Raw genomic sequence first — 72,089 nt, 5'->3', positions numbered from 1 at the left:
CACACCATTCCATTTCTGCAGGTTGATATGGAGCCCAAAGTTTCAACTAATGATGCAGAATGTGAATAGACTGCTTATGACTGAGCATCCTGACATGGGCAGGCTCCTTCATCTGTATGCTGCAGGGTTTTACAGCTGCAAGCTGCATTAAAATTGATGTCACTCCTGCTGGATGATTCTGTGCATCTTTGAGTTGACAAAACAATGCAGCATTTCTCATTTCTGTTCACAAGGAAACCTCCCAAATATTTTGCTGGTTTTGGTTAATGAAATAATATTTTCTCCAAGTAACTTGATTTCCTGCTTTGATGCTGATTCACTATTTCCACTCTTAGCTCATTGCATACTCCAACTGAGGACTGCAGATTAAGCCACTGTTAATAGCAAAAATTAATTTGCTAAAATTAAAGGATATGGGAGACAGGTAAAATCCTTCAAGCCAGATGTTGTAAAAGCCCTAGAATGAAGGATGGCTTAGAAAAACCCTGCACTAAAATGAATAAAGTAAATTTAGTGATTAGTTATTACGAGTAGAAGGCAAAGTTGGTCCTGTGTTTGGCATATGTGCTGTGCAGGGGAGGAGGGTGACATGCATGGGGTAGCAAGAGGTTTTGTTTTGGGATGGGAGGGCTGCAACTGCTCTGCATGCCTTCATTACACTGCAAAGGCAGTTGTGCTCTCAGAACTAATTAAACCTTGGGGAACAATTTGTTGAGGTAGCTGGAGAAAATTCGGATGAGAGCAAGAGAAGAATTTTAATGTTTTAATCCCAAGCAGAAGCAGGAACATTCAATTTCTAATGTTCTGGGGTTCCATCTCTGACTGATGCTGCAGAGAGGCAGAACTGAATTTACCAATGTCTGCAGCACTTTGCAGGATTGAGTCCTTTTAATGCAGGTACATTACTACATGGAAAAGAAATTAATAACTGCATCCTTTTATATAGTTGTGCTGTCACAAAACACTCTTCAGTTTGTCAGGGTGGAATTGGAGTTTATGGTTGAATTCTAGAAGTACTCCAGGTGGTAGCTTTGAACCACTAAATACTTTCCTGTTAATTTTTCAATTCTAATTAACAAATGAAGGAACCACCACTCTTCCAGCAAAGAAGTTCCTATTGTGTTTGGAGGTTTTTTTGTCACCTCACCAGGATGGGACTGCTGGGGTACAATCCTTGAGCTTCATTGCAGCCTCATCACAAGGCTGAGACAACAGAAAGATGGCAAAGCTCACGTACAGCCAGCAGCAGCCAAAGATTTCTCTGCTACAGAGCATTTTAAAAACTTTCTAGCCAGCAGCACATTGCTAGAGCTTACAGACAGTTGCTCTAGCCAGTCACTAAAAGCACAGGTGCACCTGCTGCACACAGTGCTGGCTCGTCTGCCTTCTATTAACAGTACAATATACCATTCTTATGGCCATTACCATTATTATTACCATATTATATTATTGTTACCATTATTATATTATTATCATACACAATATTCCATTATTAAGTTTAAAACCTTCTACTATCTTGCTAAGCACATTTTCCTGCAGTCTTAAGCTCTAAGCCAAGCCTAAAACTCAGGCTATTGTTCCATGTCCATGTTTGCTGTGCCATTGTAACTTTTTCTGCTTTCAGACTTTGCAGCTGGCTCTCTGCTCTTTCTGTCTCTGAGGCCTGCTCTCCCAGCTTTCTAAAAATCTTCTTATTTTTACTATTTACCACACCTGTAACTTTATCGCCGGCCGGGGTCTCTGTACAAATCACCAACAGGACAGCACTGCTGTGAACGTGCCTTGAGCTGTTTATTTTCCAGCATCAGACTCATTCCATGGTTATGAAAATGGGAAGATGCCAGCAGCTCACATCCCAGGCAGCAGAGCAGGAACTTAATGCTACAACTCACTTTAGAAGTTTTTTGACCAATCACACAAAGCAAAAGCACATTGACAGTAGTTCTATCCAACCACTATAAGCACACGTACCTTTGGTTAAACACTGCTTGCTTATTTCAAACACAATACCTGCTTGTAAGCCTTAAAACACAATGCACAGAGCTCCATTATTAAGCTTAAAACTTCCTAATATCTCACTAGATAAACTTTTCTGCAGCTTAGGGAGTTATTCTAGACCAGCATTAATACACAGACCATTGTTCTACTTGTCCTTGCTTTTCTACATTTTACATAATTTTTCTGCTGACCAATCTCATGGCTGCTGCTTAGCTCCAATCAGAGTTCTGCTGTCTCTGAGGCCTGCCTTTTGCAGCTTTCCCCAAAAACCTCTGATTTTATGGATTCCCACATAACTTCTGTGACTGCACTCCCAGGCTCTCAGGTGAGCTTGGATCAAGGATGGGCTGCTAGCACAGCCCTGATCCTTCACCTGAATGTGAATTTAAGTGATGACTGTTTCCTCCTCTGGGTCATAGCTTAGGGAAGTGATAACAGATAAAAGCCAAGCAGGATAAAAGAGACTCCTTGTTTCTTTGGCGGACAGAAAAAGTGGCAGACTGGGAGGGTGTCTAGGGATCAAGTAAAATAAAAATAAAAACTCAACTAGCAAGACTTCCCTGCCAAGGGAGGTGAGGAGGGATAAGAAGGGAGGAGAAGGTGTTTTCTAGATTGGCTAGGTGAGTTAGAGCAAGCAGCTGTGAGATATAAAAACTACAACTTTGTCACAGATTTTTAAGGGGTAAAAACACAGAAGAAGTAGAGTGAATCATCTGAGGCCAGGAAGAGAGAAACAAGTGTACACAGATTTGTGTATTTGGGGACGACTTTTTGCTCAGGTAATATTTTAGAACACTGGAGATTAAAGCATTAAAGCATTTTTTTAGACTTGCAAGAGCCTCAACACTTTATAATCCAGAAAAAAACATACATCGGAAAAAATAATAAAGTTGAATTCTTTGCTGGGAAACATCATGGAAGAACAACAAAAAAAAAAAAAAAAAAAAAAAAAAAAGAAACCCTCAGCAAAAATCTTCCTTTTACAAGCGCAGATGTCCATCCCCATTTGGACTTCTCAGGTACTTTTAGCTGCTAAAGACCAGTTGAAACACTGTAGTTTACCAAATCCCACTGCTCTGCTAAAGCAACCCCTTCTGGGGTTCCATGAGTTTTCCATTTGTTATATATAATATTTCAAATGTCCTAGAAATCTTTGTCTTGACTACTTGCTTCCCTACATTCCCCATCTTCCTTCATCCCTTTCTACCCAACTTCTCTTTAGCTTCTATTTCCCCCAACAAATCTACAATTCCACAATCTTGGTCACAGCTCCTGCTGTTCTTTCCTCTCCAGTTGCATTTCCACACCCACTCCTGGGCCTTAACCTTCTCCCCTCAGCTTCCTCCTGCCATTCCAGGCTACAGGCATGCTTCCTTGAACAGCATTCCTCTTGTTCCTAAAGCAAACAAAGCAGGAAAATGAAAATAGAGTAAAAGGACCACCTAAACTTCTGTTCTCACAGAATGAAGGGCCATACTAATAATCTTTAACAGTATGTAGGAAAAGGTAGTCTCTAAGTTGGTTCTTGAAGCGAGATCTTTCTCTAAGTTTGCTCTTTTAAGTGAGGCTTTTTTGTTCTAAGCTACATTTAATATTAAGAAGCAAATACATTTGATATTAAGAAGAATTTTAAAAATGTTTGGCATACATGTCTAACAAATACTTACAATATATTAAATATATGTTTCAAGGAGGGAAAATAAACCACCAAAAAACTCCAACAAAATCCCAAAAACACACATAAATAATCAAATACAACCTTAAATAAGTGATGTTCAACGCTGATATCCTGAGCAATATACTGGAAACTTAGCAATTGAATCCACAAAATACTTTTTTCTTCATGCAGAAGGAAACCACCTAGCCCTAAATATTCTTCCAATAGCTACTTACATCTAGAGTTTTAACAAAAAACTATAACCATCCTTCTTTCAGAAATCCCCTCTCTCAGTCCCTCAGGATCATAAGAGGTTGTTCATTGAAACGCCCCATCAAATAATTTCCACTCATAACCAATAATCCAAGGACTTGTTATTACATTTAAATTTTTAAACAAAGATTGTGCTCTGAGTTGGGAAAGCATAATGCCTGTTATGCAGAAAATAAGCTGAATCCTTTTTGTCAGAGGAAGTGAAGGATGCACTCCTGACCATAAAGTTGTCTTCTGGACTTGCAAGATGCAAAATGCCTTTTAGTTGTCATCTTCCATAGAGCCCATGCTCAGAAAACCCAAAGGCAAAATGCTAATGAAATAAATTATCAGCTGCCTCAGAAAGCAAGGAAGGGCCAGTTTAGAACTTTAGAATTATGAGATCCACAATGTCATTCCTCTCAGCAGAAAAAGTGCAGCCGACAGAAAAAAAACCCAATCTGCTTGGTCTGTTTCTCTACAAAATAATTTATTACCATGCCAAAGTACTGCATATAACTTTTTTGACATATAAACCCTCCTTTGAAGGTTCAAATGATCCATAATTATAGCCCTTTACATAAAGAGGAAGAGTAAATCTGAGTGATAAATTCTTTTGAACCAATGTTTAAGACCTCCCCTCATGGATATCATTTGTCTGTTTCAAGAGATCAAGGGTAACAAAAGAATATGGAACAAATTAAAAGGCCAAGAAATAACTGAAAAAAAAAAATCAGTCAAGTTGGATAAGTTGGGGAAATTTACCCACCAAAAGTATTTTGGTAGAAATTGTTGGAACCCAGAACATTCCTCTGGCTGCCCTGGAGGACTTGGGACCCTGGCAGGGGCCGAGAGACCTTGGCACAGAGTCACAAACACCTGTGCCTTTGATTTTAGCCCCTGGAAACAATTACCAACCTTGTGTGACGAGTTACAGGCCACAAGGGTTTGAATAGAATGATAGTCAATTTGTCACAGGGTGAAAAAGTAGAATTTTGGGGATTTAGAATGGGGGTTCAAGATGGAGGAATCTGGGCATGTCTTGCCTTTCTCCTTCTTGTCCTCCATCTTCTGCTGTGGTGGTGGCACTTTTGGATTGGTTTAGAGTAGAGACAGACTGTCTAACATAGGTGATAGGTACTGGAAAATTATTGTAAATAAAGTAGATTTTAGTAAAAAAAAGACAACACCACCCTGAAAGCGGGCAGTGTGCCACTGACTGACCTGCTGGACAGACCTCAGCAGGTCAGGAAAAGAATGCCATAGATTACAGAAAATAAACAACTTTGAGACCCACAACAGAAGAATCCTGACTCCTTCTTTGGTTGCCAGGCTGGGCAAAGAGACTCTGACACATCTCAGGGACCACAGAGACCCCCAAGAGAAATGCCCAGAGTTAGAATTCAAAAGTTGGAGCTTATTTCAAACCCATTAAGCACTTTGCCATGAAGCATGTGTTCCGGGTGCAATTAAAGGGTTCAAGGCTGCAGACATCTGGGGAGGAGCTGAGGATGTGCCAGGACCCAGAAGATCTGCAAAGAGGGACAGGAGAACCAGAGCACAGCTGCATCTCTAACAGCAGCTGGATTAACCTCTTCACCCCCAAGTGAAATTCAGAGGTCTCAGAGAGAAAGGGCTGGTCCCAGCAGAAGTCAAAGCTGGACTAGGATCAGAGGGAGGGCTGTGTTTATAGCAAGGCTTTCTGCACCACTGCCAAGGCCATGTGTGTTGAATTTGCAGGGTCCCCAGGACAAAGGAGGAATTGAGTGAATCTGAATCCATGTTCTTAGAAGGCTAATTTATTATTTTATATTCTCTAATATCATATTAAAGAATGCTATACTAAAATGATACTAAAGAATGGAGAAAGGACACAGACAGAAAGCTACAAAGAATGATAATGAAAACCTGTGATTCTCTCTGCCAGAGTCCCAACACAGCCTGACTGTGATTGGTCGTTAAGTCAAAACAATTCACATGTTGAAAAAACCATCTCCAATCACATTCCAAAGCAACAAAACACAGGAGAAACAAATGAAATAATATTGTTTTCCTTTTTCTCTGAAACTTCTCAGCTTCCCAGGAGAAGAAATCCTGTGCAAGGGGATTTTTCCAGAAAATTTAACAGTGACACCATGTGCTTTAATAGCAGTGATTTAATATATAGACTAGTGGTTTGATATATAGACAGAAAATAAATAGGGCTAAGATTTGCTGTTTGAGAGAGCCCAGGCTGAGAGGGGATCTGGGCTGTTTGGAGGCTCTGGGCAGCTTAGATAGACACTGGAAATAGAAAACAGTTCATGATAGAGCCTGGCATTGGGAGGTATTAAAACCAGATTCAGGCTCAATTAGAGTATAAAGCATAAAACAAAAATCATAAAGTATAAAGCATTAACTAGAATTAGACTTAAAACATACAGTAGAATTAGACTTAGAGTAGAAAGCATCTTGATGCCCCAAACTGAAATAATCTCTTCATCCTTCAGGGATCTCAAAGCAGATTGAACACTAGAACTGATGCAGATTTTTAAGGTCAGGCCTAGGGGCCTGTAAGGTTAAAATAAACAAAAAATCAAGACGTATTGATGAGAGCAATGCTTATTACTCAATCCCACAGGTTAAGACAGGGCACTAAGGATGTATTTATGGCTGCAGATAAATTTTGGAAGTGCCAATGGGTTAGCATGAAGGCTGTGAATCACTTGGGAATTAGAGTATGTCCTGTGGGGGCAGAAGGTCTTAGGTTGCATGGTTTAGGGTATGAAATTCAGTGATTTAGAGCTAGATTTATATCACAGTGCTGATGTGGCCCCAGGTCTAGCACAAGACTTAATGCTGACAGAGGCTGGGATTAAGTTTGAGAAGGGCAGAAATCCCCAAGCTTGGCTAAGAAAAAACCTGTAACCTTTCTTAAAAGATTTAAGGCACCTTAAAGGTTGTAAATTGGTAAAATAAGAGTTTAATAGAGATTTGAAAGTTCCAGAAGGACCAAATATTTTGGTGGAAGGCATAACAGTGTGATACATCTCATTAGCCAGGGAAAAAGATCATTAAAAATTCATGCAAATGACTTGACCACCTAAAAGAATGGTAGCAAACCCAGGGTTGCTAGCTCCCTTGAACAGCATTTATTCTGCAGGTGGCCCATTTCCCCAAGACAACTCTTTGTAGGTGGAGAATAAATACAGAAGTCATAACAGCACTGTACAAGTTATGACCCAGGGCTCAGTGGGACTGTTGTAATAAAATCCCAGGTCTTGATTTCTGCATTCTCATGTCCCAGGCAGAGACTAAAGGCACTAAGTCATGCAAAGGACTCTTTCCAACTTTTCACGAAATATTTATATTAAAATAAATATTAAGAAGTAAATATAAATGTAGCTTAAAGCAATGAGACCATATTCTCTCTATGTCTAGATTAGGAGAATGGGGACAATACAAGGAAAATTGGTAAAAGGAAGCGTTGCACGCAAAATGAGCTGTTTATTTTAAGGTTTGTTTTCGTTTGACTTCATTCAGAGGAGTAAAAACAACATGCATCATAGAAAAGTGCTCTTGAAAGAAGTTTTGGGTTCTTCCCACTACCTTTATGCTCTGTTTCTGTGTTTCATAAATCAGTTTCATGTGAGGATAAAATTTCATTATATAAACTCTCTTCAAACTAAAACACAAACTTGGCTTTTTATTTAAGTCAACCTTAACTAAAAGGAAGCAGGCAGAAGTGGTTCCCAGTTAAAAAAATTAATTTTATTCAAATGCCTTAACATGCAGAAAAGATTTCATTAGTGTTCCAAATGCTCATGTTCTCTGTATTGTTTAGAATTTGTTTATTGAGGAATGTTACTGTTTAGGACTTTTAAAAGCACAGTTCCTGATCTGACAAGCTTGAGAATAAGCACCAAAGAAAAGACTCACACCGTCTGAAGCCTAGCAAGCCTGTATAATCAGCAAGATGAATTATTTCAAAGAAAGGAGGAATTAAAATAACATGAAGTTTCCCACAAGCGGGGTAGGATATTTTTTTTCCATTTAAAGACCCAGTCCAAAAGCAAAGCATCTCAAATTAGTTATGGATCAGTAGGCAGGTCCTGGGTGTTTACCTCAGCCGTGTGACAGTATAAACAGCTGCCTGTTCTGCTTCTCCTGCGAGCCCCTCTGCCTTCCCCACGCCCGAGGAATGCCTGTTACATCAGCTGTGTACAGCAATCACACCAGGGCCCAGCTCCGAGCCAGGCTGGGCTCTGATGGATTGTTTTTGTCCAAGAAATGCGCTGCCTTACAGCCTTGCACCCCACACCACTCTTTCTCCACCTACAGAGCATTTAGTCAACTGGTGAATCACCAGATCTCATCAGCAGCGGGGCTTGGCAGCATCTCCCAGGCACAGCACAGCTGCAGAAGGCTGCTCAGGCCACGTGGTGTGTGAGAGAAAGCCCAGAAACTTCCTATCACGCCTTTGGGGCCAGGTTAGGAGCCTTTGGGGCCAGCTCAGGCCCATCAAAAACTATGCAAGTGAATGTGAAGCTATAACCACAGCAGCAGCATCCACAGAACATCCCAGACAGCACTTTTAGGAATAAACAGTCAAGTGGCCTCTCTTTTCTCCAGGCATCTACTTAGGAAAGTGGTGGGAAGCACAACAGAGCTGAAGGTAATACATCCCCTCAAATACTCCCATAATGAAAGAGGCAGCTGGGCTGGAGGAAAGAGTAAGGGAAGGAAATGCAGAGAAAATACCATTTTATATAGTTGGTGGGAAGAAAGAAACAAAACCAAAAAGAGATAAAATGATCAAGCTGACATTTCAGCCTTCTTAAAAGGAAGTAGGAAGACCATGTCCTTCAGCCAAGCAGTTTCCTGGGTAAGGCAGGCTGGGTTTGCAGTGCCCATCACAGAGCTGGGCAGTTGTGGCATTGCTCCAGCAACATCTGGCTGATGGACAGTCTGTGCAGTGCAAGGCAAGCTCCCTGCCATGGCTCCTGACATCCACGGCCTGCAGCTGGTACAGGACATCACTCCTGGTCTAAAGTCAGCTCATGGAAGATGCCTGATTCTCCACTTTTTCTCCTTTCTGTCAACTGTAGTCTTCTGCAAGCTGCACTTCAGAGGAGCACTGAGAAGAGACATGGTAGTCTGCAGGTCCTCAACAAACCCTAGACACCCCAAAAACTTTGGAACAACCTGCCAGTTATAAGCTGTGTTAGTGTTACTAAAAGTTTTAGTTTTGATATTTTTCACATTCTGTGCTACTTCAGTGTGTGGCTCTGGGCTCCACATTCAGGGATGGTGAGCTCTGTGCCCAGAGCAGGGAGACAAAACAATTCCTGCTCCAGCTGGGCACCAAGGACAAATGATCCCAATCTCAGCCCCAGAGCACAAACCCCGTGGGCTGCAGAGAGAAAAACAAGCAGGCTGGGAGTGCCTGGGCTAAAGCTGCAATGGGACAATGAACTGCAAGGTGCAAATGGAGCAGAACTGATCCCAGGGAGAGAGCCCAGCAGCGCTCGTGCATTTTGGGGCCATTTTGGGTCATCTTGGGTGCAGCCCTGGCTGGGCTCTGGTGCTGCCCAAGGTGGATCCATGGAGGAGATGCTTTGAATCAATCCCTGCTTTATTCTGTACCTCTGCCCAGCCTCTGCTGCTCTAGGGCAGCCTTCCCTAGAAATGTCTAGAAATAAACATTTGAGCTTTAGTGCTTTAAGAAAGGGACCTGCGTGTCCATGGTGAGACATTGCTACTGCCAGAGCCGATTACAATGAAACAAACAAGGTGTGAGGGGTCAATAACTAAGCAAGTTCTCCAAGACTGACTCATTTACACAGAGGGGATTTTTGCTATGCTGCAGTCAGTACAGAAAGCTAAGGAGTAGATATGACTGTACACTACGCATGCAGCTGCATGAAAAACTTATTCTTTATTTGCCATTTTTTAACCTTTCTCACAAATGCAACCACAGGACAGTTTGGAAAGTAAGTGTAGGGTGTGGGTTTGTGACAGTCAGGCTCAAGCTATCTTGGCAACTACCTTGCTTCAGAGACAAATTTCTGGATGCTTTAATTCAAAGGTAGACTTTTATGTCTTAAAATTTTGGCTTTTGCAAAGATTGATTCAAGTGACATGATCGACTCCTAAACTCTGGTTCACTAGCAAGCCCATGAACGACCCAAATTACCAAACTATTTCTAACTACAGGGACTCATTTCTGCACTGGCCTGAATTTCATTCCAGCTGATCATAAGCTGGAATGAATTTCATTCCAGCTGATCAACAGCTGTTTAATCCCTGTCTAACATCTCAGGTAAGACATAGGACATCTCCAGAGCACTCCTTCAAGTAACAAACTGTTTGGCTGTTTACATTCCATGCCTTTATCTTCCTTTTCTAAGTGGGAGCCCCAAATTTACAGGTCCTACTAGCCAGGTAAATTCTCATTGCCAGAACTTCAATGTTTATAAGGTGCAATTATCCTCTTACCTTGACACAACAGCAAGGTCATGTGCTCAAGGCCTTGGAGCACAGAAAACATATTAAATCTGAAAAGACAGCATAAGCCATCTGACCTTTTGTCTAGCAGTGCCAAACATCTCTCCTGTTACTCTGCCTCTGAAGGAAGCTTTGCTGGAGAAGCCACTTCACACCTGCAGAAATATCTTCCCTGAATGATGGGGTGGTTAAAAGCATAAAATATTTTTATTGCGCAAGTTTCCTCACAGAACCAGCGTCTGGCTGCAGGGCACTTCCACCTACAGCCCGACATAAAAAAGATCCTGCTGTATATAAGCTGTCCTCCCCCACTGGGCAGGGGCAATGGGAGAAGGAAATTCTTTAGTTACTACTCTGCCTCGCTGGAAGACAGACATTCCCGTAAAACTGTGTGTGGGAGCCTTTCACACTGAAACCAAAACAGTGGTGGAAGTAAATTCAGCGAGCTGCTTCTCATGCAGCGCAGCTGCTCCGTGCAGGGAGGAGGATATTTTATTGTACACACACCAAGTGCCAGACAGCAGCCCCAGTGCAGTGCCAGAGACGCGGCTCTCCCAGCCTCTGCCCAAGGGATGCTGTTGTTAAAGCTCTTGGACCTTCACATGTCAGTCCCAGCCTGCCCCTTAGCACCCTGAGGAGCTGGGAGCAATGGGTTGTTTCTGATTGCAGCTGTTTTAATCCAATTAAATCCTTGTTTGGGGACTGCACAGCCAGCAGAGTGAATTGATGTGGCGCTCTTGACTTTCTAATTGCACCAGATTGATGCTGCTAGGAGAAGGAACGTGGGCCAGCCATGAACTCATGTGACAAATCTGTTTCATGGGAAAAACTCGTTGCACCTCATTGCTTCATGCAGCACCACTCCAAGGAATAGTGATGCCAAAAGCAGGTCTTACTGCAGCCATGAGGCACCACATGTTACACGTTACACAGAAAGATCCTGTTGAGATGGTGAGACACAGTTTTGTTTCACAGGTTTTAAACTCAATATGGGAGAATAGGAAAGGTTCATTCTCTGTCTTAGACCAAATTGACAACATTGAAATACTTTATACTTAATAGAATTGATTTTACACCCACCAAGAGAATAGTTAAACACTAAAAATCAATGCCAATCTCTAAAGTCCTATGTTTTTGATCACATTTGACTGGTCTGTAACAAGGTGTATTGAAAAGTGTCAAAGCAAAGGGGAAAAGGTAGCCGAGGGTATAATGCAGTCAGGACCATCACACCCTTCATAATAAACAGAATACCAAAATATTAATGACAATATAATTCTGCCTGGCAATAAAACTACATCGGCAGTTTAGGAGACTGGTATCCTAGAGCTGGCCTGTATTCCTGCTTCATATCAAAGGGAAAAAACTTAGAACCTGGCAATTCTGTGAATATCAGTGGAGCACAAGTATGGCTTCGTACTTGGCCTGAGCAAGTCCAACTACTGTTTATCTGTAACTTCTAGCCAAGAAAAACCTACTTTTCCATTAACCACTGAGGTAACTTCCTGTCTCAAACATTTGCAGCTTAGATTTCTCTGTCCTTCAAGGCATAAAGATTATTATTTGCAAAAAATATTTCAAGAAATGTTGACTTTTTTAACTCTAGTAGCATTACCAATCTATATTCCTAGGGCAATTTAAGAGAATGACAACAATTAGGTATTATTTATAAGGGACACCCATTTCTGGAAGGCCACTGCAAAAGTTACATTGGAGATGCACTTTAACCAAGTACTGTGCCTAGAGCAGCACAACCAGTCAGGAAAAGTCAGGCTTCCTCATTATTATCAGCATAGGATAAAGATACCTCTAAATATCAGGTGTTTGAGAATTCTTTATTAATTAATAAATGGGCATGGTACTTGAGTTACTGATTGCTCTTTGTTGACCTGTGGCATTCATATTCTCTGAAAAATCCCTTCTCCCAGGAGTTTTCTTCTGGGAAGCTGAGAAACCTCAGAGAATAAGGAAAACAATAATTATCTCATTTGCTTCTCCTGTGTTGTGCTCACATGTGGAATGTGTTTGAAGATTATTTACCCACAGGAGATTGTTTCATTGGTTTCATGTGAATTGTTTTGACTCTTTGGCCAATCAGGGCCAAGCTGTGTTGAGACGCTGGAAAGAGTCACAAGTTTTCATTGTTATCATTTTAGCCTTCTGTAAGTATCCTTTCTCTATTCTTTAGTATACTTTAGTATTTTTTAATATAATATAGTATCATAAAATAATAAATTAGCCTTCTGAGAACATGGAATCAGATTCATCATTCCTCCCTTCATCAGGGCACCCCACGAATACAATATTGACCTGTGTATAACTGACCCTAAGGGACAGAAAACAACCCAAATTCTGGATTCAGGTGGGGATAAGGAAGACCTGCCGGGCTGTAGACACAATATAAAGAGATGATGGATCTTGTGCCACCAGCTCCAGCCCTGGGTACGTCTGTCTGGCAAGCTCTGACCACTGGGAGCAGGATGGTCAGAGCTGTCAGTGCCCATGCCAAGCCCACCAAAGCCAAACCTCCCCCCGTGCCAGTGGAAACTCCAAACAAAGGCACTCTGTGAGCCCGAGAGCAGAACTGCCATTGATCCTTACAGGGAACTAGGTCAGAGAAACCCCAAGGCCTCTCTGAGCTGCAGAAGCCTACAAAGGGATGTTTCTGCAGCTGAGGGTGCCTTGTGCCAAAGAACAGCCAATTAAGGGTCTTTTCCAGGCACACCCATGCACGGAGCAGGAGAAAGACGATGCCCCAGCCCCTCCTCAGTCCCAAAAACATCCTGTGGGCTAGCTGGGGGCAGGGAATTCTCTGCAAATAAATCCCAGTGGATGCCAGAGAGCCTCAGGCTACACTGTGGCACCAGCAACAGCCAAGGATTTTACCCACTGGGGACTGAGAGGACACCAAACAACCTGGGAGCTGTTACAGCCTAATTGCAGTGTGGTTGCAGTGAACTACATGGAATTTTTAACAGCAGCTTGCAGTTAAAAGGTTCTCTGACCACTGTCCCAGTCATGGGACAGCCAGTAATCTCTGTGTTTTCTTACAGCAAGTTATGACACACTAGGATTTTTTTTCAGACAGTTTAACAGGGAGATAGAGGACAATATTTATTTTAGGCATGACATAGAATGCACTTGCTGAAATCCCATTAATGGTAAGAGTGCATATATACAATGGAACAACTCAGAAGGAACATGAAATACAGCTTGGCACAAAGGAAGAAACAATTTGCTTAGACTTCAGCATCTTGCATTGCTTCAGCCTAAACAAATGTTGTAAGGAAACAGGACTGAAAATTGGGTATCAGGCTGCCTGTATGGTATGACACAGAGGGGCATTTATATTAACATGACACCTGAGTACATTCTCTGGGAACTGCCTCCTACACACCAGGAACTTGTATCAATAGAAAAACCTTCCTAAGCCTTAATTTTTTTCTTCAATTAGCCCCCACACTCACAAACACAAAACTCCCATGAGGATCTCTCACTGTTTTGGAAAACCCAAAATTGCCCATCACAGGTGAAGAGCAGCAATGACAAAGCCTGTGGCAGGTGAGCATCCATATCCATCCAGCTCTTCCTTCACAGCACAAAACTGTGTGTGAAACAATTGCCATCCTCCTGCTGCTGCTTCCCAGGAGTTTTAGGCAGCACAAGAGCTCCCTCTGAGCAGCCCTGATGGCTCCCTCCAAAAACACCCAGGAGAAGTTTGAGGAGTGATTTTCCCCCACCTATTTCTGCTTGCCAATGCTGAAAAAACAAGAGGGCAGCAATCTGAACTCAAAAAGACACAGGCCCCCCCCCTGTTCTTTCTCATGTTGTTAATATTGAAATTCTCCATCATTTTGGAGTACAGGCATAGAAGGAAATCAGACAGTAGGAACAATCACAAATAAAGTACCCTGGACACTCTGAAAACTTCACTTTTTTGTTTTTGTTTTTTTATTTATTTTTAATTAATTTCAGCTATATTTTAAATGTGTAGAAAACAGCCAGCCTGCTATCCTCAATCTTCCTTCCCTCCAGTCTAATATATCCCTTTCTCCATCATATTTATCTTTTGGAACCCTTTCCCCTCATTGTCCCTGATGTGGCATTACCCTAATTTGCAACAGTCTTGCTTTCTTACCTATCTTCTACAATGGCAGCTGTATCTGAATTGTCTTTTTTCCCCCCCACCCCACATTAAAGAAGATGGTTTTTCCTGTTCTTCATGTGAATGGGGGGTAACACAGAAGACTCTATTCTTGGATTTTCTCTGTGCTCTACTAAACAGCAGATTTTACCTGAGTTGAATTGGGTGAGAGGAGAGCAGGGACTAGTTTGCTTGGTTTTTTTTTTTTTTTTTTCATTTATTCAAACCAAGCAGCACAAACAAAAAAGTCTGATGATACAGTCAAGGGTATCCTCACTGGAGATATTTGAGAACATTTTGGCACAACCCTGTGCAGTGTGCTCTCGAATGACCCTGCTTGAGCAGGGAGGCTGGACAAAACCTGCTGTGGTGCCTTCCAACCTGACCTATTCTGTGATTAATCTGTGGAATTAATGGGAAAACTTCCTGCTAGAATAATAGCTCAGTGTGGTAGAATGGGGGACAGCAACATCATTAAATCCTCCTGGCCTGGCCATGCAGAAATGGTGGGAAATTGAGACTTTTAATTTTTTTTTAATACAAGAGGTGAGGTGAGGGAACAGAAGAAAAAGACATTTAAGAAGTTTTGAGGGGCAATTTCTAACAGTATTGTCCATAGGCTACCTACTGAGGGGAAAGTGAGATGTTCCAAAAGAAGAACATTACAGAGATAAGTAAGGGTAAGACAAAATGAACATTTCATCAAATTTATAGGAATTATGGGATCAGAAAGCTCCCTAGACACTGAAGACATCAGGACTTCTCTCATTACTATCAGTCATATGGAGACATAGGAATGAGATACCACAGCACTTCTGGGGTATTTTAGTTATCACTTTAGTCTTAACTCCAAACACATGGGAATGTAGCATGCCATGCTAAGTTCCTATATAAAATATACAAAGCTCCTATATAAAAAAATATAATATATAAAATATAATAAATAAATAATACTAAAAAATAATTAAATATATAAAGCTCCTATACTTTTATATAAAGTATAAATAATGAGAGCAAGGACTTACATCCCATTCTAGATAGCAGCAGGTAAAAGAGATGCATTACAAGAAGATTCATTAACCACGGTGGCCATACAGGAAGCCAGGAAGGATTAGCATTGTACAATATTCTGCAACCTGAGAAACACAAACTCCAGCTCTGCTAAACAAACAGCAAAGGATTACTCACCCTGATATTTCAGCTGCTCCAGTTCCCACTTCTTAAACTTCATATCTGCAGGTACATACCATGCAGGTCTTCAGACATCCAGAAGTCCAAGTCTTTCAAGAGCCAAAGCTGCACAAGTAAAATAGCACTGCTGCAATTCCTCATTTATCAACAGCAGGGAAAAAAGACAAGGAAAATCACATCTGTTAAGACTGAACTCAGAGTTCCAAAAGCCAAGGAAAATGAAAGAAGTGCTGCTTGTGCTCACAGACTCTGTAATCTGATCAGGGGTACGGATTGGTTACAGGTGTAAGCAATTGGTTACAGGTGCCACTCTCAAATTGGCTGCAGGTGTCACTCATTGAGACCTGCCCCAGAGGAGCACGATGGCCCTCATGGATACCTCTCGTTGTGGCATTTGGGCTGACCTCAGTATCTGTTTAATCTTCTTGCAGTTGAAAGCACACAGTTCAGCTATTGAGGTTTTCTTATCTGAAACTGATGTGTAAAAAAAAAAAAAAAAAAAAAAAAAGTTTAAAATTATCTGCACTAGACTTCTAAGTTACATTGCACAGAAAATTTAAAAAAAAAACAACAAAGAAAGCATGTGCTTAAGATATGTCAAAGCTCAGAAAAAAAGTGGTTTTTGTTGGGTTGTATCTAGGGGTTTGGGATTTTTCATTTTTCTTTTTTTTAATGTTGTATTGCACTAAATAGTTATTTATTTGTTGTTTTTATGACACGATATTCTTACATTTTAACATTATTAGCTTTTATCTGTGACTACTGACAAAATTCAGTGGAACTCTCTGATTCCACACAGTAAACACGCTCAGGGCCCCCCCACACACACTCAAACTCTCTTGATTCAGCTTACAACTAGATGAAGAGCTTGACAAATTCAATGGATTTTGTTCCTGGTATAATCCTTCTGAAGGAATGCCTAACTTTTTTTGCAGCTGGTGTCTCAATAGTCTGTCTGTTTAAACTCTCTGTGCTTTTACCAGAGATGAAACACCCAGCATCCAGCTGCCTCAAACCTCCAGCTCTGCACTTGAAAAGCCCATGCCAGGGAGTGGCAATTACCCTTCAATGACTTTATTGACTAGAAATGATTGAGGCAAGCATGACTGACAAAGCTGAAGTGACCACTTTTATTTTTAACCCAGCACCATTCTGTACCCATCCAGAATTAGCTCCGTGTGGTTCCTGCACGGAGCAATGCCTCACCACTCCTTGTGTCTCTGGGGCTTGGACAATAAGAAGAGTTATCCTTTCATAACTGCTCATAATGGCTTTTGGAAACTTCTCATGGCTTTTTGGGGGGAGTGCAACAGAACTCTGTTGTTGTAAAGCTAAAATTTTTTATTTATTTTCTTTCTTTGGATTAACTTATACTGCCATCATGTGGGCAGGAATCAACAAGGAAGTATTCAGTGAAAACTCCCAACTTGAAAGTTTTCCTTTGCTTTTAAAACATTCTTCTTGCTAACAATACGAGCACTTACTCAAGGTTATTGAAACAGAGGCAAGACCAACCCCTGATTATTGGTTTGACTTTGTTGTGACCTCACAGAAAATGTGCCAGTGGAAGGAACTATTTTGGAGCTGGGCAGTAACTGAGAAGCACAAGTGGTAAAGATGCTCCTTGATCCCTTGAGCAGGCTGCCCTGGAGCAGAGGCTGGACAGAGCTACAGGATAAAGCAGGGATTGATTCAAAGCATCTCCTCCATGGATCCACCTTGGGCAGCACCAGAGCCCAGCCAGGGCTGCACCCAAGATGACCCAAAATGGCCCCAAAATGCACGAGCGCTGCCGGGCTCTCTCCCTGGGATCAGTTCTGCTCCATTTGCACCTTGCAGTTCATTGTCCCATTGCAGCTTTAGCCCAGGCACTCCCAGCCTGCTTGTTTTTCTCTCTGCAGCCCACGGGGTTTGTGCTCTGGGGCTGAGATTGGGATCATTTGTCCTTGGTGCCCAGCTGGAGCAGGAATTGTTTTGTCTCCCTGCTCTGTGCACAGAGCTCACCATCCCTGAATGTGGAGCCCAGACCCACACACCAAAGCAGCACAGAATCTAATACTGCTGAGGATAAGGCATGAAAAGACAAAGAATGACCCAAAAGTATACATGTTCTCTTTGGTTTTTTTTTTACAAACAAACATAATTTGAAAGAAAATTGCCACAGAATTTTAATTGCTTTATACATTCCTCATTATTTTGAAGAACTTAATCATTTTGGAAAAAAACCCCAAAACTCCAGTTGTCAGACAAGCCATTACTTACGACCAGTTATTTATTTGTATGGACTAAAGTTACTTTAAAAAATTGTAGAAACTGTACAGTTAAAAAAAATAATATAAACACAGTATAGTGCCAAGAACCCCAGAACACAGACTGAAATAAGAGTCTGCTGGAATTCCAGAAATTATTCTTGAAAGACCAACAATTTTCAAGTTCAACTACAGGACAGAAAAGCAGGGCTGGGATGTTTGCATCCATATATATTTATTGATAGATATCTCTCAAATTTAGTTTACCAAAAACCTGTAACAGTCTTCAGAGAAGTAATAAAATGTCCAAGTAAAGACTGAATTTGCCAGCTTCATGCTCTCTTTCTGCACAGCCCTTTTAAGCTGTTTCTCATGGCCCCAGCAAGTGGCAGCAGCCTCACCATGAGCAGCACTGTGTTCCTCAGGGTCCCACTGCTCGCCCTGGGCTCAGCAGACAGCAGAACATAAATAACATATTGATTTCCCTGGCAGAGAACCTTTTGAAGAGGGATGCCTCAAAATCCATGGAATATTCTTATTCAGGAATCTAACCTATAGCAGGAAATGATATTTCACACAAGCAAACCACATCCAAACTGTATAGGACTCCCAAGTCTGTATGCCATAATCAGTTTACAAACAAACTTACATTGTGAAATGTAAAGAATGTACACAAAAATATCTATGTACTGCCACACAATTGCGACTGGAGAAATCAATATTTTTATGTAATAAACACTGAAAGAATATTTTCTCCACATTTAGGTACTGTAGTTACCATAGCTTTTTTTTCTTTACAACTATTAATAACTGTTTTATTAGGAAATGTTGATTATAAAATCTTGGTCAGTTTAATAGCTCCATGATTGAGCTTTTTAACTGTTTAATATGCAGGTGTAACTTCACTCATTCATTTTCTGGGTGCATTTTCCCCTTGTGTTAAGATCAGATATATTCCCCCAGCTGTTTTGGGGTCTTCAGGACTTGTCATGTCACATCTTGCTGTTACACTTATTACAGATAGAGGTGAAAGATGATTGAATTTACACCAGGTGTATTTAGTATTGGAATATTGTAGGTAATAGGTAATTAAGGTTACTTAATGTAACAGTAATTCTTTCACTTTCATAGCATTAATTTTTATTAAAATCAGGTTAGTTCTCTCATTCTTTAAAAGTGAAAAGCATTGTTCTCTCATTTGCCTTTAGACACAAGCTTGACAAACTAGACTAAAGGAAAAAATATATTAGGATTAATAGATTAGAATTTAAAAAAAAAAATGGTACAGTTGCAAAACCAGAGAAGAATTAAAAAATGGAGGGGTGCAAACTCTATACTAAGAATTCTATCAAAGAAACTGACAAATTAGTTATCTCCAGTACATAACAAATTTTTCTGTCATAAGGCTGAGGTTCAAGCTTGACAGAAAACCCAGGACTCCTCCTAACCCATGGATCAAGCCTGTGTACAATAAAATAAACAGAAAAAAGGGAAAAGAAAGCAGGCAGCCCTCATTTAATCTATCCACTTCAGGTTCACTCAGACCTAGTACTTTACATTAACAAGCTCACACTCCTCAAAGGAAATACCTTGATAAAAAAGCCTTGTGAGCAGTGGTGCTGGAGGGCATCCAACATGTGCCGCTCATTTCCCACTGAAACTCTCACCAGCCTCAGCTGCAGCCCCTTTTCTGCTCCACCACTTTCCTTGGAAGCAGACATCACTCTCAAGGTGTAGGGAGCTCAAGAGAAGCAAATGCCAGCACAAATGTATCCCATCCCTCTGCTCACACAGTTTCTGTGCTACACAATGTTGAGAAACTCCTCTGGCTTGGCCTGAAGGGAGCTCCATGGATAAACACACTACATTTTCACATGGAGTATGCTTTTAGCCAGCTTGAGAAGGATTTCTCTAAACACAGGGCAGAAAGAATGTTTATTTCTTCTTTTAAGAGAGAAGAAAGAAACTTTTTTTTAAATGTCTTCTTTTAAATTTCTTTAAAAGATTTCAAATTGCTGTCTGGAGTTCTCGGTTTGCAGCTGAAAGATGCCGTAAGTAATTTTGGAGTCTCAGTGAGACTCATTCTCTTCAGTTACGTCCAAGAAGAGTCTTGGAGCACTAAAAAGAGCATATCTTGTTAGTTACCCATCAATTCCATCAGAAAAGCTGACAGAATATATTCACTGTGGTAGTTCGACACTGAAATGCAGTAAAGAGGGACCAGATAAAACACACTGTACACTCAACAGAAAAGAACTTTACCAACACTCAGAGAAGCAGCAAGTGCTCAATATTCCTAGGCAAACTTCTGTCTAGATAAAACATACAACAGAGAAAATAAGTCTTCATCCATTTTTCTACATTTGATTGTAAAGCAGCAATTTCTAAAAGCTCAAAGAGGCTTGGGTCAGTATCTTGCCACCTTGCCTTAACTTGGAACAGTCATTTAAAGTGCTTTATTTTCTTTCCTCAGTCAGACCACAACATGCAACAGTGGTGAGATAAACAAATTATTTTGGCTAATCAAACCTAAAAAGTATTTCCCCTGTTTTCCATGAGGAAACAAACATATCTCCATTCTCCTTCCCTAGCCCTCCTAGAGGTGAGCCAATATTTTGTGCAGTGTTTCCTGGGGCTGTCTGGCCATTTCCATTTAATGCTCAGAGCTGGTTGGAAAACAGGCAAGGGCTCCCCAGATGTGTGGGGATTCACTGCAAAATGGGGCTCCCCAAATGGGAGGGGATTCACTGCAAAATGGGGCTCCCCAAATGGGAGGGGATTCACTACCAAATGGGGCTCCCCAAATCTGAGGGGATTCACTGCAAAATGGGGCTCCCCAGATGGGAGGGGATTCACTGCAAAATGGGGCTCCCCAAATCTGAGGGGATTCACTGCAAAATGGGGCTCCCCAAATCTGAGGGGATTCACTGCAAAATGGGGCTCCCCAAATCTGAGGGGATTCACTGCAAAATGGGGATCCCCAAATCTGAGGGGATTCACTGCAAAATGGGGCTCCCCAAATCTGAGGGGATTCACTGCACACTGGGGCTCCCCAGATGGGAGGGGATTCACTTCAAAATGGGGCTCCCCAGATCTGAGCAGATTCACTGCAAAATGGGGCTCCCCAAATCTGAGGGGATTCACAGCAAAATTTGGCTCCCCAAATGGGAGGGCACTCATTGCAGCTCTGGGAAGGACAGAACACAATTTGAGCACAAGCACCAGCCAGAGGGGCTGCTCCAACCGGGCTGTGGCCACCCACACTTTGTGTCCTGCAGCTGAACCCCTCAGCAGGGCATTTCCCCAGAGTTACAGGGCAGAAAGGAGTTAATATTTTACAATCTTTGCATTCCTCAGTGGTGACCCTCAGGGTCTGGCTGTTTGCCAGCTGACCACTCACACAAACCTGAGAGAGATCCAGGCACTGATGCTCCCACTCCAGTGTTTCTGGGGAGGAGAGTTCAGAGGAAACTGATTAAATCCAAGCTTGACAAGCTCAGAATCATCTTTATGATAAAGACAGGTGGGGTTTGATAAGCTAGCTGTTCACAAGGCTCAGAATTAGGCACTGCTGTCTCACTGTACATTTCAGAGATAGGAAGTTCTATCCAGCTCTGAAACTTTCTGTGGCAAAACCAATCTTCTGAAACCCTGGTTTGACAAACAAATCCTGGCACAGGTTGGGTGTGTTCACACAAATAAATGAAAGCAGCTGCAAAAGTACAGAAAGTGTGTCTTTAATAAAACCCCCTCCATTCTCTTTCTTTCTTCTGAATGCTGTACTCCTCTCTCTCAAACAGCTTGGGTCTAAGTGATAAATCTGTTTCCTGGGGTGATGGAAAAGAATCCCAGGTGCTTATGTTATAATCAGTTAAGAACTGAGTTGTATATACAAGGCTAAAACTGAAAAGACTGATGAAGAAAATTTTTTTTTCCAAGTGTTTCTGAAATTCCTACCTGAGGGATAAAGAAGATCCTGTCATAACTTCTCTTTGTTTAAATAATATTTATCCAATTGTATCCCATAATTAACCTTAAAAAGCTGCCATTTAGTTATTATTTATCTTTATCATTTATATTATTATTTATTATTATTATTATTATAATCATCAGAGTTTTGGGGCAGTTCTGCCTTTATACTATTTTTCCACATCCAGTGTAGAAGCCATCCTTAGCAAAACTTTTTAATCTAGAGTAAAAGCCCTAAACTCAGCTCTGCTGCTGGTAATTTGGCCCCTTTGGAGGAAACAACACAACCACGGGCACATTTCTGCAAAGGGCTTTAAAGAGAAATCCATTTGCTCACTCTGAAGGCTGAAATGTAAACTGGCTTGGTCTGCAAGGTTCTCCCAAGGGCCCATGCCTTCTTCTGGGCTCTCCACACTGCAGCCCAATGGTTAATGAGGCAAGTGTGGGGAAAGGGTTTATGCACAATAATAATAATAATAATAATAATAATAATAATAATAATAATAATAATAATAATAATAATAATAATAATTACTATTGTTGTTGTTGTTGTTATTTCTAGTGTGACTAGGATGGTTTGCACAAGTCAGAGTAGTCCAGCTGCGCCAAAAGCTTTGATGTGGGACTTCCCTTCTGTCCTCTCTCTGGATTTGTAGTACCTGCTGCTGGGTTTATCCTGCTCTGGAACCTCCCTTCTGTCTTTTCTCTGTGTTTTCATTACATCCTACTGGGTTTATCCTGCTCTGGAATCTCCCTTCTGTCTTTTCTCTGTGTTTTCATTACATCCTACTGGGTTTAATCCTGCTCTGGGACTTCCCTTCTGTCCTTTCTCTGGGTTTACCCTGCTCTGGAACTTCCCCTCTGTCCTTTCTCTGGGTTTGCATCACATCCTGCTGGATTTACTTGCTCTGGAACTTCCCTTCTGTCTTTTCTCTGGGATTTCATTGCCTACTGCTAGGTTTATCCTGCTCTGGAACCTCCCTTCTGTCCTGTCTCTGGGTTTACCCTCATCTGGAACTTCCCCTCTGTCCTTTCTCTGGGTTTGCATCACGTCCTGCTGGGTCTATCCTGCTCTCATGCACAAGTTGTGAAGGAACAAGACCCTGTCCCAGTGAAAGTAGGGATGAAATTTTGGCTCTGCCAGTACCTTTCATGACCCAGCAAAAGTCTTATCTACTTTTCTGACCTAGATTAGAATATGCAATCCCACTGCTGGGTAAGTGGTGGCCCCCTGAAAATCAAAAACCCATCAGAATTGAGAGTGTCTAGGCTGAGCTTTGGGCTCAGAAGCACTTGTTCTGAGTACTGGCTTATCTAGAATTAAGGCTAGATAAGGCAGGGAACATCAGGCTCCCATAAACCCCACAGAGAACAGGAGAGACAGCACTGGCAGCCAAACTGGGAAAGGGTTTGGAGGGTGTTGCCTTCTCCATTTGGGGATTACCATAAGAAGAGACACACTATGGCAGATGAAAAATAAATTAGCAGTTTATAAATGAACAAATAATGGTTTCTATTTGTGATCTTACAACGTTATGGATTGCATTTGCAAAACATCACCACCCAACGTTTAAAAGCCATGAAATTGTCCAAAGGTAACAATGTTTTCTTAGGATAGACAAGAGAATAGAGATGATGCAGAATAAAATAAACCTGTCCTTACTGTTCCAGAAGATGGGATGGCAAATTGTTGTTAAGGGAATTCCCAAATGAAGATTTCATATGAACTACTGCATTTAGTAGTACTCTGAAAGAGAGCTCTTCTGTCCCCTATTTTGTCCTTTATACTTTGGCCTGGCTACCTCCCTTCCTACTGCTGTTTTTAAACAACATTTTATATATAGCCTCTTCAAGAACCCTTTCCAGGACTATCTTTTTTATCTTTCTCTGTTATTTTTACTGGTACTAGGAGCGAGGAAATTCCTGGTGACCATACCCAGGCAATCCTTTCACCAGACTGCTTTTTCAGGTTTCTTTTGCAGTAAAATCTGGCAGAAATCCACCCATCCTTTTAAATGACTGAGGTGCACTTGGCTTTGAAGAGCTCCTTTACATCTGAGAAGGATGGGAGGCAATGCAACAAGTGCCCATCAGCTGATGGAGCAGGAGATTCTAAAGTAAAACACACTGTCCTTTCAGATTTGAAGAGGCAATATTTCCTATCACACACAAGGAGCTCCAGAGAGGCTCATGCCTAAATGCTGCTCCCAGAGAAACAGGAATATCAGATTTTATGCATGTTGGGGTACATTGTCTGATACACTGCAAATAGAAAAGAACAAACTAGTTGCCATTAGGCAAGCTTTTACTTTATCAGGACAATTTAAGCTGATGGTCAAATTTTTATTTTCCTCATGATACACGTCAAGCAACCCTGCTGAAGGCTGGAGATGCCAAAATAAAATCTTAATGAGTTATGAGTCAATAGTGCTCACTCAGAGCAGAAGTTTAGCTCTTTATGTCTCTGTTAAAATCCCCCATAACCAGGTAGAAGGTAAAATCTGGCCTTTTGAAGGCACACTGAGCTAATGATTCATTAGTGTAACTAACTGAAACACTTAAAACACTGTGATGAATTGAGGGCTCAAAAGACTTGTCAGGTAAATGAAGGCAATTATTTTGGCTTGGTTGAGAATGCAGACTAGGCAGTGACAGGTCAGCACAAACCCAATAATGTGGGAGATCTTGTGACAAATCCTCAGGGAGGCAGAAGCATTAAATTTAGATGGTGGACAAAAGAATTAGGTACATTAGAGTAATTGAGATCAATTGGAACACCATGTCCTTTCTGGAGTCACGGTTCCCCTTGTAGTCTTGCAGAACAATTACTGTTTTATCAGTGCAGGGATTAAGATAAGAGCTTCAGAGCTGCTTAATTGAGGTGATATACAGCTTGTACTGGAAGGTTTCTTCACAGAAAAAAACCCTGAGTTTCCTGATGCATCACCTGAACTGGTCAAGAAAGAAAATACTTGTTAAAAACTCTGTTCCTAATCACATCAAATGAGAGCAGGCAGGCTAAAGTTTCGTTAAGAATATAAATAATTGAAGTCTTGGCCTCATATCATGATTCTTTTCCCTGCCCACAATTCCTATAAAGTATTCTTAGCCCTGCAGCCTAAATAAAATATTTTCAGATTTACTTAATTGCATGTTTTTTCTAATATCTGCGATATTCCCCACGGAACTGGGCAGAGTAGAAATTCACAAAAACTAATTTTCAAAGAAAAAAAACTTTTGGTCAATCTTTGTAAAAAAAAAAATTAGGAAGAAGAAGGGAGGCATTTTGAAACTGTTGAGCAAGTTCACTCTGTTGAATAGTAGGGAGCTTATTCTCCACAAAATAAATGTTTTTTCTGTAACAAAAAAAAAAACCCAAAAAACAAAAAAATTACCCAAAGCCAAAACCAAAGTCAAAAACCTCCAAACCTAACCACAACCTATGTCATTTATTTGAGCTAAACCACGTTTTTGCGGGTTATATTTAATTCTTATATGAGAAAACAAAGTATGCTTCCCTCATTTATCAGCATGCATCCACTGGAAGCACAAATAATCTCATCCATAGCAAACCTTTTTCATCTACTAGAAGAAAATTTTTCAGCCTATTAGAAGAACTCATTTTTAATGACTTTTGCTTTATGTGAACCATTAGTGCAGCTCCTAGAATATGAGACTAGTTTGTATCTTCCACTGCTTTGCAGGTACCAATGATTAGAATAATCATCAGCAGAGGAAAAGCTGAGATATATGAAAAAATAGCTCCAGCTATTGGTGACCATACCCAGGCAATCCTTTCACCAGACTGCTTTTTGAGGTTTCTTTTGCAGAAAAATCTGGGAGAAAGCCACCCATCCTTTTAAGTGACTGAGGTGCACTTGGCTTTGAAGTGCTCCTTTACATTTGAGAAGGATGGGGGGCAATGCAACAAGTGCCCATCAGCTGATGGAGCAGGAGATTCTAAAGCAAAACACTCCATCCTTTCAGATTTTAGGAGGCAACATTTCCTATCCCAATTTGTGTGCTTAACACTGCACACAGTTACCCCTTAGGCAGAGAGAAAGAGGTAAAAACGTGACAGAATGGCACAAGGAGCTGCAGAAAGGCATCCTCATGCCTAAATGCTGCTCCCAGAGGAACAGGAATATCAGCTTTTATGCATGTTGAGGGACATTATCTGATACATTATCTGCAAATAGAAAAGAACAAACGGGATGCTGGGAGAGGCTGAGCTAAAGGAGGAGGACAGGGAGAAGTTCAGTGGGGTAGAAGAGAGGTTGGTGGGAGAGATCTGCAAAAAACCCCAGGTGAGCAGTGTGAGACGTGCATGAAACTGGAGTTTTCTGTTTGTGTGAGACACAGAGCTGAGGAGCAGAAGGAGCTGGAGGTGGTGGGAGCAAAAGGAGAGTGTGCAGCCTTGTTCACATTTTCTGGAATATGAACAGCTGCCAATGCCAAGAAAAAGCTGGAACAAGGGCTGTGGTACAGGTGAGAGGTGAAAAATCCTCTTATAAGAGGATTTCTCCTTGCCTGTCTCCTTAGGGTGACCTGCTGTAAAAGCAAACCTTCAGAAGCTTGATGCTGCTTTGGTGCTATTACCAATGCCTTAATGAAGGGATGGGACTACTAAAAATGGGCTAAATGGGCTAAAAAACATTTATTGCTCAGATAAACATCAGCAACAGAAGCTGTGAGATTTTAGAGGAGCAAGAACTCAGCTGTAGCAGTGTTTGAGCGTCCCCAGGATGAGGGAAGAGGGGAGAATCTTGACTCCATGTTTCAGAAGGCTGATTTATTTTTTTATGATATTACATTATATTAAAATGCTATACTAAAACTATACTAAAAGAATAGAAGAAAGGATTTCATCAGAAGGCTAGAAATGAATGAAAAATAAAAAATGAATGAAAAAAAATCTTGACTGATCAGAGCCTTGACACAGCTGGACCATGACTGGTCATCAAGTAAAAACCACCACATGAGACCAATCAAAGATGCACCTGCCACATTCCACAGCAGCAGATAATTATTGGTGACCTTCCTTTTCTGAGGTTTCTCAGCTTCTCAGGAGAAAAAAATCTGGCAAAAGGATTTTCATAAAATATGGCAGTGACACTCAGCCATAGCTCAGAGTAGTCAGAAGTTTTTCCATTCTAAGGCAATATAGAACTTTGTAATCCAATGGAAAGCTGCCACAAAGTTTATTTTGCTTTTCTAACCTATTGCACCTTTAGTTCATTCTGCTGCACTGTGGATACTTTTATCCACAGTGCTTTTATATACTTTGTGGATACTTTTTGATGGGCTGCTATCACATGTACACACACATGTGCTTCTATTATAATTTATAAACTCTGGGCTTACTCCATGTTATTACTTTACTGCACTATAAACCCTTCACCATCTTACCAATGCAATAAGGCATCAATTCTTAAGGCATATTCTTACTTACAAGTATAGAAACATAAGCTTATGATTTTTCTGCTTTATGTCTGTGTACTTTTATTTTTACACCAACCCAAGGCTGCAAATCAAATCCTCCAGTATCTGTGGAAGTTTCTGTCTTTCCATTTCCTACAGGTAGGAGACAACCAAAAAACCCAGACATGTTCATCTGCCCTTGTCTGTCGCTCCTCATTGACTGAGTTACTATCATATTTTATGAAAAATCCTTTTGCCAGGATTTCTTCTCCTGGGAAGCTGGGAAGCTTCAGCTTCTCCATGTTTTACTCCTCTGGAATGTGATTTGGAGAATTCTTTACCCAGCATGTGAATTGTTTTAATTTAATGTCCAATCACAGCCAGCTGTGTCAGACTCTGAGCCTTGCACGGATTTTTTATCATGATTCTGGTCCAGCCTTCTGACGTTTCCTTTTTCTTTAGTGTAGTTTTAGTATATAGTTTCTTTTAATATAATATTTATCATAAAATAATAAATCAGCCTTCCAAAAACTTAGAGTCAATTCTCGTCTCTCACCTCATCCTGGGAACCCTCAACAACACCACAACAATCAATAACCACATCACTGAAATTCAGCGTCTGTGCCTAGACTGAAAAAGACAGAACAGACCTGGACAAGCACAAGTTGGTGGAGAAAGATGTAGCTCATACAGGAGAAGCAAAAATGTGAGAAGGGAAAAAAACCCAACCAAAAAAAGAGCATGCACTTTACCAAATCAGGTAAAATAAGGAAATGTCAGGTGTAAATTTGATATGATCTTAATTTGACTTTCCCACATACAGAATAAAATTGCTTTTAAGCTTAGTTTAACTGAAACCTTCATGATTGAAATTAGAGTTCAAACCCTTCTTTGCTATCATTTTATAATTAATTAATACATCTTAACAAGGCAGCAGTGAACAAAAGTTGCTATTTTGAAGTGACTGAAGCATGAATATGATTTTGTTGCCTCTAGACTAGTGAATGATAAATAGTTGCTCCCAATCAATGAGGCTCATGAATGTGGAGTAAATATTTACATCTGAATGATGAATATCTGAAAAGCAGATTTGTCATTATAGGCTGTTAATTGCAGCACTATTCAAGTTGTCCCAGAAGAAACGTAAATTACACATTCCAAAATGAGAAGACAGGCATTTTTGATGCTTCTTTTACATTAATGAACTGTAAACGTTATAGCTTATTACAGCAAAACAACATGGAAGAGGAAATCTGATGGTTGTGATTAATTACCATAAAATTATCACTGGACAGTGTCTCATCACAAGCAATGGATGGAAGTCTTTTCTTGCTGATGAGATGAAATCAAACATTAATAAACAAATCTATTTCCTTACTGCTAGGGTGGAGATGGATATGAAAATGAAAAACTTGCTCAGTTCCTCAGAACAGAAATATTCAAGTCCCCTCATTTTCCAATAATTTTCTTTAGCCAAGCAGAAACCTGGTGAGATCTTTATTTATTCTAAATATTTCTTGCCTTTTTTTCTAGAAAAACACTAGTTTTGGTGCATTTGTTAGTATTAATGTAGCTTTGAATCATCTCATGCCATGCTCTCAATTTTACCTATTAACTGCTTTTATTCTCACTGGTTTTATTCCACCTGCTCTTGGTGGTTAAAGGCCACTTTCACCAGTTTTCACTAATACATGAAACATCACTTTAAACTCTAGAACTTTCATATCAAATACAGGGAATTTTTTTTTTTTTTTTTTTTTTTTCAAAAGTGTCACTTAACAAGTAACTTAAAGCAGAAAAGAAAAGATGCTACTTCTTTGGTGGGAAAAAGGGACTATATTACACCTAGAATTCAACTTAGTCACAAATTCCTTCAGTGAAAAATCTGCACTTTTGAAGTTAAAAACTCTGATATTAATTCTGGAAAAAAAAAATAGAAACATGTTCAATTTATATTTTTGCCCTATTTTCAGACAGATTATAAAAAGCTTGGATCTAATGAATACCATAATTATGTTACACATCTAGTTTGAATATTTCCTGAGTTTAAATCAACATCATCTGGGAAAGAACAGAATCTCAAAGTCTCCAGAAACTTGTAAAGAGCAGAAAATACCTATTTAGATGTATTTATATATACATGGAGTGTGTATATATATATATATATATATATATATATATATGGAGTATATATATATATATATATATATATATACACATACATGGAGTGTATATATGTATATATATATATACAAAATAAAATATATATAGATATATATATATATATAAAAATATAGCTATATATAGCTATATAACATATTTTTCTGGGAAAATACCTCTCATTTGTTTGAAAGAAATGTTCTGGCTAGGGAAGGCATTGGAGCACTATTAATGTTCCTAATGAAAAGATTATTCTTTAAGTGAGGTCACTTGCTGCCACTTGGGAAGACAAGATGAAAACACATGAGAAGCCACTGAAAGAGTGGATTTTTGTGTTTTCCTGCTGTACTGACCCTGATTAGCTTCTCCTGAGCTTGTCATGAATTAGAATCCACAGTGCAGCAGGTATTTCCCAACGCTGCTTGCTCTTTGTGTGCATAGGTGAACAAAAATCCTGTCTCAATGAGTGAATAAAAATGTTCATTTTTCATTTTTCTCATTGAGTACCATTTCATGCTGATAACCCACAAAGTCATGCACTTCTAACAGGTGCTACAAAAGTGAGGGAATGTGTGAAATGCTCTCCTGGCCAGCAGATAAGCTGCTGGCTTATCTTGACTACCTGGGAGCACAAGCTCCAGCCCGATGTCCTTTCTCTTGCATTTCCACTGATAGGAAATCATTTCAATCAGGCTGGTAACAAATGAGATAAAAGAGACAAAATCCTTCTCACCAAGCACCACAGCATTGTCTCATTAATGACCACAGATTGCCCTTTTATATTTCTGATTGTAGCTGAAAAGCAGGGCAAAACCCCCTAATCTGTTCATATTCTATGCAAGCCAGAATTATCAGGATAATAAATATCAAGATAATAAAAAAAAAAATACTCCATACAAGCCGGAATTTACAGAGTAATATTAATAAATAAATAATTTATAAATTATTAATAGTAATAATATATTCTGTGCAATCCAGAATTGTCAGGATAATAAAAATTCATAAATAATTAATAAATAAATAATGATCATTATATATGCTATGCAAGCCAGGATTGTCAGGATAATAGTAAATAATTAAATGAATAAGAATAGGAATAGGAATAAGAATAAGAATAAGAATAAGAATAAGAATAAGAATAAGAATAAGAATAAGAATGAGAATGAGAATAAGAATAAGAATAAGAATAATATACTCTGTGCAAGCCAGTATTGTCACAATAATAATGAATTAATAGTAAATAAAGAAATAATGATAATAATATACTCTGTGCCAGCCAGAATTGTCACAATAGTAAATAAAAATAATAAATTAATAATAAATGAACAAATAATGATAATAATATAGTCTATGCAAGCCAAAATAGTCACAATAATTAAAAAAAAATTAAAAAATAAGATTCATACTCCAGCTGGAGATAAGGGGGAGTTATTTTTGCTCAGACTGAACCTCTTAGTACGTGTATAACAAAATTGTTCAGAGGGAAAATGAATCTGCCGAGCTGAGCTTTGCAGGCTGCAGGGTCCCCAAGAAGCACAGCGCTGTCCCTTCCCCTGTCGCACATGGGACAGCACAACATCAACTCTCTGTGACATTCTGGGGTGCAGCATGGCTGGGACACCCCCCTGTGACATTCTGGGGTGCAGCAGGACTGGGACATCCATCTGTGACATTCTGGGGTGCAGCAGGACTGGGACATCCCCCTGTGACATTTTGGGGTGCAGCAGGACTGGGATGTTCCCCTGTGACATTCTGGGGTGCAGCAGGACTGGGATGTTCCCCTGTGACATTCTGGGGTGCAGCAGGACTGGGATGTTCCCCTGTGACATTCTGGGGTGCAGCAGGACTGGGACATCCATCTGTGACATTTTGGGGTGCAGCAGGACTGGGACATCCCCCTGTGACATTTTGGGGTGCAGCATGACTGGGACAGCCCCCTGTGACATTTCAGATCTGCGGCAGGACTGGGACACCCCCTGTGACATTTTGGGGTGCAGCATGACTGGGATGTTCCCCTGTGACATTCTGGGGTGCAGCAGGACTGGGACATCCCCCTGTGACATTTTGGGGTGCAGCATGACTGGGACACCCCCTGTGACATTTTGGGGTGCAGCAGGACTGGGACATCCCCCTGTGACATTTTGGGGTGCAGCATGACTGGGATGTTCCCCTGTGACATTCTGGGGTGCAGCATGACTGGGACACCCCCCTGTGACATTTCAGATCTGCAGCATGACTGGGACATCCCCCTGTGACATTTGGAGCTGCAGCATGGCTGGGATGTTCCCCTGTGACATTTTGGGGTGCAGCAGGACTGGGATGTTCCCCTGTGACATTTTGGGGTGCAGCAGGACTGGGACACCCCCTGTGACATTCTGGGGTGCAGCAGGACTGGGACAGCCCCCTGTGACATTTTGGGGTGCAGCATGACTGGGATGTTCCCCTGTGACATTCTGGGGTGCAGCAGGACTGGGACACCCCCCTGTGACATTTTGGGGTTCAGCATGACTGGGACACCCCCTGTGACATTTTGGGGTGCAGCATGACTGGGACATCCCCCTGTGACATTTTGGGGTGCAGCATGACTGGGACACCCCCCTGTGACATTTCAGATCTGCAGCATGACTGGGACATCCCCCTGTGACATTTGGAGCTGCAGCATGGCTGGGATGTTCTCCTGTGACATTTTGGGGTGCAGCAGGACTGGGATGTTCCCCTGTGACATTTTGGGGTGCAGCAGGACTGGGATGTTCCCCTGTGACATTTTGGGGTGCAGCAGGACTGGGACACCCCCTGTGACATTTCAGATCTGCAGCATGACTGGGACACCCCCTGTGACATTTTGGGGCCCAAACTCATGTCCAAGAGGGTGGCTGACCCTCCCTGGTGCTGATGTCCCAAAGTGCCACCAGGCAGTGCTTTCCTCTCTGCTCCTAACAAGTGTGCCAGCGGCAAAATTGTGATTAAGGACTCTGAGATGACTCCTCAGATCCCTGATTTCAAACAGAACGAACTGAAAGCAGCCAAGAGGTTGAACTTTTCCCAGCCTGCTGTGCCACCTGTATGTTCCATTCCAGGTGTCACACCAGGCAGAGCAATATTCCTCTGAGCTCTGAATGCTGGATATGCAAAAATACAGCCCAACCTCCCGCAAAATCTTCCTAATTCTCGTGTTCTGTCGTGCAATTTTACACATTTGAGAAGAACAGGCCATTGGAGGAGAGGAATGACGGAGGCTCAGATGATTTCATCGGGGTCATGAAGCTGCTGCTTAACTTATGGCACAAAAGTTACTGATAATGTTTAAAATTATTCCTTTTCAGTAATTTGTCCAGTCTCTTTTTCCTTCTTTTAATTTCATGTATATATGAATATATATATTAAATTAATATATATAATAATAAAATTGTATAACAATGAAATGAATATCTATAATTTCATATATATATATATATATGCATATGAAATTTTATATATATACACACACATCAAAAGAAATGTAAATGAGAAAATAAGAAGCAGGTAAACATTAGTTAAGAATTATACCTAAAAATGAAATTAGGACCACATTATTTTTGTCTAAATGTAAAAGAAAATGCTATACTTTTGGCTGTTGGGAGTTTTTGTTAGAAAAAATAAAGATGTTTAGGGTAAAAATAAATAAAAGTAGGTACAAGAAAAAAGTAAGTGATGATTTTGTCCCTTCCCCTTTGAAAGCAAAGGATGAAACTCACTACTATGAAAAAAAAGAAAAAACTTCAAACCACGTTTGGAAAATGAAAAACAAGTGTGAAAATTATATGCCAGGAGAGAAAGAATTAGCAGTTCTAAAGTCTCACATTGCAAATTTTTCTTTTGTACATAGTCTAGGAAATCACAGTGAGAAGCTTGTGATGAGACAGAGATGTCAGATCAAACCCACTGTGTTTCCTGAGCTATGTATCACATTCCTAGAAGGGCCACCTTTTTTTTTTCCAGGCTGAAAAGATATCCCCTGGTGGCCTTTTCCTGAGCACAACTGTTTAATTCATGCCAAGAATCACAAAATGGCAAATAGAAAAATGCTGGCTGATGCTGTGTGCCACTGTGCTGCTCTTTGAGCTCATGTTCTGCTTTCACTGCTATGCCAGAGAGTGCCAGAGGAAGGCAGAAGATGAACACATTTTCTACATCAAATTGTAGTAAAAGCATTCATGACTGCTCCACAAACAAGTTCTGAATAATCCACAGATTGTATTGAGTCCCCTAAAACTAAGAACTATACACAAATTACAAATTTCAGCCGTGAAAAGAAGATAATCTGCAAAATGATCAAGACTAAGAGAGAAAAGTTAATTACAACAGGAAAACAAAATTACTTTGCCCACATAATGCATTTTAAACTTCAGATATGTGTCTGCACAGAGCAGTCATCACTTTGCCCCATGTAAAATTGTATATCAGTTTAAAAATGACAATGTTGCATGGGTTGAGGCCTCATTATGGGGAAAAACAACCGGTCCCTGTGCTGACTGTACTTTAATTTTATATTATTGACTGGACACAAGAAGTAAAAAGGCTTTTGCGCTTGTGGAACTGATTTAAAACTGACAATAACACACTTGTCTTCTGATACAGAATTTCCATGTCAGAATTTCTATTTCTCTGTGAAGAGTTTACGCATAATTTTACAAAAAACTTTAGGAACCTGCTGCTACAGCAGAAGAACACAGATGAGCTAGTAACTGCAGAGAAAGTAAAAAAATCCAAAGTAACCCATCCAATTTTTTTTTAAAATAATTTTTTAAAAATTGTACAAATTCCCACATTCGATGTGTGCACACAGCTATTTGTGGCTGCTGCACAAAAACTCTTGCTCACTCTACAGTATCCTCAATAACCACCCTTAAACAGCATTTTTTGCCACTCCAAGTGACACACTTCAACTTTCCAGGATCAAACACATAAAATACCTTTAGGCATGTGGAAGATGGAGGGGACATGTGGTCTTTTACCTGAATTTTTGAAAATGGAATCAGCTGTGGTGCAATAAGCTGAATGCAGTGGAATGCAGTGATTCTCTGCTGTGGTTCTGGATACAGACATGGAAAACCCTAAGAGGGGAACAAGGCATTCTTTCAGTGCTGCTGGCTGTGCTCTCTCAATATCATGGCACTATTATAATGTTATAAAATATAACTTATTATAACATAACATAATACAACATAGCATAATATAACGAACATAATATAAACGTAACTCTAATACAATACAATTAATATAATATAATATAATATAATATAATATAATATAATATAATATAATATAATATAATATAATATAAAATATAATATAATATAATATAACGTAATGTAACGTAATGTAACATAATGTAATGTAATATAATACATTATATGAGGCATAATTCTGGGTGAGTAGTGATGTGGATGGAAAATGGGATGAAAATTCAGGCCCAGTGTCACTTAGAGATCACTGGTGTACCACAGGGCCCTGTCCTATTTAAAACAGAATTATTTATGTTGGGAAGGACCCTAGAGACCATTGATTTCAGCTCAGCACTGCCAAGTCCACCACTAAACCATGCCCCCAAGTGTGACCCCATGGTTTTAAATTATCTACAGGCATCACGACTGCACCAGTTCCCTGTTTCAGCCCATGGCAATCCTTCCAGTGAATTATTTTGTTCCTAATATCCTATCTAAACTCCTCTGGGTCAACTTGAGGCTGTTTCTCACAGATTGAAGGATGGGGCAGGGTGGTCCCCCAGCAGGTTTGTGGTGCCACAACATTGGGAGGGTGGCTGCCATCCAGAAGGTCGTGCAGGACCTCGATCACCTGGAGGAGTGGCCTTGGCAGGAACATCCCCAAGCTCAGCAAAGTGTCAAGTCCTGCAGCTGGAAAGCCAGGCACCAGCAGGGAATTGGGACTGGTGGGTCCCACAGCTTGGTGGGACAGGAGCTGGGGGACACCAGGCTGAACACGAGCCCCCAGTGCGCCCTTGCAGGGCAGCAGGTTCAGAATCTTGTCCTGGCTGCAGGAGGGGGATTGCTGCCAGCAGGAGCAGCCACAGGTACAGAAATGGGGGAATCCTCTGCTCTCCTCAGCCCTGCAGAGGCCAGGGGACTGCTGTGTCCTGGGCTGGCCTCCCCAGCCATCAGAGAGATGTGGAGATACAGAGAAAACCCAACCAAGGGCCTGGAGCCTCTGTCCTGAAGAAAGGCTTATTGTATTTCCAGGGTGCTCCAGATGAAGGCAGGAATGATGAATCTGACTCCAGAAGGCTAATTCATTATTTTATCATACTATATTATATTAAAGAATACTAAAATATACTATACTAAAGAATAGAGAAAGGATACTTACAGAAGGCCAAAAAGATAATAATGAAAACTCCTGACTCTTTCCAGAGCCCTGACACAGCTTGGTCAGGGCCAAAGAGTGAAAACAATTCACATGAAACCAATGAAACAATCACCTGTGGGTAAACAATCTCCAAACACATTCCACATGTGAGCACAACACACGAGAAGCAAATGAGATAATTAGTGTTTTCCCTTTTCTCTGAGGCTTCTTAGCTTCCCAGGGAAACAATCCTGGGCAAAGGGATTTTTCAGAAAATATTAATGTGACATAGGCTGACAGCTGGAACTGTTTAGCTACACTAAAATTACAGAAAACTACATTTTACAGTGATAGGTTACATGCCCTTTGCTCTTGTCTCTCTCTTTGCAGTTTCTAGAACATCCTGTGCACCTAAACCCAATGGACAGATCTCGCAGGATTGTGTTTCTGGCTAAGAGAAATACAGCATGCTGCTAAAGCCCTACTTACAGTGCTTGGGCTTTTCTGGTTTTTTCTTAGCTGACAAATGATGTATTACAGGTATGCATTTTCCAACCTCACGCTCATATCAGCTCTGTATTAATATTCCACATAAAGTCAAGTTAAAGGTTTTCAACTCTACTGCATGAGTAGAACAATTGATTTTTTTTTAACTCCATGTTATCTGAAAGATCAGAGGTAATATTTTTTATTATCACTAATAATTTTGAAACATAACAACTACATTTTCTTTTACAACATAATTTAACAAACCCAGGAGGACACATTCCTGGATCCAACTTGCAGTTGTAAAAGCTCAGATTACCTGGTGCTTCTACCACTGACCATTACAAAGCCCTTAAATGGCTCCACAGGTGAGTTCAGCCTCATGGCACTGAGCTGCTTAAATTCAAGTTGTAGCACCTCAAAGTCCTGTACACATTTCCAAGGTAAGGCTCTAAATAAAACAAAACTAAAAAAGTCCCTCTAGGCTACAATATTACACCAAAGGCTCACCAAAACCTCCCTGGTTCTGTTGTCCTGAGGAGCTGTCCTTGGGAACCACTGTATCACCTTTAAGGATTTTAAAACCACATGTCATTCACTTGAATTTCCACCCCCATGTTGTCATTTTCATGGTTAGTACATTTCTCTTCTCTTTGAAGATGCCTCGTTATTTTCTAGTTGGATTAGTCACTCCTGTTGGAGTGACTAAAACCAATGACTAAGAGCATAGATTATTCTAAAAATAAGAAAATACAACACTAATTACCAGGCAAAAAATTAATGTTTACAGATTTTTCACTCTTCCTTTAAATGTGCTTAACACTTTCCCAGCTTCAACAAATATAAATGTACCCAGCCAATTCTAGGACATTTACTTCCAAAAAAAAATGGATGGACAAGTGTGGGAATAATCATTGTAAAAACTGTCAATGTTCTCTTAAAGACAAATGGAACTACAGTAATCAGAAGATGTAGAAATCTGCAATTTTGCAGTAAGCACATTTATTTGCTTTGAGTTTTGCTTTATGTCATGTAGAATAACATTCAACAGAACATACCCCACATTTTCTGGAAATAAATCAATTTCTGTATTTATATTGAGAAGGTCAATATCCTTGAGTTCTTTCAGGACCTACAGATACATCCCACAAATTTGATACCTTGCCTAACAGGAAGGTTTACCACAATAGTGCAAAGGATTACAACAACAATGCAGTTTTTAGGCTGCTGGTTTTCAGCTAGAGTGATGGTGTTGTGCATTAGTGCTTTAGGCAGTTTAAGGAACCACCATGGTGGTGTTCTTTAAATTTATATCCAACATCCATCTGCCACCAAATGGAGCCACCAGGAAAGGTCCTGGCAAATGGAGCTTGGATAGAAATTGGTGACAGCTCAAACAAACAGGGTTCAATGGCAACATTTGCTCTGCTATTTACTGTAGAGATAAAGCCCACAAAAGAAAATTGATTACACAATCAATGTAAAATAACGCATATGGAGACCAGAAAAATAAAAGTGCAAAGGGTGAGAGAGACCCTTAAAGCCATGGGGTTCAGACTGGGTCCAATTGCCAAAATTGCCTCAGACTTGATCAAGAGATTATGTTTAAAGGATTTAGCACCACTTAATCATTTAACACTTACCAGCGGGCTCTGGGCAGCAGAGGGGCACAAGGATGTCCAAGGATGTCCAGACCTTTGCTTATAGGGCTGCAAGTTAAGTCACCAGGTTCATTCATTTAGAGACTAATTAGTATTAGTATGGAGGAGGCTAAGCACAGGCAGAAGACAGGTAGAAGAATTATTAAAGAAAGGCTTTTTGAATTCAGGCCTGGCTTTGCTCAATTGCCAAAGCTGCCCTGTCACCTCCTCCACGTGCAGCTACCCAACAGTTTGCACATTCCCATGTGAAGCTATTTTGAGGATGAGGACTTGATTAACACAACAACTTATTCTAAAAGTGTAAAAGCAAATGCTCCTGCAACAACAAGGGGTTTGTCCCATGAGAACCACTAGGAAAAAAATGTAAACAAACCAAGAATAGAGAGATTTAATAGACAAGTAAAAAGCTATTTACTAACCAATGAATTAGGTGGCAAGAAAACTACTAACCAAGGGGAGCCAAACATGAGGCCAGTGAAAAATGTGTGAAAATGAGTTATGTGAATGAAGAAGCAGCTTTCCTGTGTGAAGAAAAGAGAGCCCTGGCTGATTTATTCCATTAATTTAGGCAGTGATGTGATCTCCCAGGGGCATTGGGGGTCAAACACCCTCGTACTGCTCCTTGCTCAGAATAGGCAGGGCTGACCCTGACTCAGCTGTGCTGGAGGTTCAGGAAAGGTCCAGGGAACAGCAAAACTCCTAAATCAAAGGACCCCGGGATTCCTGGGACTGTAGGGTCTGGATTCCTGGGATTTTAGGCTCTGGATCCCTGGGATTTTAGGGTGGTCAGGGAGAATGGGGGGGAGGGAAGGGGCCAGGGGAGGGCAGTGCACCAGCAGTGGTTAGTGTATGTTCTTGTAAGATTACTTTTCTACTTAATTTTGCTTACTTTTCTACTTTCACTTCAGTGTAAGATTGCTTTTCTACTTAATGTTAGGTCAATCAGGGCTGGATCCAAGCTAAGTGGCAAGATTAGGCAAAGATTTGGTGCAGTCAGAGCTGAGCTTGTAACAGCAGAGAGTTCATTAGTACATCCTGACTGAAGGAAAAAGCTCAGAGTGGAAAATTGTTTCGATACTGGATGGATTTCACTGCTGTTCCATTACTGTTTTTCTTAGAAATATACAGATAATTATATTAAGAATAAATTCATCAAAAAGTATCAATTATTTAATTCAATTAATAGCATATGTTGTATAAGAAAAAATATTAATATGCTTTTCCTCTTATGTTTATTCCCCCAAAATAAAGCTAAATTGATATTGTAATAGTGCTTCAGGCCTCATATAGATCACATAGAAATTACAACTCTGCAGCATCATTTGCTGTATAAAAGCAGGAATGGTGCTGATTTTACAGTAGATAGAGACAGCAAGATGAAAATGAGCAGCAAAACTAAATAGTGAGAAAAAGATGGCAATCTAACAGGCTGTACACCAAACACTTGGTGTACCTGCTCCTTACAATTCCATCTATCAGTCACAGGAAAAATATGAGGGCAAGAAAAATTAACTGGTTTGACTGAATAGTACCCAGAACTTGTTCCCAGCTGGGAGAATTTGAGGTCAAATTTGAGGTCTGTCAGAGACCATGAAATCTGTCAATACAGGAAGTGTTACTACATTTAGAATATTTAGAATATATACATTTAGAATATTTAGAATAACTACCTTATGCAATTGTTTAGGTAACAAGATCCAATTTCATCTAATGCAAATGGTGAGGTAGAAATGATAGCAGAGGAAAGTGTTACTGTGGAATACCATCTAATAAACCTAAAACATAACATTATCATATTCTACTATTTCCCCTCTGAGTAGAGGACTAAGAAGTCATAATAAATTCATCTTATGAATCTGATTTTTACCCTTGTTGCTTGCAGATCAGGTAAGCACAGCAGGAAAAGTATGAACATGTATTGATATTGCAATATCAACATTGATATGTTTGTCCTACTAGTTTGATGCAGTTATCTTCTTATTCAAACAGTTCATAATATTACACTGCAACAAAGCCAATTCAAGTTTTATTAACCATTGGCTGCCATTCCAAATGTCATGTTTCCATTTGAACTAGTGTCTGCTCACTTTTTTTTTGGGACACTTTAGTTATTAATATTGTTGCTGTTACTGGTCATTTTTTTACTTCATTTCTGCTTCCAGTAAATTGTTCTTATGTGATTGTTTTTTTCCCTTCGGGAATTCTCCTCTTTGTCCACTTTTGAGTGGAAGGGAGGGGGGAAAGGGAAGCTTGTGGTTCTGGAGTCTCTGTGAGGGTGTTACCAAAAATCAGTAAAAGAAAAAGCTCCTTAATCCTAATTTAGGGTGTTATTGTTTTACTGTACATTGGGAATTAGATCCAATATTTGGGGCACCTTTTTCTTTTTGCCACTGGCATCATTCCAATTTTTAGGTTCAATACTACATTTTTAGTGGAGTAGGCATGAAATCCTGAAGAGCAACGTTGTTGACTGGGATTTATTTGGATTGCAGACTACAATTGGTGACACAATTTTAACTTTTTTGTCCCGTTTCATGTGCACCCCTAGAGTGATGAAAAGGCAAAGCAAAGCACAAGAAATAAATTGGTGTTGACACTTACTGCCGTGGTAAACAATTATGTTTTCATTGCTATGAATTGGATTTTGGGAAGTAAAAGAAGATATCAAATTGCAAAACGTTGAAGTGCTAATCCCACACACTCCTTTGTGCTCTTCCAGTACAGATGGAAAACTTCTGCATCTAGCAAATTCAAATAACAAATAAAAGCTAAACTTTGCCAACCCCTCTAGGAATGCATGCAGAGAAGAAACAGTTTTATTTTAGCTGAAGGAACATAATGCCTGGTCATTTTTATATACCTTGTTGCCTGTAACTCATCTGCAACTTCAAGGCTTTTCTGTGCTCATTGGCAAGCAGGAATATGTTCAGATAAACTCATGGGAGGTAAAGAAGTGAATGAAAATTTTATTTGAAGTGCTGTATTTTTCCTGAATGCTTTAAATCCTACTTTAATTTTATTGAGACTTTCTGGAAGTAAATCTGATTTTCAGCTGAGAAATGGAAATCTCATTAAAGGCTATTAAAATTACATTATCTACATTATCTAATCAGTGTAAATGATACACATATGATATAAATAATATAATGTTCAAATTCAAAATCAACATAATTGATACTAGTTCTCTTCATCATCAGTTTTATTCCACCTGATATTTCAGAAAAATTAAGTTCATCTGAAATTTCATTCATTGATATTCTCTATTGTTTGAATGTCTTAGTATTTAAATTCTTTCATCTGAACTACTCGGACTCTGATTCAATTGAAAAATGAAATATGATCATAAAGACAAAAAATATTCAGTGATTATTGTTACAGCACCATTTTTTCAGCTGCTGGGAAAATACATTAAATGGCAAGGTCAGGAAGGAATTGCATGTCTAGAAACATTTATGAAAGGATTTGGAATGCTAGCCAGCTCCTTCTCTAATGATTCATGCTTAATTCCTTCAGCAGATAATGATACACAGCAATAGTAATATTGCCAGTTTACAGCCAGCTCTAGGGAAAAATTGTCTTTCTTAGCTCTGCTATTTGAAAACAAATTCAGATTTTGTTTCAGGGTGAGTAGTGAGCAATACTATAGAGCCCTTCCAAGTTCTGAAGAGTCCCATTCTGCTGCGTTTACACATTTAAAATGTAATTTCCATACAGACTTTCATTGATTCCTATGACTGCTTTTGTAGATGAAAGCAGCAAACTCAGCAGAAAGAGGCCATAATCTTTCCTCACATTCTGCTCCCCTTAAAAAAAATAAAGCAATTCAACAGACTTACAGCAGCATTACTGAGAACATAATCCTTTGGGCTCTTTTTAACTGCATTTCAAGCCAAATACCTAGGGTTAGTCATTCAGAAATACCTGAAACAAACATGGGAAAATATCTTCAGTGAAGAGCAGACAGTTTCATATTTTCACATGCCTGATTTTCATCCAGCATCATGATAGTGTTTTTATGTATCTGTGGATCATATCTGTGACTAGAATACAAACACTAGTGTCAAGTTTATTTTTAAATTTCTATAAATCTGTATTTAATTATATACCTATACCTATTTTACATGACTTATAATACATTGCTGTACATTTGTTTATGTATTACCATCAATTGTATCAATACATTATCAATATATTGATATAATTGATGGCAATATAAAAATATATCATTCAAATATATAAAAATATGTATTTTATATATCTCTAATATATATATTAGAAACATATATTATATATTAAATATATTATATACATTATATACAGTATATATATTATATATTATATATAATATATATTATATATTATATAAAACATTATCATTTATATGCCTCTAATATATAGATTTTAATAATAATTCATATTATCTTATATATAATAATTTTATTATTACTATTATATAATATTTTGCTATTATATAATATTTATTATATCATATAATATATAATATATACCTATATATTATATAACATATTATACAATATTATATATTTTTAATAGATAAAATATTTCTCTATAAATAAAAACATAGAATATATAGTATGACAAATAAATATGTAAACAAATACAATATCAGCATATAAATTTATTATTTACATCATGCTTTAATCCAAAAAATTACACTTCTACCTCAGCTTTCTACCCATGGGAATTCACAGCATGCTCTCATTGGGGGATTTTATTTCCTGCAGGGTAATTCACAGATACATGCATTCACTGGCCATCCAAATGTTCCATTGATCTCCCATAAATATGGAAGGAGCTATACATAGCTCATGCTATTGTGGGCATATGTTGTGTCTCCAGGAGAATGTGATTAGACGAGATACTTGGAATAATTCCATGAAACAACAAATTGAGATAATGAGTGCACTGAATAACCAAAGCCTTGCAGACATTTATGGACATGCTTAACTTCATGCACACCACTAATCCCATTTAAATCAAAATGTGCCTTTGCAGGGACACCACGGAGCTGGATGCTAAATGGGATATTTTTAGTGTGTATCAGGAGAATATCTCTGCACTCCTCAGTCCTGCAACACTCTGAGATAAAAATGCACTCACTTTAAACAGAATACCCTGTATTGAAATCTGGGCTGGACCACATAATGAACTCAAATCTCACAAAACCCATTGAGCTACTCTATATCTTAGATTATCCTTGCTAAATTAAACTGCTCAATGTATTTTAAAGTCATAAACAAAGGGACATTAATTCATAATTTTGTCAGATTTTGCTAAAACATTCCCAATCACAGAATTGTAGAAGACGTATTTATAATGTGCTGAATTTCATCTCTTCAACTTCACAATATATTTTTTTTAAATTGACTTTTTACACTAACTATAATTAGCAGATTAAGGTCTCTATGTTTTATGAATCCTTCAGATACCAGGAGCCAAGCGGGGCATTTTGAAGGAGCTACTTTTCATTTTCCATAGAAATAAAAAGCAAAACAATTTCAGTTCCAAACCTCAAGACACATGCTTTTCCCATGCATGCACAGCCACTTAGTGACTGGAAGGCTTATTCTGTTTAGAGAATCAGAAGTGTTGCAGGCTATGCACAAAACTGAAATTAAGAATACTCTTACTTTCATGGGATTCTTACCTGGAGGAAATCAGCCCTAAGATCTGTGGAGTGAGGAAAAGATTGACATTCCTTTTTCTGTTTCTTCAACGTCACGTGAAATGACAGCTTATTCAGCTCTTAAGGATGAAACTCTTACAATCCTATAACCAGAATAGATTTGATAGATCAATAGAATTGTTTCTGTTGAAAAGGATCTTACAGACTACTCAGTTTCTGCCCCCTGCCATGGGCAGGGACTCCTTTACTACCCCAGGCTGCCCAGAGCCCCTCCCAGCCTGGGATGGGACAGCCACAGCTCCTCTGGGCAAGGTGTGCCAGAGCCTCCCCACCCTTGCAGGGAAAGATTTTCTCCTAATATCTCATGTACACCTACTGTCCTTCAGTGCGAAGCCATTCCCGTGCTCCTGTCACTGCATCCCCTACAAAAAGTCCTTTTCCATCTCTCTCATTGGCTCTTTTCAGGCACAATTAGGTGATCCCAAAGCCTTCTCTTTTCCACAGTGGGAAATCCCAATTATCTCAGTGTTTCCTCCTACGTGAGGTGCTCCATCCCTCTAATTTTGGTGGACTCACTCCAGCAAATCCCTGTCCTTGCTATGCTGGGAGCCCAGAGCTGGATGCAAAGCTCCAGGTGGGATCTCCCCAGAGCACAGCAGAGGGCAGGATCCCCTCCTCATCATCTGCTCACCCTGCTCTGGCTGCAGTCCAAACCCAGCTGCCTTTCTGGGCTGCCAGTGTACACTGCTAATGATTTACTCTGGTTTTGGTACCTTGAAATGATCCCAGCAGTGATCCTGGATAAAGCCATGTGGCATTCATATTTTCTGAAAAATCCCTTTGCCCAGGATTGTTTCCCTGGGAAGCTAAGAAGCCTCAGAGAAAAAGGAAAACAATGATTATCTCATTTGCTTCTCCTGTGTTGTGCTCACATGTGGAATGTGTTTGGAGATTGTTTACCCACAGCTGATTGTTTCATTGGTTTCGTGTGAATTGTTTTGACTCTTTGGCCAATCAGGGCCAAGCTGTGTCAGGGCTCTGGAGAGAGTCACGAGTTTTCATTATTATCTTTTTAGCCTTCTGTCTGTAGCCTTTCTGTATTCTTTTGTACAGTTTAGTTTAGAATTCTTTAATATAATACAGTATCATAAAACAATGAATTAGCCTTCTGAGAACATGGAGTCACATTCATCATTCCTTCCTGCCACGGGGCACTACCCAAATACGTTAAAGCCATGCCTCAAATATTTCAATAATTGTATAAAGTGTACATATATTTGCATAAAGTATATATATAATTGTATAAAGTATATAATATTTTTTAAGTATGTATCCAAGATAAAGCCATACCACCTATCTTTCAATAATTGTATAAAGTATATATACAATTGTATAAAGTATATGACATTTGTATCAGGTATGCATCCTGGATAAAGCCATACCTTGAATCTTTCAATAATTGTATAAATTATACATTATATATAATATATAATGTATAATTATATATATAATATATAATTATATATAATATTTGTATTATATATAATTATATATATAATAATTATATATCTGTATAAACTATATAATATTTGTATCAAGTATATAATAATTGTGAAAAGTATGTATCCAGGAAAAAGCCATACCTTGAATCTTTCAGTAGTTGTATAAAGTATATATATAATTATATACATATAATTATAAAGTATGAAGTATAAAGTATATATTATATATAAAGTATATCTGTATAAAGCATATGATATTTGTATTAAGTATATAATATTTGTGTAACATATATAATATGTGTATAAAGTATATATCCAAGATAAAACCATTCCTTGATTCTTTCAATAATTGTATAAAGTATATATTATATATAAAGTACATTTGTGCAAAGTATATAATATTTTTGTAAAGTATGTATGCAGGATAAAGCCATGCCTTGGATCTTTCAATAATTGTATAAATTATATATTATATATAAAGTATATCTGTATAAAGTATATAATATTTGTATAAAGTTTATAATATTTTTCTGAAGTATGTATCCAGGATAAAGCCATACCTTTAATCTTTCAATAATTGTATGAAGTATATATATAATTATATACATATAATTATAAAGTACATATTATATATAAAGTATATCTGTATAAAACACATAATATTTCTATAAAGTATATAATATTTTTGTGAAGTATGTATCCAGGATAAAGCCATACCTTGAACCTTCAATAATTACTCTGCCAGCTCTTTACACACTGCCAGAAGCTGCTCCTCATCCCCTCTCTCAGAGGGGCCCTGTCTGAAAAAAGCACAGATCAGTGGCACAAATGGGCAGGAGAATGCTTTTACAGACATCACTAAGAGAAGGCTGGTTTAATTTCCTATAAATGATAAAGTACAGTTGCAGATGAATGGCCTTTGGCAAGTAAAATTGTGCCCATAGTATCTACATCAATGCAGTGTCTTAACTAGAACTCTGAGTCAATATCTTCTATGTCAAGATATTATAATTTCTGAAAGCAATTTAGAATAAATGCTCTCATTCTTAATGTAAAGTATCATATTTTTTAAAGACAAGTTTCAGAGGATAAATAAATAATCATATTTTTATTACATCAATGGAAAGTTAGCTACTGTGACTGGAAGGAATTTTCTGACTAAAGGAGTAATATTTCAGTCAGGTCTAAAAGTGTACCCATTAATTATGTGCCATGATTTCAGAGAATGCCAATAAAAATGATCAAAGGAAGCATACAATAAACAGATCAAGATAAATGTGTAGAGAAAGCAAAATTGGGGTCTGAGGGTTTTTTAACAACACAATAAAAAGAAAAGGTAGAAAACTTGAAAATGACTGATTTTGTTTTGCAAAGGTCAATAATTTGATAAAAATCAAGCTGAAACTGTACATTTGCATAAATATCCATGGATTTGATAACAACATTGCTGTAAATCATTAAGATTCACATTTTAAGATTTAGATTCAAAGTATTTTTAATCCATTGGAGATTTAGTTTGACCTAATGTAAATCACATTATCCATCTGCCTGCAGAAGCAACCTTAGAACTTCTAGTTCTAGATACCACCACCAAGCAGAAAACTGTTGGGAAATCTTTTCTTGATATAATTTATAAAATATTTTCAAAACTTTTGTAATTCCACAGGACAGATAAAAATTTGCTAGAACTATGGTTTTGCATAAGTATTAAATAAGATTTTCATTATATAAATAATAATATAAATAATATTCCAACTGATAAAGTAGTATTTCAACTAATATTCTAACATTTGTTGAAATATACAGTTTGAAGTTGAAAAAAAATAACTGGAGTCAATAGCAAATACACTGAAACAGAAGAGTTTAGTTATTGCAGAAAATTTAATTCTCTTGCAAGGGAATGACATCATACAAGGTGACATGGAAAACAGCAGTGTTTCATCACAATCTGCCATTTCTTCAGCAGGTTCTAAAAGGCTACACATGAATAAATTCATATTACTAGATCTTTCTCTTTAGATTTCAGCATAGGAAAGTACGTGAGATATAATGAATGGTACAGTTCAAAATCTATTTCTCAATATATTTCTCTCTTTTGTGATTTGGTGTTCCATAAGTCTTTCTCAAGGCTCTAAACGTATTTTAAAGATGGACAAAAAAATGAGTCAGGCAGTGATTAACTGAGCTGGAAGAAAAAGCAGTGACAGCTGCCTTGGGTTAACCAGCAGAAGTGATGTACATTCAACAACAGCTCTAAAAAGAGTCATCTGAAATGTTTACCTCAAAAGCTTGATGAACCTTTCCAGCTTCCTTAGAAATAGCAATAAGAGTTTGTTATAACTCTTGATTTATTCCAGTGAGCACCAGAACAAGAAATCTTTGAGTACATAACCTCCCTAAAGACTGATTTTCAAAATAATGCTATTTAATGCAGCTGATAATTTTCATTAACCACCTTATTCAAACATCTTAGGTTTGCTATTGTGAACACAATGATTAAATCTCCAATAAATCAGCATCTGCAGAGAGCCCCTCACTATGAAAAATGGTGCAGGCTTTAGTTATGAGGGTCTATTTATTTCAATCACTATCTGCCACAGGCCTGTGGCTTTGTCAGTGTGACAGTTTCTTCAGGCTCTGCAACAGAAATCTAATGGAAAACACAAGGGCAGTTCAATGACTGAATCACAACTCAGATTTATTGCACAAAACCATCAAATAATTTTAGAAATATCACCTTCACCACTTAAATACACTGAATTTAGTAGCAGGCTGCAAAGTGCTGTTGACCTTGCAGAAAACCTGCTGTGGCACACAGAGCTGCTTAGTTCAGAGAGGAGCTGCGCACCTCCATGTCTTTCCAAAAAAAGCTCAAAGAAAGTAAATAAAGGTTCATAGAAGAACCTTCAAACATTCATAAGGAAGAAGCTTTAAAGGCTCATAGAAGAACCTGAAAAAGAAGGTTCATAAATCTGAGCAACTAAACACAGTTATCACCACATCCAACATTTTGATTCAAGTAACTCAAGTTTCACGCAAACTCCAGAGCCACTTCTAACAGCAAGGTATCTTCACCTGGAATAATTCACTAAAATTCACTTTAGTGAGCTGAAACAGTGTTGTGGCAATGTTAACCTCTGTAGAGCACTGCTAAGAAAGCACTCTCTGAAACTGGAATTTTCTCCACAGCCACAGGAGCCTATATGAAATTGCAGTAATTTCAAAATGGCACCAATTATATATATATATATATATATGGGTACTGAGGTGGTGCCACAGGATTTACCTGCGGTTTATGTCATGGCATTCATCACAGAACTTGAATTGTATCCACCTTCATTTTGTCTTTTCACTCTAAGCCACAAAGCCCCAAATTTTTCAGATGGCAGGAAAATTTTCTAATGTAGGAATTCTAGGAATTTTCCTAGTATACTTTATAGGTTATAAAATAATACCTTTGTTCAACAGAACCCGTTTCTTGAAGAGATTTATATTGCATTAGTCAGGGTTTCAAAAGAGTCTCTGTAGCCAGCATGTGGTTTTATGCTTGTTTAACCTCTTACACATGAGAAGGTGGCAGACTTGGGGATAGCAATTACAGCTCAACAAATATAACAGATTAAATACTAAACAAAGGTCCTGCCCAACTAGAAAATTTCAGTCTAATATATGGATACTTGAAAAAATTAGAGGTCAATGATTATTCAACAACAACCTAACCTTTCACATCATCTGACAACTCCTCTCGTTGTACAAACCAAATGCTCTTTACTCTTCCAAAAGGTATTTCTTAACTTAATGGGCATTGAAATAATCAATCTTATCCACATTGGCATTGATTAAAAAGCAGCTTGAATTTTCCCCTGCAGTATTGTGAAAAATGCATATTTTATTATTAGCCTTTTGCAAATATTAAAATTAATATTTTATGTGTTATGTTAGAAAGTTATGCTGTATTGATTTTCTTAAGCAGTGTGTAAATATAGTTTTAGGTTATAACATAATGTTAAAATAGAAACAATGCTATGTAAGATACTTTTTTTAAGAGAGGACTCGCAAAGAGATAGCAGCCACAGGACTCTTAAATCCTAATTTTTCAAATTTTGTCCTAAACCTCAATTGTTAAAATTTTTTATTACTCTAATTATATTGCTATTTTTATAACCATTTTATTAATATTAAACTTTTAAAATTTTAAAAACAAGTGACTGGCATTTTTCACAGGTATGTTTGCAGAATAAGGACTTTTAACAATAATAGAGGACATTCATTCCAAAGCATTATTTTTGTAGAACAAGGATTTTTCACAGTAATGAAGGATGTTAATTCCAAAGTGGTGTGCAACCACTTTAATATAAGATATGGAAAAATGTAACTCAGAATTTTATACAAGAATGGGTCCTGCGATTTCTTGAAATTTTTCCATTGTTTGGTATCTGGAAATTCTTAGAAAACTCTGCTAAATACAATTTTCTGCTGTGGAATTTTTTTTTTGTTGTTTTGGTTTGTTTGGGTTTTTGGTTTGATTTTAATGCTGACTGATTTTTTTTCATCCAAACAAGCCAGAAGTAGTAGAAGTCTGATCCTACTTTAGTGACACTACTACTTTAATCAAGATTAGAAGGGGTTCCTCTTCAAGTTTTGTTTCTTATTTGTCTTTCACTGCACTGCAGATATTTTCCAGCAATAAAAATTTTTTTCCAGCTCAATATTTTCCAAAGTAAATATGCTATAAATAGCATCACTGCTCTTGGTCTGATATATTTTCTGCTGGTTTTCTTTTTTTTTCAGATTGTTACAAGGCCAGAAAGCAGATAATTTTCAGATATTTTATTCAGATATTTTTCTCTTTTCTTCTTCCATAAGAATATCTAGTCTGGATTTTTTAAAAAACATTCAAGAAACTTGAAAGATGTCAAAATAGATTGAAAAGAAATATATATTATTGATTCCAAAGTGCTTTTCTAACAGAAAATGTGTTTAGATATTCTGTTTCAAAAATCGAGAAAATTAGGAAACAAATTGAAAAGAAATTAAAAAAAATTAAGTCTGTTCTTACCAATGTTGATAAGTAGCTCTGTTCAAACAAGCATCCTCTGAGAGAGCTGATGAAAGAGAAATTGGAAAGGGAAGGCATTTGAATGCACTTAAGGTAATTTCCTTTTCAACTTTGAACTACAGATGGATAAAATTAGGTCCAAATCTCATCTCAAAATGAGCTTGAAATAAAAATGTATTTGCAATTTGGATACAATGAAACACTAAAATACTTTCTCATCACCAATTTAATCTCACAGCTTGAGAGACTGCCCTGTCCTATACACAGATAATGAATTCTCCCCGCTGGAGAGGGCTGGAAATTTGCCAGCACCCCGTTAAATAGGTCAGGAAAAGGTAGGAGGAGACAGAGCAGTGGTTACACAATCCTTGGTGGTTTAAATAGCGATAATGGGAAAAGACACCTCAGTGGGGAAGAGAAAGGCCTGGGTCCTTCCTTTGGGGTATATCTTAAACTGTTAGCAATCTTCTCTGTTTCAGAATTAAATTGTCATGCTCTAATTGCCAGTTCAGTTAATAGAATTGCACAGATCTCTTCAGATTGTTTCTCTGAAAAGTCTCATCGAGATTTTCACTTCAAAATCAATATCATATTCAATTTGCATCTATTTCACCAGTGCAAAAGGTACTTAAGGTTTGTGCAGTGATTCATTTATTTCAACTGTTACATGTTTCTTTTATTAATTGTCCTTTGGTATCCAAACCATGTAATTCTTTAGGGGCTGATGCTGTTCTAGCCTGCCAGAGAATTTCCACTGACATTAATGAGAGACAGATCTGTGAATTTCTGACAGAACAGACATAGCATGAAGATTGCTCATTTGGGATTAAGCTGGCCTTATATTTCAGTATTCTTGGCCTGCAGAAACAGCTTTTTTATTTCTCAGTAAGGCCAGCCTATTAAAGCGTTACTATTTACCATGGCAGGAAGATTTCAAATTGAAATGATTCTATGGATATAGGAGTGTAAGAGTTTCACCCCTAAATGCTGGATAAATTGTCTGTCACAGTCATATTTTCTGGAAAAATTCCCTCGCCAGGATTTCTTCTCCAGGGAAGCTGAGAAGCCTTGGAGAAAAAGGAAAACAATAATTATCTGATTTGCTTCTCCTGTGATTTGCTGCTTTGAAATGTGTTTGGAGATTGTTTACCCAACATGTGAATTGTTTTAACTTAATGACCAATCACTGTCCAGCTGTGTTGGACTCTGGAGAGAGTCACAAGTTTTTCTTTAGTATCTTGTTAAACCTTCTGTAAGTATTCTTTCTCTATTCTTTAGTATAATTTTAGTATAACATTCTTTAATATAATGCCATAAAATAATAAATCAGCCTTCTAAGAACATGGAGTCAGATTCATCATTTCCTTCCTATGATGGGGGATCCCAAAAGTACCACAGCTGCCATTTCAGTGTGATGATGAAGAAACAGAAAAAGAAATGTCAATCTTTTCCTCACTCCCCAGACCTTAGGGCGGATTTTCTCCAGGTAACACTCCCATGGAAGGAAAAGTGTATTCTCCTTATTTTGAGTTTTGTACATAGCTTGCAATACTTCTGATTCTCTAAACAGAATAAACCTTCCAGTCACTAAATTACTGCGTGTGCATGGAAAAAAAGCATGTCTTGGGGTTTGGAACTCAGATCCTATTATATTTCTGTGGAAATATATTCAAAATATATTATATATATTTATTTAATATATAATTATATATAATATAGAATTGTAGTTATAATAATTATATCCATATTGGTAATAATATAAATTAAAATAAATATTTGTAGAAAATAAATAGATATAGAAAATATAATATTTATAATAGAGTTATAATTACATAGTTATTAATAATTATATAAATATAAATGAAAATAAATAAATGTAGATATATAGAAAAAATTTCTATGGAAAATGAAAATTAGTTTCCCCAGATAGGCGGCTGCCCCTCTTGGCTCCACATAAAACATAGAGCCTAATTTTCTAATTAGTGAAATTAGACCTTAATTTGCTAATGTTTAATGAAAAAAGTAAACTTAAAATTATATAAAATATTGTGGAATTGAAGGGGATGAAATTCAGGATGTTAGGATGACATCTTGGGTAGAAACTATAGGGTTGAAGATGAAAAGGCAAGCAAAGGTTAGCACTCAGCTATCCCCTTTTATCAGGCATTTTTACCTGATATCAGACATTTCTCATCACCACTCTCAGTAGTTCCACCTGCTGTCTAACCTCAGTTCTGGTGTAATGAATTTTAGGCTCCTTTTAGCTTCTGGGACATAAGATTCATAAAACGGTGAATAAAATTTTAACAAAATTTCCCTTATTACTTCTTATGTAATCCTCAAAAGCTACACAAATAGCTGCTTTCCCTCTTTTGTTTGACTCTAAATGGGAAAAGAGGTTTTACCAGGTTTTGTGCAAGAGGCACAGAGTAAATGAAGAAGAAAACTCCTCACTTTATCAGTGGCAGTATACATCCCTGATTCTCCAAAATTCCACAGCAAACCTATGGATGAAAGAACCAGAAGAAAATTAGGATGGTAGAGAGGAGTGTTGAGAGCTCAGCTCACCATTCCCCCTCATATTCTGCTCCTCCACAGAAAGGATGAAGATTTTATCTTAAATTAGGAAAAAAAATCAGAATAAATACATTTATATATGTGTATATATGTGTATATATGTATATATATATATATATATATATATATATATATAAAATTAATCACGTGGACATATGTGCATATAATTCTTTCTCTTTCCCCATATATATATTATTTTTATATATAAATATATATTTATCTTTATATATATATGCTTGGACATGCAGGCACAAACATGGGCACACTTCAGGGGAGTTAACACTTTGATTTGGCTGTTGATGTTTTCTGAGCAGCAATAAAGCTGCACAGTTGGCTCCCAAATTCTTCTTTACCAGTGTATCTTATTCAACCTCTTCTTATGTTTCAGGAGTTTTCAAAAAATTATGGCCACAGCCATAATTAAACAGCCAAGAAATTGTCTTGGCTTCTAATATTTTCCTCCATTTTCAGCTGAGGGGAAAAACAATCCAAAAACCAGTTGAGAATTATGTAATTCTGAATCAGTCCTGCCCTTTAATTTGTGAAGATTTTAGGGTCATTCTCAAACATTTTTTTTTCTCTGGTCATTTACTGAATTCTGAGCTTTTTGGTCAAATACCACTACAATAGATACCTGTTTAAAAGCACTAATTAACATCAATTAGTATAACAATGCCACAGGTCCTAATTGTCTCATTACAACAGCTTTGTGAAAAATTCCTTGTCAAGGAGTGCAAAGGCAGTGCAATTCATTACTTTTCACTGCAGAAATCAGAAAACATGATTTAGGATATGAATACATTATTTAGCCAGATGGCTTTTCCTGATATTACTTTCTAACTTAAAATGACTAACTTAAAATGAATTCTGATCTTACTATTCTTTCAATAATCTGGTTTTAAATATTGGGAACCTTTCCATTGCTTTTAAAAACCAGATGGGCTCATTGAAAATGTTCTCCCCTCTCACAAAGTTGGGTAGTTACTTCCATCAGCAAACAAAAAATCTCCTCATACCCTGTGTCTCTCCTGGGCACAGAATCTCCTACCAGGCCAGACCACCCAGACCTCTCAGCACCTCTGTTATTGTGCCACCCAAATGTCACTCCCAGCTATTTTAATCCTGGGCCACGTGAAATATTTGTGACTATTTTAGATAGTAAGTAGGGCAGGTTGTTTTCTGCAGAAGTAGTATTTACTGTGCATGTGGGTGGTTGTTTTTGTTCCTTGATTTATTCCACAGATCGGGTCTTCCAGCCTGGGGAATGTGGCACAGGAATTTCCACATCCTCACAAGTGGCAGCACTCTGACCCCCAGTTGGCAGTGGTCGTTCAAGAGTTAAAGACCAATAAAAGATCAATAAAAAGATCAGTTAAAGATCAATAAAAGGGTCTAAAACATCAATCTGGGAACAGTTTTATGGAGTGAAGCTTGTTAGAGGACGTGACATCCCATTTTGCAAAATTGCAAGCTGATGGGTAATATTCAAAACAATTTCCTAGCAGAAAAATGATTGCAGAAATTTAAGGTAGGAGCAGCAGCAATCTGGTGTCTAAAGCTAAGGGAAAGCTGTTTTCATACAAGCTGCAATTTTAAATTAGTCAGATTTGATAGATTGTTACCAGCACAAACTGAAGGAAAAAATAAAGAATACCCAAAACCTTACCCAAACAAGACCAGCTGTTCCAGATATTTTTCTCAGTATTTCTGCATATTCACCAGATTGACTGGCCAAGCAAAATCACCCTGAGGGACTCAGTTATGCTTGACAAATCAGAGATGGTATGGCTCTGCTTATATACTCTTGAAGCATGAACTCACTCTCATATTTAAATTCCTGTTTGCTGGATTTCATTTTTAAAGCTTATTTAAATTTTTATTACATTTATTTATTTCAATTATTCATTTATTATTTATTCTCAAATGTAGAATAATGTTAATGTTTATTGAACCTGAAAATGCCCCTATAATCAACACTTTCATTATCCCTAAAAATTATAGGAGAGACTTATAGAAAGGGAATTGGAACAAATACCAAGAGACTTATAAAGCAAAACATGTTCTGACTGACTGGATCAGTGTAAAAAACACCAGGGAAGTTACTTCCCTTCAATGTACAGTCTTGGCCTACTACTCTACAAGCTCAATAAAAACAAATTAACATCCCAATTGCACTTCAAGGAATGGATATCCATTTACATGGATAATGCAAAACACTTGGCAATGAATTCTGAAGCAGCCTGTGTGCACTTCTGAATCTACTGAAATATGGTAAAAAATACTTGCTTTTATTAAAAGAAGGCTTCTTATGCTGAAAATATTCTTACTATTCCAGCTTTTTGCAAAGAACCTAAAGACTGCTCCAAATGACTATATATCATATTAATTATATATTATATGTATTCTGTATGTTAAATAAAATTAATATAAATATAATTAAATATTGATAATTAATATTATATATTACTATAGCAAATTAGACCATTTTTATCAGCATGGAAGGCAGAGAATTGTTTATTAAAAGGACTAAACTACTTCTTGTGATGTGCAGTAACGTACTAAGTTATAAATACCTAGCTAAGGCTGCAGTGTTGTAGTGTGTTGAAAAGTTTATTGTATTACTCCCCCATTTTATGTATTGTTTCCCCCCTGTTTAATGCAAATGGTTCTGCCCTGCCCCAGTTTAGCCCTGCCAATTATGTTGTCCCCATGGCAACTCCCGCCACTGGGGTTGTCAGTTTTATCGGTTATATAATTTCTCCTCCCTCTCCTTCCCTTATATGTGGACTTTTTCTCCTCCCTGGGCCCAGTCAATCACCCCCCACTCCTCCCAACTTTCCAGAATCTTCTTCTCTCTGCGGGTTGTGGTTGGCTGTGGTCCCAGGGCCCCTCCTTTACTTTGTATTTATTGGTTTCCCCTTTTATGTCAGTTATGTTAAGTTCGTCCCTTCACCCTTCCCGATTGGTTCCCTGTAAATCCCACCCATGTACACCCCCCCCTTCCTTTAAAATCCCACTTCTCCCTCCCCTCAGGACCGCTCCCCGGTTGGTTGCTCCTCGGTTGGTTCCTCAGGAACATCAATAAACGGACTGAACCCCCGGTGAGTGTCCTTCTCCTGTCCTCGTGTCACCATCAGCGAGAGCCAGTCGCAGCCAGCACCGCCCAAGGCCATCCGACGCCGAGGGGTGCTGGCAGGGAATTGCAGCTGGGCGTCGGCCCCTGCCCTCAGCTAGCCGGACACTGACCCTTTGGGCCACGTACGCCTCGCCGCACTGCAGCTCCAAAATAAAATAAACAAATAGATATATATAAAATGAAACATACATACATTGTCAAGATCTCAGCCCTTCTCAGCAGGGAGACTTTAAGGAAGCTCAACTTGCCTCTGAATCTTTCCCCCCAAAAGTCCCTGAACACAGTTAAATTTACCATTAGCAGCCATATTTTCGACAGCTTTCAGGTCTTCCACTTCTCTTTCCTGCACCCTTTGCTTTAATTTTTGGTGTCTGGAACTAGAGGTGGAATTGCAATAACATTCTTGTCACTGCAGGGATAATACAGATGTTTTTACATTTTCTCCCTACTTCCAAAGGACATTTCTCTAATAATTTAAGGATTACAGCTGTTGGTTTTAACAGATTGCAGAACATATTGACAGCTCCTGACGGTTTCATTCTGAGTTTTGTTTCCATGAATGCAGGATATCCAAAACCAAATTATGCATCATAAAAAATACATTAGGAATGTGGTTTTTTCCCTGATATTACAGATACAAGGCTTTGGATTCCAATGCCTTCACTCCCTTAATGAGTTTTCCTTGTGCATAACAGCAAAATAAATAATTCTTTACTGCGTATGGCTCATGAAAAAAAAGGAAAATGGAACAGATTCAAGGCCATAAAGCCTGCTCCCAGAAAGGACTAATGCAAGTCATACATCCTGAGTGGCCTCTCCATCTCCATAATGAATAAACCAACGAATTCTGAGAGAACCAGTTTGGCCTTGACAATTTCAAGTGAACAAATCCAGTGTTTGTGACAAGTTCAGCCACCAGTCATGCTTCACCAGTGTCACTGCCTGAAAATATCAGCATCAGAAATGTCCTTCAAGTTCCCCCTTTCCATCGCGATTATTCATGTACCATAACAGACACTCGTAGCAAATCTCTGTAGCAGCAAATTTCTTCTGGAAAACGCCCTACAGGTTTGGTCTGAGCTCTGGAGATTGGTGAGTTTGCCCAGGGTAAAGGGCAAAAAGCCTGCAAACCAAGCATGGATTCTTTCCATGAGCATGAGGCTCCAGATGCCTTCAGAAAACCTATTCAGCATCAATCTGTATCAAGCTGGATTTAGGAAATGTGGTGGTGTTTGCAGGCCTACAGGATGAGGGAAGAGATGAGAATCTTGACTCCATGTTTCAGAAGGCTGATTTATTATATTATTATATTTATTATATTAAAAGAAAATTATATACTAAAACTATACTAAAGAATAGAAGAAAGGATTTGATCAGAAGGCTAGCAAGGAAAAGAATGGAATGAATAATAAAACCTTGTAATTGACCAGAGTCCCAACACAGCTGGACCTGTGATTGGTCATCAAGTAAAAACAACCACATGAGACCAATCAAAGATGCACCTGTTGGAAAACCATCTCCAGACCACATTCCTCAGCAGCAGATAATTATTGTTTACATTTCCTTTCTGAGGCCTCTCGGCTTCTCAGGAGAAAAAATCCTGGCAAAAGGCTTTTTCAGGAAATTTGTCTGTGACAAGGAAACATCCTAGAGACACCAAGATCATATGGAAAATTCACTTGGTGAATTCCTGCATGAATTATTCTTGACTTGCAGCCTTCGCAAACCAGCAAAACCCTCGAGATGCTCTAAGCAGAGGCATCTTGGAGACTCATCCCCAGTTTTTCATAGTGTTTAAAAGGAGATAACAATGGGACTGGCTTCCTACATTTTTACTATAAAACCAGGAAGCCCAAATCCTTGGATTTTCAATTAGAATCCCAGCTTTGGGATTTCAGACAGCCAACAGCAACAATAAGGCTAATAGCTTCAATTTCTTCACTTTGTTCCAGAGGCATTGAGAGAATATTTATTTAAGAAATAACATATATTTGGTTTCCATAACAACATTTTCTGAATGGCAATAAGTATAAAAGCAAATTAACCCTGCAATTCCTGGTGTTCTTTAGCAGCCTGTTCTGTCCTCAGACCGCATTTTTAATTAGCATTTAAAGAATAATCTGATTTTTCATGCGTCACACATTGGGGTTTAGGGGGCTTTTTGAATCCTCAGAGTATGGCTTTTCTGGATTTATTCCTTTATTTTTTCCCTCCCATAGAGCTCTAACTTACAAGTTCAATCCGTCTCCCTTATCTAATCCTGCTGGGTATTTCAAAATATCTTCCCACACATAACAAGCAACTTGTTGCATTTCTTTTATTACTTGTATACTACCTTAAGGGTCATATACTGTTTAAATAAGCCTTGAAATTATCAACAATTACTTACTCTACAATATATTTCTTCCAGTGTTACGTTTAGGAAGGTCTGGCACAGCATCCAGGCTGTCAAATGGTTCTGATGAGACCCTAGGCTCATTTTTAGAGTATGAAATGTACTGCATTTTCTGCAAGCACCAGACAGAATTCCTGGTTCAGATATTTCTTACTAAAATAGAACTGGGTTAACAGAAGGTGGTGTGCAGTTGGTGTCAAAAGAATGACGTGTTCAGAAAAAAAGGAAAAAATAAAAGAAGAAAAAGTAATGACTTTTCCTATTCTAGGCTTGCTTTAAAGAGAGACAAAGTGTTTCTTTCTTCTATATCCTGTATATACCTTATATACACCTGTGTGTATATATATATATATAAAAGTACACCTTATATAAATTCTGTATAAATCTATATTTATCCTGTATAAATCTTTATATATCTTTTATATCCTGTATATAACATCATAACATCTAAGGCTTGGGGTCTGTTGTTGGAAAAGTTCCATACACAGTCGTGGCAAGGACACTGATTTATTCTTTTCAAAGTCTGATCCAATTTCCCAAGTATTTTATAACCACAATGGGCTCCACCCAGCAGCCTCCTGCAGAAGGGTTCTGTCTCTTTTTACCCACTGACTTCCAAATCTTTCCCAGTAGGGGAAAGACAGAAGGCAAAATACATAATTTCTGTGATTCTATGCTGATTTTTGTAGAGGAAAATAAGCAAAGAAGCCATAAAACCATCTCTTTTTTCCATTTTCTAGTCAAGAAAGACTCACTGAAACTGATGATAATAAAAATGGTTTTACAGGTGGTTGTTGGGGATGTTTACCTTGAATTTGTGTTCTGAATGTCTGCTTTTATAGAATATGTTCAGCTACAGCATGAGTGTGCCTCCCACAAGTGGAGCACTTTAAGTTCCTACCACCTGTGGATTCTGTTCTCATTCGTGAAAGTGCTGCTGCATGAGAACAGTTTGCACATGTAAAGGGAGAATAAAAAAATATTAAATTCATGGTCACTGAAATGGAAATCTTCCAAAAGTCTGTGTCCAAGAAAGCTGCTAGCATCCACTCATGAAGGGGTCAAATGCATCAAGTGCAATCTTTAGGCACTTTTCAAATAACACACAAGCAAAACTGAAAGAACATCCTCCTGTTTTAATTAGAAACCCTGACTCTAGACAGATAGAAAGTCCGTTCCAATTAATAACGTAGGGCAAAGGGTATGCTTCTGTCTCCACAAGTACTAGAATCAAGCGGGTTCCTGCCAAAAACGTCAAACCATATCGCACTTCAGAACCTGTTGTCGAGCCCAGAACCGAGGAAGCAAGTACGCAGACGTGAACCAAATCGAAGGATCCCGGGTCTCGCCTGACGCCTCTTGTGCCTGACGTTCTTTGTGCATCGGTGGAACCCATGAACTCTGATTTTGTGCCAGTGTTATTTATGAGTATGCTAATTGAATGCTAAATGTTTGTCTAACAAAGCTAATTTTTAGTAAAAATTTAAGTTATTGTTTTTGTGTAAAAAGAATTCTGCCAAAACTTAGTTCCTGAAAGAAATGAAGCAAAATCAAATAGTATACTTATTTTGCTTGATTTTAATTGTTTTTTGTCGTGCAGATTTGCCTGTAGATCAACCGAAAATGAATGTTTAAGTAACCTTAGCCAAAGCTGCCAAATCAGATACTATATGTCTGTCTAATTCAGAACCAGAAAAGCCTTTTTCAACCTGTTTAGTTAGTGTGCCAGTGAAAGAGTTGCCTTTAGTCAAAAAATAATCCAATAGTAAACCAAGTAGAATTGACAATGGAAACAGTCCTTCCTTCAATTAGAACATTTAGTCCAAAAAACTTCTCAGAGCAGCATCTGAACCTCAAGAATTAGAAATCCTTAGTTCTTTGACCATAGATTTTTGTTTTACTTTCATGACTCGTGCCTAGCGAACATGTAATCCCCCAAAGTTCAGTGTTACTCCTCATTATTTTGCATATAAAAATTTAAGTTTTTAGTGTAATGTTTCAAACAGTTGGGATGTGATTCCGGAAACGGATCAATATCCACGGCAATTGCCGAAAGGGTATTGGTTCATTTGTGGAGACAGAGCTTGGCAAGGCGTTCCAGCCCACCTTGAAGGTGGCCCTTGTAGCATCGGGATGCTCACCATAATTGCCCCCACGGCCAAGGCAGTGATGAAAAAGAAACAAAAGAGAGCGAGAGCTGTTCCTCATTATGATGAGATCTGTCAGAGTGATTTTATGCCTTAGAATGCCGCCAGATAGAAGTTCCTAGCTAGATGATTTGTTCCAAAATTGGAGTTTTGCACCTTAGCTAAAGCAACTTTGCAAGATAAGTCTTTACGTATTAAGTGTTCTAATACTGATATTAATAGTAGTACCTTGTATACTCTGTTGTGTTCAGTGAATGATGAACAAAACAGTCCGAAAAGTTTTTGTCATACAAACAAAAAAGTTAAGAAGTAGAAGCACAGAGAGTGTTCAAAATCTCACAAAAGCAGTAGATTAAAGTATTGACATAACCGAAAGTTTTGAATTAAAGCCTTAAAATCGACCAGTTTTTCGAACAATGACTTGTAACTGTTGCCAAACGTGATTCATATCTCTTTCAAAGATTGAGCCTTCACAGCATTAAGTTGCTGTACCGTAATATAGCAATGCTTCAGTTTAGTACAAATAAGTCTCCAACAGATAACAAACAGAAATTTTGCAATAGACCTATGAAATGCAAGTAACAAGCGACAAAAAAATGAAAGCTTCTAAGTGTAACAGAAAAAGAGATACATTAAAAAAAAACATTTATACTCTCAAGGAGAAATGAGATTCAGATTCTGGTTTTAATGGCTGCCCCTTCATAAAGTGAGCATTTACCTTGTCAGTCAGGAATGGTACTAAATTGCATAAGAATTGCAATTTCACCAGTGAGTGGTTTCTAAAGGCTGCAGAGACCAAATAGAGGATAAACCCAGAGAAATTAAAAACATAATTCACTGCTGAAAACACCTCAACTCCAGCTCTTGGCAATTCTGAACAGAAAATATTCCCTTTGTTCAAGTGAATATTTCCATTAACTTTACTGGGGTCCTCCCTAGCATTTAATTTTCCTGCTGGTTCAGTATCCATTTATGTCCTATTTAATATTTATAATAGAAATTTCATTGTTCACAAGTACTATGGTATGCAGTTGCAGTAGCTGAGATGGGCATCAAATATATATATATAATAGACATTTTAAAATAAATTATATATCTATAAATGTATTTATATATATATAGACTTTTTTTTAAAAGTGTATATATATGTATATATGTGTGTGTGTGTCTACAGACACACATGGTTTTTATGGAAAAACTGCTAAATTCTGCTAAATCTGATAAATTCTGCTAAATTTAAACCTGCTGCTGCTGTAAACCAAAAGGGACAAAAATACAAAGCAGTTCCCTAAAGCGACCCCTGAATGCTATTATCCACGAAGGGCAGTGAAGAAATTATAGCAAAAAAGAAAAAAAGTCCAAGAAAAAAAAATTTATTTTGTACTTTAGAAAGTGTAAAAGCACGTGTTGCTCAGCCCCTGCTCCCCAGAGCACACCTGCCACTTTTCTATCCAATTTCTAGCAATAGTTCAGATCCACTTGCATAGAAAAAAAAATAAGGGAGTATGTTACATATAAGGCATTCATATTTTTGTAATTTTTACTTCAGCATGTTCGCCTACCTGTGCACGAAACAGAAATAACCAAAGATATTTCTTCAGGTGGCAGGGAGAACAACCTCAGGGTAAAACCTCTTTACTAGGGTACAGCTGTTGGCATGAAGCAGTAGGTTTCAAGATTTGTCTTTGTGAAATGTACTGCCATTTGTAAATAATTGGAATTATCTGTAGAAACAATCTCCTCTATGGTAAGTGCATGGGGATTGTTTTCAGTGAAAATCATTGTAAATAATTGAAATTATCTGTACAAACAAGCCCCTGTAATGGTATGTGCAAGGGATTCTTTTCAGTCAAAATCATTGAAAAGAACTGAAATTATCTGTAGAAACAATCCCTTATATGGTGGGTGCATGGGCATTGTTTTCAGTCAAAATCATGGAAAATAATTGAAATTATCTGTAGAAACAATCCTCTATATGGTATGTGCTTGGGGATTGTTTTCAGTCAAAATCATTGTAAATAATTGAAATCATCTGTAGAAACAATCCCTAATATGGTGGGTGCATGGGGATTGTTTTCAGTGGAAATCATTGAAAATAACTCAAATGATCTATAGAATGGTAAGTGCATGGGGATTGTTTTCAGTCAAATCATTGCAAATAATTGAAATTATCTGTAGAAACAATCCTCTATATTGTGGGTGCGTGAGCATTGATTTCAGTCAAAATCATTGCAAATAATTGAAATTATCTGCAGAAACAATCCCCTATATGGTATGTGCATGGGGGTTGTTTTCGGTGAAAATCAATGTAAATAATTGAAATGATCTACAGAAACAACCTCCTCTATGGTGTGTGCATGGGGATTGTTTTCAGTCAAAATCATTGTAAATAACTGAAATTATTTGTAGAAACAATCTCCTATATGGTATGTGCATGGGAATTGTTTCAGTGAAAATCATTGTAAATAATTCAAATGATCTGTAGAATGGTAAGTGCATGGGGATTGTTTTCAGTCAAAATCATTGCAAATAACTGAAATTATCTGCAGAAACAATCCTCTATATGGTATGTGCATGGGGATTGTTTTCAGTGGAAATCATGGTAAATAATGGAAATTATCTGTAGAAACAATCCCCAGTATGGTATGTGCATGGGGATTGTTTTCAGTCAAAATCATGGTAAATAATGGAAATTATCTGTAGAAACAATCCCCTGTAATGGTATGTGCAAGGGATTCTTTTCAGTCAAAATCATTGAAAAGAACTGAAATTATCTGTAGAAACAATCCCTTATATGGTGGGTGCATGGGCATTGTTTTCAGTCAAAATCATGGAAAATAATTGAAATTATCTGTAGAAACAATCCTCTATATGGTAAGTGCATGGGGATTGTTTTCAGTCAAAATCATTGTAAATAATTGAAATCATCTGTAGAAACAATCCCTAATATGGTGGGTGCATGGGGATTGTTTTCAGTGGAAATCATTGAAAATAACTCAAATGATCTATAGAATGGTAAGTGCATGGGGATTGTTTTCAGTCAAATCATTGCAAATAATTGAAATTATCTGTAGAAACAATCCTCTATATTGTGGGTGCGTGAGCATTGTTTTCAGTCAGAATCATTGCAAATAATTGAAATTATCTGCAGAAATAATCCCCTATATGGTATGTGCATGGGGGTTGTTTTCAGTGAAAATCAATGTAAATAATTGAAATGATCTACAGAAACAACCTCCTCTATGGTGTGTGCATGGGGATTGTTTTCAGTCAAAATCATTGTAAATAACTGAAATTATCTGTAGAAACAATCTCCTATATGGTATGTGCATGGGAATTGTTTCAGTGAAAATCATTGTAAATAATTCAAATGATCTGTAGAATGGTAAGTGCATGGGGATTGTTTTCAGTCAAAATCATTGCAAATAACTGAAATTATCTGCAGAAACAATCCTCTATATGGTATGTGCATGGGGATTGTTTTCAGTGGAAATCATGGTAAATAATGGAAATGATCTGTAGAAACAATCCCCAGTATGGTATGTGCATGGGGATTGTTTTCAGTCAAAATCATGGTAAATAATGGAAATTATCTGTAGAAACAATCCCCTGTAATGGTATGTGCAAGGGATTCTTTTCAGTCAAAATCATTGAAAAGAACTGAAATTATCTGTAGAAACAATCCCTTATATGGTGGGTGCATGGGGATTGTTTTCAGTCAAAATCATGGAAAATAATTGAAATTATCTGTAGAAACAATCCTCTATATGGTATGTGCTTGGGGATTGTTTTCAGTCAAAATCATTGTAAATAATTGAAATCATCTGTAGAAACAATCCCTAATATGGTGGGTGCATGGGGATTGTTTTCAGTGGAAATCATTGAAAATAACTCAAATGATCTATAGAATGGTAAGTGCATGGGGATTGTTTTCAGTCAAATCATTGCAAATAATTGAAATTATCTGTAGAAACAATCTCTATATGGTATGTGCATGGGGGTTGTTTTCAGTGAAAATCAATGTAAATAATTGAAATGATCTGTAGAAACAATCCCCAGTATGGTAAGTGCATGGGGATTGTTTTCAGTGGAAATCATGGTAAATAATGGAAATTATCTGTAGAAACAATCCCCTGTATGGTATGTGCATGGGAATTGTTTCAGTGAAAATCATTGTAAATAATTCAAATGATCTGTAGAATGGTAAGTGCATGGGGATTGTTTTCAGTCAAAATCATTGCAAATAACTGAAATTATCTGCAGAAACAATCCTCTATATGATATGTGCATGGGGATTGTTTTCAGTGGAAATCATGGTAAATAATGGAAATTATCTGTAGAAACAATCCCCTGTATGGTATGTGCATGGGGATTGTTTTCAGTGGAAATCGTGGTAAATAATGGAAATTATCTGTAGAAACAATCCCCTGTATGGTATGTGCATGGGGATTGTTTTCAGTCAAAATCATGGTAAATAATGCAAAATATCTGTAGAAACAATCCCCTGTATGGTATGTGCATGGGGATTGTTTTCAGTCAAAATCATTGAAAAGAACTGAAATTATCTGTAGAAATGATCCCTTATATGGTGGGTGCATGGGCATTGTTTTCAGTCAAAATCATGGAAAATAATGGAAATTATCTGTAGAAACAATCCTCTATATGGTAAGTGCATGGGGATTGTTTTCAGTCAAAATCATTGTAAATAATTGAAATCATCTGTAGAAACAATCCCTAATATGGTGGGTGCATGGGGATTGTTTTCAGTGGAAATCATTGAAAATAACTCAAATGATCTATAGAATGGTAAGTGCATGGGGATTGTTTTCAGTCAAATCATTGCAAATAATTGAAATTATCTGTAGAAACAATCCTCTATATTGTGGGTGCGTGAGCATTGTTTTCAGTCAGAATCATTGCAAATAATTGAAATTTTCTGCAGAAATAATCCCCTATATGGTATGTGCATGGGGGTTGTTTTCGGTGAAAATCAATGTAAATAATTGAAATGATCTACAGAAACAATCCTCTATATGGTAGATGCATGGGGATTGTTTTCAGTGGAAATCATGGTAAATAATGGAAATTATCTGTAGAAACAATCCCCAATATGGTATGTGCATGGGGATTGTTTTCAGTGGAAATCACTGTATGATTTCCTGGAGCGCTAAAAATAAGGCAGATTTCACAGAGCACAGCTTTCCTCTTTGCCTTTTCCTTTGAAAACAGCTGTTCACCACATAACCCTGGTAGCTGCTAGCGCTTTGAAGGCTCACAAAGACAAATCTATCCTTCAGTGCCTCTGCAGACAAACTGCAATAAGCGCTTCTCTCAGCATCCATCAGGCACAACTGGCTCCATGGATGCACAGGGATGAAGCATCACCTGGAAGTTGTCCTACACAGCATTCATTGTACCATTCCAATCAGGAACAGGAAACGAAACAGATCAATTTTTTGGGAAGCACCTGATGCAGATAGGTTTGCCTTCATGACCCAGGACAAAAACCATGAATGAATTTCTGCATTTTGTTATTCGTTACATAAAGGGCCACAACACCTTAACGGGAAGCAATACATTTTTTTCTCTACTACCTCCTTCTCTCCCTTCCAAAACAGCTTGCGCAACACCAAGGGAGCAGAGGAAAGGGAGCAGATGGTGAGAGATGCACCCTTTAGCAGAGCAGCCCAAAAGTCTCAATTCAAACCCTCCAGAGAAGGGCAGGTGCTGCAGCAGCTGCTGCTGATCGCAGGAACATTTCCAGGCAGGCTGAAAGAACCCAAAGATCCCAGCACAAAATGTTTCTGCTCTACCTGCAGCTCAGCAAGGCTGACAGGTGTTCAATGCCCTTTTCTCCACCCTTAACTCTCTGTTAATAACTGCCTGACTGAAATAAAATAAAAACTCCTTGCAGTACCTATAAATATAGGTACTTTGTGCAAGATGCAACAGAAAATTCTTATTTTCGGAGAATGCACGCACATTTAAATACCTTAAACACATTTAAAACAATGTGGCTGTCCTTCCCAGACAGAACTTTTCCAGATTTCTCAGCAATTCTTTCCAGTCTCAAGGTTTCAAGGACTCCTGTCCATAGAGGAAAATTTAGAGCATTTCCATTCAAATAAAGCTCAGCATTAGCATATGCAGTCTACAGCCTGAAAATGAGGTTGCCAGGGGATTACAGTGTGCTGTTCCAAGAGAAAAATAAAACAGTAAATCCACATGCTAGAAGTTGCTATCTAGAATCAGCTGTAACCATAAAGAACTAGTCATAAAAATAGCTTTTCTTAATGAGAAAATAAGAAAAATAAGAATTTTTCTTATGTTTTAACAGCAGGTGTTACTATCTCAAGAACACAGGTATTACTTTTAAAAGGCAGGAAGCATCACACTTTTATAAAATTCTCTTGAAAAGTTGCCCATGGGACATGTATTTTGATGCTGGGTGCACCAGTGCCTTTCTCAGTCACATTTTTCTGCTCATTTTATTTTCTGTTCTTGCAGCTGGATGTGCACTGGACCTCCAGAACCACAAGGAATCCCAAAGGAGGAATTTCTGTGAATGAATGCTTCTCCCACAGTTCACTCAAGAGCACTGCATCCATTCATCAATGAAAAGCTGAAACGTTCAGTACAGAATAAAAATATAATCCCCTCCATCCCTCCACTGGATTAACATCAGTCTTCAAAAAAACCCAAAAAGGTTGGAACAAAAAGATTGAAAACAACTGCCATATGATGGAATGAAGGAATTATTATATTTACAGTCATAAAAATTTTTCCCTTTTTTTAAAATTTAGTCTCTTAACATGGGACATGACCATTGTTCCTCTGAATATGTCTGGGAGTCATTCTTAAAGTATCCTAGCAAAAAGAACCTACCAAAAGAGGGTGAAACCTCAGTCAATCCTAAACTAATCTAATTTTTTGGAGATATTCTCTCAGTTTAATTACAGAATGAGTCATGTTTAACTATCCTTCTAGGTTACAAAAGGAGAGTTCCTCAAATTTTATTCTGTGTATATAAATAACACATGTGACAATTTAAAACTCTTACAAATATTTTTTTTCCAATATAAATCTGCTGATAACACACATAGTCCCAAAATGAGAACAATTTTTGGATTTCTGAGACAAAGGAGATATGTTATTACTATGTAATGTGTTTTGCTTTCCAGAATAGAAACACAAATCAGATTATTTTAGATAATACTACAAGAAGAACTTTTCTCAGTGCATTAAAAGCTGGAATGAAATAATCTTAAAGAATTATTTGAAACTATTTGATATGAAAAAACTGTAGTTAGTGGATTTCAGTTTGCAGCATTTCTTTCCAGGGGTCTATGGACTATTTAAAGAGGGGATCCACAAAATATTAGTTATGAAAAAAACAGTGTAGGGTAAGGGCAAAGTATTTGGGTTTATTTGCATTAAAATCTGACAAAGGAAGAAACACTTGAACACTGTTGCCTTCCTTCAGATGAAACAACAATTTTTCATAAATGGGCTTAAGAAATTATTAAAAAAGAAATAAAAATTTAAAATGCAATTTCCCTCCTCTCTAAAGAAAACCAAGGGTTTACATCATAGCTGGGAGATTATGAATTGTATGGAGACTGATACTGGGAGGCAGAATCCTTAATTTCTTTAAGCTGTGTTTAAGAAAATTAAACCCAGTCCTTTTTGCACTGGTTGAAGGTGATGCTTTCCTGCTATGAAACAGGGAAGTCAATAAAATGAAATGATTGTCAAGTTCCAACCCAATGGTCTAGGCAGAGAAAGGGGAGGAAAAATGATGCCTATATTTGTGAATGGAGCTATAATTTGTCTACCTGTGATATTTTAAACTTTGATACTTGTAGATATAAATAAATGAATCTACTCCCACAATTTACACTAACCAAATACACGTACCTATTGTTTAGACACAAAAATGAAATCTGTCACTTATGAGCTTTAGAGTCATAGGCTGAGCTGAACTTACAATTACATTCCTCTCACACAAGCGATGGCTCAGGTTTCAGCTTTTCTGTTTTCCCCATTCTGTGCTGCTTCAGCCTGTGGGTCTGAGCTTCACATTCAGGGATGGTGAGCTCTGTGCCCAGAGCAGGGAGACAAAACAATTCCTGCTCCAGCTGGGCACCAAGGACAAATGATGCCAATCTCAGCCCCAGAGCACAAACCCCGTGGGCTGCAGAGAGAAAAACAAGCAGGCTGGGAGTGCCTGGGCTAAAGCTGCAATGGGACAATGAACTGCAAGGTGCAAATGGAGCAGAACTGATCCCAGGGAGAGAGCCCGGCAGCGCTCGTGCATTTTGGGGCCATTTTGGGTCATCTTGGGTGCAGCCCTGGCTGGGCTCTGGTGCTGCCCAAGGTGGATCCATGGAGGAGATGCTTTGAATCAATCCCTGCTTTGTTCTGTAGCTCTGTCCAGCCTCTCTCTAGGGCAGCCTGCACAAGGCATCACAAATACAGATGTTCTGATAGGAAACACAGTGCTAGGTGGGTCAGTTCTCATCCTGAAGCAGAGTGCAGGTGACCACCTACTGCCCATTCTTTTACTTTCTCCCCAAACAGCCCCACATTTTCTGCAGTCCAGCACAACTCTCTGAATTACAGTGACTGTTTACCTGAATAGGTCCATGGGAAATATCATATAATAACCAGAGCATGTTTCCTGGCAGAGTCAAGATTAATGAGTTACAATTTTAGAAGCAGTACTACTCATTTGGGCCTTTTGGCTTTCATTTTTTAATGAGGTAACCTTCTATCTTTGCACCTTCATTTCCATCCTATGAATTAATCATCAAGTGTTATCCATACAAAGGCTCTCAATGTTTTCCTAGTTTAGATATGATTTCAAGGCTCATTATTACATTCAGTCACCAAGAAATCACTTCTGCATCACAGCTGTATTCCACCTACAAAAGTGAGCAAGACTTCTGTTGAAGACAACTGCTGAAGTGTAGGTATTTCATGGCAAGAAACATGATCTGTTCATAAGGCAAAAAATAACGAGAGGCTGAGCATTTTAATAACCTGCTAATGTCACCAACTGGGTAAATTGTGACAGGAAATGCATCTTGGTCTTGTGTTACTGGCATTAGTCTGCATTTTCCCTGCAGTGTTCTAGTAACTCTCTGCAGTTTGTGCAGTGTTCTGGTAACATGCTGTTCCTACAGGTGCTGAGTGGGAAGATTACAGTGGGGGATGTGATGGATCACTCTCTGGGGAAGCACAGAGATCTGTGTGTCTGTCTGACAGCCCTGGAGTCTTATGATCACCTCCAGAAGCAACTGTGTCCTTCAGTCTTGGTTCTGCTGTTTATTCAAAGCCCAAGTGGCTACCAAGATTTTCATGGCTATCTCAGTGACTGGCCCTCAGCAGCTCTTCCAAATGCAGCTAACACTGTTTTCCAGCAGTTTTTGTTAAAATAGCACCCGTGTTCACTGGAAGTCCTTTTATTCTGCAGTTAGTGAATCTCCTTCAGAAAACTGTAGGAAAATTAAAACCAGGCACATTCCTGTTTCACAGTTGGATGCCTAACACAAACTGAAAGAATACTGAAACTGAAAACAAATTAAATGAGAAAGGATTTTTAAGGATTATAATTTTTTGCCTAGATGGTTATTCAAATCAGGCTCCTTTACCTAATGATTACATTTTCATTTTCGTACTTAGGGTCTCACATGCACATACGATGAGTAGAAAACCTACCACGACAATTTATTGCCTGCAGTTTCAAATTATTTGTCAGAAAAGATGAGTGTCAAACTCAATGCACTGGTTTGTTCCTGCTCTGTTCTCCTGTACAACCAAGATAAAACATGCTCTATGGACCTTTTCAAGCACCAAGTAAGCACACTATTCATCAACTCACCTACAACCACATTTTAGAGGGTTTTAGGATGATAAAGGAAGGTTTTAGGATGATAAATGCCCTAATGAGGGGATGATTTTTGAAATGACAGATTAATTTTTGAATACACAAAAGTTTCCAGCGGCCATAAGGGCCATGCTGGCTGTGACCCATGAGAGAGGCAGTGATGGTGGAGGGACAGGGAGAAGCACAAACCTCCATGTGGGTGGTTTACACCACAGCATCAGGGAGTGGCCTGAAGCAACATCTGATTGTAGCATCACATGATCGTGTCATTAAATCATGGATAAATATTTACTGTCTTCTTCCTGCCAATTCCATTTATGTCTAATGAGGCAGGAGAGAGCAGCTTCCACACAACCCAAACTTTACTCATTGTATCGACTTCTTTACTGAGCAGCTTAGAAAACAGCACGGGAAAAATGTGGTTTAATAAGACAAAACTGATGCAGACTGATAGATATCTTTAGCTGCATTTGGCACTGAACCTGGAGAAGAAGTTACTTTTTTAATATTCTTTATAGTTTTATATTCTTTATATTTACTTTATATTCTTTATATTACTTTATATTCTTTATTTTAATATTTTTATTTATCTTCATATTTTTATATTATTCTTTATATTTTATATATCTGCACTTGGCACTGAACCTGAAGAAGTTGAATTTTTTTTATATTCTTTATATTTTTATATTCTTTATATTTACTTCATATTATTTATATTACTTTATATTCTTTATTTTCATATTTTTATTTATCTTCATATTTTTATATTATTCTTTCTTTTTTATATATCTGCATTTGGCACTGAACCTGGAGAAGAAGTTGAATTTTTTTTTATATTCTGTGTATTTTTATATTCTTTATGCTTACTTTATATTATTTATATTAATTATATATAAGTATCTATATTACTTAGATATATAAGTATATATATACTGATTATTTACATTATTTTATATTATTTATTTTCATATTATTTTATATTCTTTATGTTCATGTTTTTATCTTTATATTTTATATTATTTTTATATTATATTTTTTAATATTCTGGTTTGGCTTTCCCTTGTACAGCAATGCTCAATTCCCATGTTTGCAGATCTTTTGGAAGTGCTTGGATGAAAGACTTCATATAAATGTTATTTAACAGCTCTTGAATTGTTGCTTACTTAGTATTCACAAGTCATAAAATAGAGACTTAGCTGCTGTCAGTTCCACTTAATCTGATAGGAAAAAAAAAATCATATAAGGAGAACAAATCTCAGGAAAAGCATTAAGAAAAATACTGGTTTCTAAAACTGAGCCTTGCATCTTTTATTACAAAACTTACGGGTGGAAATATTATCTGACTTTAATAACTGATAATTACTGAAGACAGATCATTTGTGAAAGATTCCTCTTGAGTAATTTCTATTATCATAAAAAGTATTATTATTATTCCTACTGACTTTTCAGAAGTATCTGCAAAGACATCAAGGAGTGATCTGGTAGTGGAAGAAAAATGGCTACAGCCAATATTTGGAATCTTTTTTGTTTTAGGAAAGATTGATGAGAAAAATCAATGCACTCTGTGTGACTGGACCAAAAAGCACTGTCTATGCAACACAACAGATCAAAAAATTACAGTCAGAAACAAAGACCTAAAGATGAGATTAAGATGAGGTTAAATATTTGTGTATCAGCATCATAGTGATGTGGCATCATACAGACTTAGGCATCAGAAATAT

This window comes from Ammospiza caudacuta, chromosome 6, assembly GCF_027887145.1.
Source record: "Ammospiza caudacuta isolate bAmmCau1 chromosome 6, bAmmCau1.pri, whole genome shotgun sequence".
NCBI lineage: Eukaryota > Metazoa > Chordata > Aves > Passeriformes > Passerellidae > Ammospiza > Ammospiza caudacuta.
The sequence above is the reverse complement of the archived record's forward strand: the minus strand, read 5'-3'. Positions refer to the sequence as shown.